Raw genomic sequence first — 72,089 nt, 5'->3', positions numbered from 1 at the left:
AGTTCATACCCCTTAATCAATCTTTTAAATGATTTTAAATGCTTTTATGGGAGGGATACAAGTTGAACTATTATAGTTATTATATCAATCACATGTGATTAATAACTACCAAACAAGTGGATTTCTTACTTTCAAACCGTGTTATCAAACAAACTACTTCAAACTGCTTTACAAATTCTGTTACATGTCAAATACTTTGATTAAACTCTTTTAAACTTATATTATGTTAAACGTGTATCTATATAGATATAGTTATATAAGTAGGATTGAAAGGACTTAGGACTGATAGCTCACCTTACTTCCTGTTCCTTGTTTGGTTGTGGACTTAGGGTATTCAGGTTATTTGTCCGAAGGTCGTTTGAATCCTAGTTATATATTATGTATATGTATATATATATATATATATATATATATATATATATATATATATATATATATAAGTTACTTTTTCTATTCAGTTCAATACCTTTGGGTAGCAAAGGTATACAAACATGTTCATACACACAAACAACATTACTAGTAAACTATAATAGGTATAGTTTAGGGAGATACTAATACTACTACTAGAACAGAGAGAACATACAATACCATACAGAGAGAACATACAATACCATACAGAGAGAACATACATACATGCTAGACAGGGAGAGAACACACAATACAGCTAGCACATACATTACATATACAAGAACATTACTACAGTTATGTGAGCCACGTAACGGGGCATGACATCACCTGTCATGACCCGTTTTGTATCCAGAATCTCCTTAAGTGGGGAGCGTTTGAGTTTGTGTATAGATCTATACTGGATTGACTATCCTATACCTTGCTGCTCGCTACAGTGAGACTTGCAAGTCTACAGGTGCCAAACGTCATTTTTTCCGACGTCTTACATCGTCGTGTTTATAGTCGGTAGCAGGGTACAGGCCGATCACATGGTACTTTAAATAACAATTGGTTTAAGGTAGTTAGTACAGCAGTAGTTACTTAATACAACACTACAATACTATTTCATTTTCCCTTTGCATTCGCTTTGTGATCTTCACACAATAAACAGTAATGTAAAAACTATATTTTTGGTTAATGATAGTCAGATTTGGGAAAATACATACTCTTACAAGAGTCGTACATACAAACAGTTGATGCCTTGGTAGAAGGCTACTTTTAGTAGAAAACATAGGGTTTTCTAGGAGAGTTCAAACAATTGCAAACTTTTACAAACTTATACATCACATACTTACAAACATTTTCATACAAACAATGACACTAAAATACTTATGATCTCACCAGCTTTAAAGCTGATAAACTCTTTCAAAATAATTTGTATTCTCAGGTCACCAGTAGACAGGTACCAGTGCCAGGTTTTGAGAAGATGGAGCTCGTTCAAGACTCATCTTTTATTTTGATTCATATTTTTGGTGTCTATTAAACTTGACAGAACACACTTGTATTAAATTATATTATTAATGCAATGGATGATGTTGTTGCTTGTTTACTACTATGCATTGTTGTGATACTGTACATGACGTCCTCCACCCCCAAATGATTCCGCCGTTCCAGTTTTGGGGTGTGACACGTGGACCCTTCCAAAATCAAAGCGATTGAGAATTGGTCTGCACCAAAAATACCCACAGAAATCCGGTAATTCTTGGGTCTCGCGGGCTACTGTCGCAGGTTTATCCAAAACTTCTCCAAAATCGCCAAGCCTTTAACTACCCTGACACAGAAAGGTGTAACCTTTAGTTGGGGAGTCAAGCAAGACACTGCGTTTCAAACATTGAAGCAGGCTCTATGCAGCGCACCTATCTGGTCCCTGCCCGAAGGGACGGAAGACTTCGTTTTCTATTGTGATGCATCCAATCAGGGCCTAGGCTGTGTGCTCATGCAACGAGGAAAGGTTATCGCCTATGCCTCGAGGCAGTTGAAAACACACGAAGTCAATTATACAACTCACGATCTAGAGTTGGGAGCAGTGGTCTTCGCGTTAAAGATCTGGAGACATTATCTCTACGGAACCAAGTGCACAGTATTTACCGACCATAAGAGCCTATAGCATATCTTCGATCAGAAAGAGCTAAACATGAGACAGAGGTGATGGGTAGAGCTACTCAGTGACTACGAGTGCAAAATTCGCTACCATCCTGGCAAGGACAATGTGGTAGCAGATGCCCTCAGTCGAAAGGAGTATTTAGGGCGTAAGGTGAAGGCACTAACAATGACCATTCATTCCCATTTATCCGTGCAAATCAGAGTATTTGGGGTGTGACACGTAGACCCTTCCAACACTACTACAATGAGAACAGTAGAACAGAACATAAACCTAAAATACTATAGGAGTATTTTGTGTTACTATAATTACTTATCTGAGAACTAAAGGTCTTTATTAGTATATCAATAGTTGCTGAGTGGATACGCTAAGGTTATATGTATCTAGGATATCATAGACTTAGAATCTGTGACCTTTGCTTTACTTCCTGTTCCTTGTTTGGTTGTGGACTTAGAGTTAGGGTCGCTTATTCGAAGGTCTATCATGTTTTGAGTACATATAACTGGTATGCACTAAACACGTATTGAAGTAACTAATAAAGATCATCTTATAAATATCTAGATAGTCCGCCTATTAATTATTTCTTTATCCCTTTTCTCGCGTAGATACCATGGCTGGATTCCATATCCCCGGAGACCCGTACTATCCCAACCACGGCAATGCTGGATGGCTTGGAGAAGAGCCAGAAAATGATCACCCAATCCCTTTGGATGATCACTATGCTGAGGGTTTTTCTGATGGTTCTGACTCAGAGCCAGAAGTCAACAACCTACCCCCAGCTGCTCAAGACCCAAACCCGAACCCCCGTCCAGCATTTCAAGGCCCCACACCTCTGTGGGCAACAAACTTGAACAGATGGAGTCACGAGCAAGGTCAGCCGTTACCTTACAACGGAGACCGAAGCTTCTATGACATAAGAGAGGGAGGTTTAGCTGATCAAGTCCTGCCCATCATGGTCCGAAGGATTTCCCGGAACACCGAGCAAGGTCGAGCAACTATTGATCGAGTGTTGGAGATTGACGCCAACTCTGGCGTTAACACTGTCCGCATTTGCCAACTAGAAGTAGCTATGGAAAGTGCTAGGATAACCAATGGGACTCTGTAGCAACAGCTAACTGCATCCCAAGCTGAAGTTAGGGAACTTCAGGCTAGGCAGTCAATGTATGAAAGGCGCATGCGAGACATAGAGCGCCGTCTGCCTGAATTAAGAACTCACTCTAGTAGTTCTCGTCGCCACTAGAGTCTCCTCGACTTCTCTTTTGGATATAACTTAGTTTATGTAAAAACTCTAGTCTAATTTCCTATCTTTGTTCAAACCTGGACCTTTTAGGTCTTGATTAGGTAGTAGTTCTGTCAGAATTTTCCCATTTTGGTTTGATGTAAGACCTACTTCTAGGTCATTTTTTTCCCGAACTTGTTACATCTGTAATACCAGCGTTATTGACAAATATCTAATCTCACGGAAATTATTATCCAAATGCTATCATCTGTTAGTACTAGATCTACATCCAATCGTGCTATTCAATTGTGCTGTTGGACTATGGATAGTTAGTCCATGAGGCATTCTCATTAAATTCTCCCTGTTAAATTCTTATCAATCTCTTCATCTTTGTAAACTTATAGTTGAAAGATGCCTCCACGTCGATCAACGAGGCGCGATCCTCCATCAACTGCAACACCCCCTGCTCCTCAAATCGATACGGCAGCTCTGAATACTGCTGTAGCTGCAGCTGTGGCTACAGCCATGGCTCAATATCATTCTTCTGGTTCCACTGGGGGAGGAACCCCTATTCAATCTACTCATGGTGAAATCCCTATGCGCTTGAGAGAGTGCTCCTAAAAGGACTTCACCAACTGCAAGCCACTGTCCTTTAAAGGGACTGGCGGAGTCATTGCCCTCTCGTAATGGTTCGAAAAGACAGAGTCGATCTTCGAGATCTGCTCATGCCCGGAGGGAAGCAAAGTCAAATTTGCTGCATGCACCTTCGAGGCAAAAGCCCTGACATGGTGGAATAGCCATGTCAAGTCACTATCTCTCATAGTGGCTAATGTTATGGGTTGGGAAGCTATTAGAGAGCCGATGATCGAAGAATACTGCCCGAGGGGCGAAATCCAAAAGCTGGAGGAGGAACTATGGAGCCTAACCATGAAAGGCTCCGACATAGTCTCCTATACCGCCAGCTTCTGTGAACTGGTGGCCCTCTGTCCCAACATGGTTCATACAGAGGGAAAGAAGATAGAAAGATACATATGGGGGCTGGTGCCTCCATTCCAGGGAAATGTTTTGGCTTCAAACCCCACTACATTCGATAGTGCCAAGCGATTGGCACAGCAGCTTATAGACCATGGGGTTTGTACCCCGGCTGCAACAACAATCCTGGCCATCTCAGAACCTTCCAAAACCGTTGATTCCAAGCGGAAGTTCTGGGATGACAAGAAGAGGAAAAAGGCTGCCAAAAAGCAGCAGGTCGTGGCAGTTCATGCTGCGATAGCACCTGCCGCTGCTGCTCCGGTAAAGCAGTACGCTGGAAGTTTGCCTAAGTGCAACAAATGCAACTTCCACCATACAGGAGCCTGCCGGGAAATGCAGTGTTCAAACTGCAACAGGAAGGGGCACACCGCCCGTTCGCAAAGCTCCAGCGAGGCCACTCAACCAAGTCCCCGGTGCAGGAGTGGGCCAAGCTTGCTACAGTTGTGGCGAGGTGGGCCACTACAAGAGGGACTGCCCTAAGGCAGGGAATGTCGGAAGAGTGGGAAGAGTTCTGGCCATAGGCCACGAGGAAGCGGTTGCCGACCCCACAATGGTCACTGGTACGTTTCTCCTCAATAACTCTTATGCATACATACTGTTTGATAGTGGAGCGGAGAGGAGTTTCGTGAACCAAAAATTTGCTCATTTACTTAAGCAAAAATCACGAGCACTTAAAGAACCGTTCACTATAGAAATGGCTAATGGAAAGACGGAGAGCACTAGCAGTATATTCATAGGGTGTACCCTAACCCTAGATAGCCATTCATTTTCGATCGACCTCATGCCGGTCTCAATTAAAAGTTCCGACGTCATTATCGGCATGGATTGGTTGAGTCTTCATCGTGCCGACATCATGTGTTACGAAAAGGCTGTTCGCCTTAATCTGCCGTCTGGCGAAACTCTAGTAGTTTATGGCGACAAACCCGACACGAACCTTCGTATCATCTCGAGCATTCAAGCTCAGAAATTCTTGCGGAAGGAATGTTGCGCATTCCTTGCTCATGTGGTCGATGTGAGCCAAGAAACGAAAGACATTCAGAACATTCCAGTAGTACGCGACTTTCCCGACATCTTTCCAGAAGAACTCCCAGGATTACCTCCGCAACGTCAAGTCGAGTTCAGAATCGACTTAGTTCCAGGGGCTACCCCCATAGCCAAATCTCCCTATCGTCTAGCACCTGTAGAGATACAAGAACTATCCTGTCAACTTAACGAACTGCTCAGCAAGGGCTTTGTAAGACCAAGCTTCTCACCCTGGGGAGCTCCAGTCTTGTTCGTCAAGAAGAAAGACGGATCGTTTCGTATGTGCATCGACTACAGGGAGCTCAACAAACTGACCGTCAAAAATCGTTACCCTCTGCCTCGTATTGACGATTTGTTTGACAAACTTCAAGGGGCGAACTTCTTTTCAAAAATTGATCTAAGATCCGGATATCACCAGCTACCAGTGCTAGGGGAGGATGTTCCGAAGACAGCCTTCCGAACTCGTTATGGGCACTATGAATTCGTAGTGATGCCGTTCGGATTAACAAACACGCCCGCAGTATTCATGGATTTAATGAATAGGGCGTGTCGTCCTTACTTGGATTAGTTCGTCATCGTTTTCATCGATGACATACTTATCTACTCTCGTAGTAAGGAGGAGCATAGTCAACATCTACGACTAGTCTTAGAAACGTTGCGTTCGAAGAAGCTTTATGCGAAGTTCTCGAAATGCAAATTTTGGATCCGAAGAGTCGTATTCTTAGGTCACGTGGTTAGAGAAGAGGGAATACACGTGGACCCTTCCAAAATCAAAGCCATTGAGAGCTGGTCAGCACCGAAGACGCCTACAGAAATTCGTCAATTTCTAGGCCTCGCTGGCTACTATCGCAGGTTCATTCAGAACTTCTCCCGAATTGCAAAACCTCTTACAACACTGACCCAGAAAGGCATGGCCTTTGACTGGGAAGAGAAGCAGGAAAGAGCGTTTCAAACGCTAAAGCGAGCCTTGTGCACCGCGCCAATACTATCCCTCCCCGAAGGGATAGAAGACTTCGTTGTCTATTGCGATGCGTCAAATCAAGGGCTCGGCTGTGTTCTGATGCAACGAGGTAAGGTCATCGCCTATGCCTCGAGACAGTTAAAGACACACGAGGTCAACTACACTACCCACGATCTTGAGTTAGGAGCAGTTGTGTTTGCTCTGAAGATCTGGAGACACTACCTGTACAGTACAAAAATCACTATCTTTACAGACCACAAAAGCCTACAACATATATTCGAACAGAAGGAGCTCAACATGAGACAACGACGGTGGGTCGAGCTACTCAGTGATTACGAATGCGAAATTCGTTATCATCCGGGTAAAGCCAACGTAGTAGCTGACGCCCTAAGTCGGAAAGAATACTCTGGTCGTAGAGTCAAATCATTGACTATGACTATCCATTCATACTTGTCCACACAAATTAAGGAGGCTCAGCTCGACACTTTGAAACCTGAAAATGTGGCGGGTGAATCCCTGAGAGGGATGGATAAGAACTTGGAAGTCAAGGGTGGCGGAGCCTTATATCTCATGGATCGGATCTGGACACCGAAACATGGTGGTTTCAGAGACTTGATCATGACCGAGGCACACAACACTCGTTATTCCGTCCACCCAGGTTCAGATAAGATGTATCTGGATCACAAAAAGCTATACTGGTGGCCTAACATGAAAGCAGAGATTGCTACCTTCGTGAGTAAATGCCTTACTTGCGCCAAGGTCAAGGTCGAATACCAGAAACCATCAGGATTACTCCAGCAACCGGAGATACCTGAATGGAAGTGGGAGCGGATCACTATGGATTTCATAACCAAGTTGCCCAAGACCACGGGTGGAGTTGATACCATATGGGTCGTCGTCGACAGGTTGACCAAGTCCGCACACTTCCTGCCTATAAAAGAAACAGACAAAATGGAGAAGCTTACAATAACCTACATACGGGAGATTGTACGACTGCATGGTGTTCCCATATCCATTATCTCGGACATAGATAGTAGGTTCACTTCGAGGTTCTGGCAGTCGTTACAAAGTTCCCTAGGAACTAGGCTGGACATGAGTACAGCCTACCATCCACAGACCGACGGACAAAGTGAGAGGACTATCCAAACCTTGGAAGATATGTTGCGAGCCTATGTGATTAACTTTGGGAAAGCATGGGATACTCATTTACCCCTTGTCGAATTTTCCTACAACAACAGTTATCACACGAGCATAAAGGCTGCTTCATTCGAGGCCCTCTATGGCCGAAAGTGCAGATCCCCTCTGTGCTGGACTGAGGTGGGGGATACCCAGTTAGCTAAAGGACGAGTTCCTGACAGCACTCTCACGCGTCCGAAGATCATTCGGGAAACGACAAAGAAGATCGTTCAGATTCGTGAACGATTGAAAGCCTCTAGAGACCGACAGAAAAGCTACGCAGATAAACGAAGGAAACCATTGGAATTCCAGGTGGGCGACCGTGTTCTATTGAAGGTCTCACCCTGGAAGGGCTTAATACGCTTCGGAAAGCGTGGAAAGCTAAATCCAAGATACATAGGGCCTTTCGAGATTCTCGCAAGAATCGGCCCTGTAGCTTACAAACTTAACTTACCTCGTGAACTCAGTAACGTACATTCTACTTTCCACGTCTCGAGCTTGAAAAAGTGTCTGTCCGACGAGACTCTTGTAATCCCACTTGACGAGATCGAGATCAACGAGAGCCTCAACTTCGTGGAAGAACCTGTAGAGATCATGGACCGGGAGGTCAAGCAAACGAAACAAAGCCGTATCCCGATAGTGAAGGTTCGCTGGAACGCCAAGCGAGGACCAGAATTCACTTGGAACCCAATTCGAAACTTCGTATCATATCATGCATCCAAGCCCAGAAGTATCTGCGGAAGGAGTGCCATGCATTTCTAGCTCATGTGGTTGTTGAGACGCAAAAGGTTAAAGACCTCGAGAGCATCCCCGAAGCTTGCAACTTTCCTGATGTCTTCCCCGAAGATCTTCCAGGAATCCCTCCCGAGCGTCAAGTCAAGTTTCATATAGACTTAATCCCTGGAGCTACTCCTGTAGCAAAGTCTCCTTACCGTTTAGCGCCAGCGGAAATGCAAGAGTTATCCAGCCAGCTCAATGAGCTGATCAGCAAAGGATTCATAAGGCCGAGTTCCTCACCTTGGGGAGCTCCGATCTTATTCATGAAAAAGAAAGATGGATCTTTTCGGATGTGCATTGACTACCGAGAACTGAACAAGCTGACCATCAAGAACCGTTATCCCTTACCCAGAATCGACGATCTCTTCGACCAACTTCAGGGAGCCAGTTATTTCTCAAAGATAGATCTAAGATCAGGGTACCATCAGTTGCGAGTTCATGAAAGTGATGTGACCAAGAAAGCATTTCGAACTCGCTACGGACACTACGAGTTTGTAGTAATGCCCTTTGGTCTGACCAACGCTCCGGCAGTGTTCATGGATCTGATGAATCGGGTGTGCCGCCCTTTCGTGGAAAGTTTGTGATTGTGTTCATTGATGATATACTTGTCTACTCTCGGAGCGAGAATGATCATAAACAGCACTTGAGGCAGGTACTGGAAACGTTAAGGGTGGAGAAGCTTTATGCAAAATTCTCAAAGTGCGAGTTCTGGATCAGGAAGGTGACTTTCCTCAGTCACGTGATTAGCGAGGAAGGCATACACGTGGTGTGACAACCCAAAATTTCTATTCTGAACAACAATTCACTTCAATAGAAGTCAGAACTGTTTCTATTAACTTTTGAGCTGTGTAGAGTCAGTTTGAGTGTTTTAAAGCTTAGTACTTCAGGAGATAACTGGAGAGAGGATGCCTTAGGGTTTATTGTGCAACAATAAAGTCCCAAAACTCCAAGAGTTTGGAGTTTACGGCCTAAACATGGTGTTTACGGCCGTAAACCCCAAGGGGTATAAAAGTGAAACTTAGTCATTTTTAACACTTTTTCACCATTTCAAGAACTAGAACTCAAATCCTCTCAAGTATCATCCGATTTTCCTTCTTGATCTTCAACTTTGTAAGTGTTTCTTGCCCTAATTAGTTGATATCTTACTTAATCTAGTGATCTTACATGATTTCATCCGTGAAATCATTCCATATGTGTAGATCTTCAAGTGTTCTTAGTTTCACCAAGAACACCAAGAACACACACTAGTGTTCTTGGACTTTTAACACCCTTTCAAGCTTCCACATAGTAAGTACTCTTACATTGGCTTGTTATAAGGCTTGTTACACTTCTTAATCAACTAGAAAACACAAATAAACACAAGATCAAAGGTGTTTACGGTCCAACATGTTCTTGGACCGTAAACCCTAATGAATGGGCCATTGTGTGCCCTAGTCCCTTACCAAGCCTTGGATACTAGTCTAGATCATATCCTTGATGTGCTTAGGACCTTAAACATCAAAAAGACCATAAACCATTAGGGTTTACGGCCGTAAACACATGGAGAAGTGGTCCATGGGCCGTAAACTCCATAAAGGGGTGAAATGATGCCCCAATCACTTCCCAAGGCTTAGACTTGAAGTAGGAATGCTTCTTATGACCTTATAAGCATCAAAACACAAAATGGTAGAAGTACCATGAGTTTACGGCCGTAAACTCATGGGTTTACGACCGTAAACTCCAAGGGAGTTGGTCCCAAAATCGTAAACTCATAAAGAGTTTACCCTTGGACCCTAAACTCAAAAGCCAAGCCCGACAACCCTTAGATGCAATCCAAAGTACTTATAGCACTTAAATCAAGTGTTTTTTTCATGTCCTAGGATGTCTTAACTTGGTTAATTAGTTGTTAAATGACTAATTGGATACATATATGTGTTATTATATGTTAACTAGGATCCTTGTGTGTGTTCAAGTCTTCACTTGACACTTAGCATCCTAAAACATTCAGTTCATCCAAACCACTCACTACAGGTGAGTTCATACCCCTTAATTAATCTTTTAAATGATTTTAAATGCTTTTATGGGGGGGGGGATACAAGTTGAACTATTATAGTTATTATATCAATCACATGTGATTAATAACTACCAAACAAGTGGATTTCTTACTTTTCAAACTGTGTTATCAAACAAACTACTTCAAACTGCTTTACAAATTCTGTTACATGTCAAATACTTTGATTAAACTCTTTTAAACTTATATTCTGTTAAACGTGTATCTATATAGATATAGTTATATAAGTAGGATTGAAAGGACTTAGGACTGATAGCTCACCTTACTTCCTGTTCCTTGTTTGGTTGTGGACTTAGGGTATTCAGGTTATTTGTCCGAAGGTCGTTTGAATCCTAGTTATATATTATGTATATGTATATATATATATATAAAAGTTCCTTTTTCCATTCAGTTCAATACCTTTGGGTAGCAAAGGTATACAAACATGTTCATACACACAAACAACATTACTAGTAAACTATAATAGGTATAGTTTAGGGAGATACTAATACTATTACTAGAACAGAGAGAACATACAATACGATACAGAGAGAACATACAATACCATACAGAGAGAACATACAATACCATACAGAGAGAACATACATACATGCTAGACAGGGAGAGAACACACAATATAGCTAGCACATACATTACATATACAAGAACATTACTACAGTTATGTGAGCCACGTAACGGGGCATGTCATCACCTGTCATGACCCGTTTTGTATCCAGAATCTCCTTAAGTGGGGAGCGTTTTAGTTTGTGTATAGATCTATACTGGATTGACTATCCTACACCTTGCTGCTCGCTACAGTGGGACTTGCAAGTCTACAGGTGCCAAACGTCATTTCTTCCGACGTCTTACATCGTCGTGTTTATAGTCGGTAGCAGGGTACAGGCCGATCACATGGTACTTTAAATAACAATTGGTTTAAGGTAGTTAGTACAGCAGTAGTTACTTAATACAACACTATAGTACTATTTCATTTTCCCTTTGCATTCGCTTTGTGATCTTCACACAATAAACAGTAATGTAAAAACTATATTTTTGGTTAATGATAGTCAGATTTGGGAAAATACATACTCTTACAAGAGTCGTACATACAAACAGTTGATGCCTTGGTAGAAGGCTACTTTTAGTAGAAAACATAGGGTTTTCTAGGAGAGTTCAAACAATTGCAAACTTTTACAAACTTATACATCACATACTTACAAACATTTTCATACAAACAATGACACTAAAATACTTATGATCTCACCAGCTTTAAAGCTGATAAACTCTTTCAAAATAACTTGCATTCTCAGGTCACCAGTAGACAGGTACCAGTGCCAGGTTTTGAGAAGATGGAGCTCGTTCAAGACTCATCTTTTATTTTGATTCATATTTTTGGTGTCTATTAAACTTGACAGAACACACTTGTATTAAATTATATTATTAATGCAATGGATGATGTTGTTGCTTGTTTACTACTATGCATTGTTGTGATACTGTACATGACGTCCTCCACCCCCGAACGATTCCGCCGTTCCAGTTTTGGGGTGTGACACGTGGACCCTTCCAAAATCAAAGCGATTGAGAATTGGTCTGCACCAAAAATACCCACAGAAATCTGGTAATTCTTGGGTCTCGCGGGCTACTGTCGCAGGTTTATCCAAAACTTCTCCAAAATCGCCAAGCCTTTAACTACCCTGACACAGAAAGGTGTAACCTTTAGTTAGGGAGTCAAGCAAGACACTGCGTTTCAAACATTGAAGCAGGCTCTATGCAGCGCACCTATCTGGTCCCTGCCCGAAGGGACGGAAGACTTCGTTTTCTATTGTGATGCATCCAATCAGGGCCTAGGCTGTGTGCTCATGCAACGAGGAAAGGTTATCGCCTATGCCTCGAGGCAGTTGAAAACACACGAAGTCAATTATACAACTCACGATCTAGAGTTGGGAGCAGTGGTCTTCGCGTTAAAGATCTGGAGACATTATCTCTACGGAACCAAGTGCACAGTATTTACCGACCATAAGAGCCTATAGCATATCTTCGATCAGAAAGAGCTAAACATGAGACAGAGGTGATGGGTAGAGCTACTCAGTGACTACGAGTGCAAAATTCGCTACCATCCTGGCAAGGACAATGTGGTAGCAGATGCCCTCAGTCGAAAGGAGTATTTAGGGCGTAAGGTGAAGGCACTAACAATGACCATTCATTCCCATTTATCCGTGCAAATCAGAGAGGCTCAGCTGGAAGCCTTGAAACTAGAAAACATAGCAGATGAAGCAATGCGGGGAATGGATAAGAACTTAGAGGTCAAGGGAGACAGACTTTACTATTTCATGAACCGGATCTGGACCCCAAAGTACGGCGGGTGCAGGGAGGTCGTCATGAGTGAGGCTCACAAGTCTAGATACTCCGTTCTCCCAGGTTCAGATAAGATGTATCTGGATCTAAAACAACTCTATTGGTGGCCGAATATGAAAGCAGAAATTGCTATCTTCGTGGGTAAGTGCTTGACTTGCGCCAAGGTGAAGGTAGAATATCAAAAGCCCTCAGGTTTACTTCAGCAGCCAGAAATACCTGAGTGGAAGTGGGAAAGGATAACAATGGATTTTATCACCAAGTTACCCAGAGCTCCGAGTGGACACGACCGAGTAGAATATCAGAAGCCCTCAGGTTTACTTCAGCAACTCAGGTTTACTGCGCCATTTGAAGCCCTCTATGGCCACAAGTGCAAATCCCCTCTGTGCTGGGCTAAGGTGGGCGACACGCAGCTAGCCAAGGGTCAAGTCCCCGACAGCACTCTCACTGGTCCTGAAATCATCCGAGAGACGACCGAGAAGATCGTACAAATCCGGGAACGACTGAAAGCCTCACGAGATAGACAAAAGAGTTACGCCGATAAGAGACGAAAACCCTTGGAATTCCAGGTTGGTGACCGTGTCCTTCTGAAGGTATCACCCTGGAAAGGCATGATACGCTTCGGGAAGCGTGGAAAGCTAAACCCAAGATATATCGGACCATTCGAGATCCTCGTTAGGATCGGTCCCGTAGCATACAAACTCCAGTTACCTCGAGAACTTAGCAACGTACATCCTGTCTTTCATGTCTCGAACCTAAAGAAGTGTCTATCCGACGAGACACTTGTGATTCCCCTCGAAGAGATCGAGCTAGACGAGAGCTTACACTTCGTAGAGGAACCAGTTGAAATCATGGACCGGGAAGTCAAACGAACGAAACAAAGTCGCATCCCGATAGTGAAGGTTCGCTGGAATGCCAAGCGGGGACCTGAGTTCACTTGGGAGCGGGAGGATTCAATGAAACAAAAGTACCCTCATCTTTTTCCAAGTCCATGCTTTGTATCTCTATTCTTGAATTTCGGGAAGAAATTCCCTCTAACGGGGGGATGATGAGACTGTGACATCCCCATTTTCACGGCCAGAAAAGACCGATTTTTGTTTATGCTTTATAAAAATCAGAGTACTTCTTTTAATAAAAATGTTGCAGAATTTGTTCCCAGTAAAACATGATAAATATGTTATCAAAGCATTTCCGAAGAAATGTATTTTTATTCATTTTAAAACATTTGGGGTGTCATTGTCAATACAGAAACATAAGCATAAACAGAACTTACATTCATTTACACTAGTGATCTAGACCTCTTTAATCTCTCAGTGTAATGTAACTTCATATCGACACCTGTGATACAAATAAGCTTGAGTGGGTCAGGTTGGGAAACCTGGTGAGTACATAGGGTTTTCAACCCACAATAATATAATTATTAGGTTTAATCATCAAACAATTAACCCAATTACCCATCCCCATTATCTTATTTATTCTTAAGGATCTACCCTAAGAATCAGTTATTTCTCGTTCATTCATTCCTAAGGATCATCCTAAGGAATCGGCACGAAGTCCATCGTCACTGGGATTTACGCACTAAGTCCGCATAGTCGCCAGGGTTCTGGTACCAAGTCTGCATGATCGCCAAGGTTTAGGCACCAAGTCTGCATGATCGCCAGGGTTTAGAGTACACTGGGTGAACACATCGTTCACAACACCTACAGGTTGTGAGCCTGCTAGTGTACCACTGGACTGTCTAGAATAGTCCGTGGTTGTCATCCATACTCTGCTAGATGACGGGGCCATCATTTGGGAACCAGGCTTCTCACATCGTCCACCTCTCACCCTTGCCTCATGGTCTATATCACCTCTCAACTCATCATCCAACTCATATTTCATCTACCCATGTTTTACCCAACATATTATGTAGATATAAATACATATACAGTTTAAATCATATAAAACTTGTATAAAATCGTTCATCCAGTATAGATAGCAAGTATACAGATAGTATGCACACATAACACGTAGTTTATATAAAATACTTCATATCTATGTGTAAGATAAAAGTAACTATGCACTCACTTGATAAGGTGGTGACTCGGTACTCGGACAGCGCTTCGTTTACTTTAAAATATTTTCCTTTGATGAAACCTAGTATTATTACCACTAGATTTTAGTCTAATATTTACCGTGACTAATTATTAGTCTTATTATTATTATCATTATATAAGCGTTTAAACAATACTTTCCAACCACTATGTACAGACAAGGGTCAGACATAAAACACCGGAGGGCAGGACCATTTTGGCATATAGCACTTCTGAAATCCAACAACCCTATGCGGCCCTTTAAACCAAATTTCCCGTACCGCGAGTAGTTAAAAAGATATTATAACGACACTTATATGAGTCATAATAATAGCTCAAATATTTATTATAAGTTCATAATAACAATACTAATTTTAAATATTAGCTATATTAAAATAGGGTAAGCATAACTTACTTACAAGGGGGTTTTAGCTAGGAGTCGGGCTCTGCAGGGGGAGAACTTCGTCGCTGAATCTTTCTAAGAAAGATTCGTGCAACGCTTTAGCACTCACCTTACTATACTAAAACTATAGAAAGAGAAGTCGAATCATGAGGGACCGAAATGCTCGGGGGATAAGAAGAGAAAGACTCTTGAATCAAGATAATGGTGTAAGAAATATGAGAGCCCAAGCCTCTTATTTATAGTAATTGAATTTACAAAAACTACCCTCCATAATTACTTAATGACCTTATAGTTATATAAACGACTAAACACCCCTTCATAATACTATTTTAAATAGATTTGACGATATTTGTACTAAACTAATGTCGAAAGTACTCAACACTAGTCTTATAATAACTGCATCGTCGATACCTTTCTAATGATATATACATTTGTATATATATGTGTACGTATATATGATTTATACTTTATTTTAATACGTAAATATGCTATTATAATTTGTAACTCGTTCATACGAACTCCATTTTTGACGTTATTTATATCCACGCGTTGGTATTTACGAGCATTACAACTTTCATTTAGACGCCGTCAGCTAATTCTCATTCTATCTCAGATTTACAAAACTGTATCGAATTTATCGCACTCGAAGAGTAAGGACCAAGTTTCGTCCATATCTTTAACATACGAGCTCTACTCTCGACATTCTTTATATCCACGCGTAGGTAAAAACAAGATCTAAAACTTTCATTTAGACTCCGTCGGCTAATTCTCGACCGCTCTTAAATTTAACAGTAGGAGGAGATTATACTGTTAAATATCCGCGTAAAATTCATAACTTCTACATACAGACTCCGTTTTCGTATGTCTTTTTACCGTTGAGTTCCTATTAATGAGATCTTCAACTCTCATTTAGGTTGCGTAGGCCAAAAACCGCTCGAACTAAAATTCGAGTTTCGGGTCGTGCACTGCTATGCCAAATCTTAGAAAATTCATAACTTCCTCATACGAAGTCAGATTTGGGCGTTCGTTTTTTGTATGTTCTCGGTTTAACGTATACTACAAATTTTGTTTAGATCACTAAGGCTAAAAAGTCTTCTACCATAAAATCACTATTTACGTCTCCCGGTGTCGAGCCGGTTTTGCCGTAAAACTTCGACGGGCCATAACTTCTTCGTTATAACTTGGATTTCGGCGTTCTTTATATGTACGGAACCCTTGTAACATATACTACAACTTGGTTAAGATTAATCCTTATAAATAATCTTCTATCAAAAACTCATTTTTGATGCTCATCGTCTCTAAATTGACTAGCCCGGATCTGCAGGCGTTATAGAGACAACCCGAAACTTTTTCCGTTTCCGTTACGCGATTTTCGCTAATAAAATTCGAATTTCATTAATTTTTCCGTCAAACTTCTTGGTTTAGAAAATCATCTAGTTATATATAATTAAATTTATTTACGAGTCGGAACTAAAACCGCGCGAAAACCCGAATATCTCGAAAAATCAAACAATTTCCGGCCTAAGTGAGTTTACGGCCGTAAACTCGTTTACGGCCGTATACCCGTTTACGGCCAGCAAAGGGTGGACCCCCACCACCGACCACAAAATCCCCTATAAATATGAGACCCCCACCCTCATTCTGACCTTCTTGGCCGCAAACTCTCTCCTCCTACCTCTAAAACTCTTCACTGTAAACTCGTAAAAACACCTTTATTTTTCCGGGAAATCATCAAGAAGCACCATTTGGAGTCATTTCGAAGCATCTAGAGCACGTTTCACGTCGAAATCAGCACCCTTGTTCTTGAGTTTACGGCAAATCTTCAAAGGCCGTAAACCCGTTTACGGTCAAACTTCAAAGACCGTAAACTCGTTCTCGACCGTAAACTCATCGAATCTTCAAAGGCCGCAAACAGTTCACGGTCGTAAACACCTTTTTAAGCGGTGCTTTTGGCTGAAAACCCACTTTCCTCGATTCGATCAAGTCCCGATAACATTTCTTAACCGAAAACAAGTGTTTTTCTAACACTTTATCTAACGAAATCGCTAATTTAGATATATATACGTACTTATTTGATATTATGACTCCGTTAAGTGCCACGTACAACAACCCGAGGATCTTCGTTTCCAGCCGACATTTTCACACAACAACAGTGAGTTCATACCCCTACGCTTTTACTGGTTTTTAAAACGTTTTCAGGGGGGATACAAGCCAAACATAAATGCTTTTGAGAACTAATACAAAGAGCTTTTAACAAGTATAAGACTCATGCAATTCTTAACCACTTTTGTACTGTGTTGAGCATAAGGGACCTTATACAATTTATAACTAAAATTGCATAGTTTTCCGAACCCGATATTCTCACTAAGCATGCAAACTATAATAGGTATAGTATAGGATTTTCGAAGCGTAACCTGTATACAGAAACTTTCACTACTAAACATATAAACTATGACAGATTTAGTTTATGATATACATCACTACATGAACATGGCATTTCATAACTATAATTGTCACTACATAAGGTATACATACGGGTTTCACTACGGTGTAACACTACAGCACTACATGTAAACTAGATTGTACGATAACGTGAGGCACTACTTCAAAACTGTACCCTTAGGTGTACAGGGCTAAATCCTATCATAGTATAACCAGAGTCTCCTGGAGGGAGAACGTGAGATTTGTGAATAGATCTATTCGGGACTGATAATCCCACACCTGAACTGCTAGCTACAGTTAGGCAGGCATGCCTGGAGTGACAAATGTCATTTAACTCAACGCTTGAAGAACGTTTGAAAGGTCTCTAGTCATATCAAGTATGGTTATACGAATCACAATATGTATAAATCACCTTTAGTTTGCAAGTTGTCACTCTTCAACAGTTTTATTTATACTAAATAGAACTAATACACACTACAACTGGAGAATTTCCAGGGTTTTCAAACAGAACCGATCATACAATGGTTTCACGTACGAAATACTTATACATCATGATTAGCGTTAGCTAGTCACATGAAGTATTATTTTCGCATATCACTACAGTTTTCAGTAACGAACATTCATGGTTTTATACAGAATTGAAAACACTACATTTTCACTAAAGAAAATATCGGATTTTCTTGGAAACATACAATTATTCATGGTTTTATACAAAATTGAAAACACTACATTTTCACTAAAGAAAATATCGGATTTTCTTGAAACTATACGAACACCTTTACAAGCTCATCAACAAGTTTTCATTACAAAATACCACTTATGAACTCACCAGCTTTATGCTGATATTATTCAAACTGCTTGTATTCTCAGGAAACCAGTAGACAGGTACCTGCTGGATTTTTTAGGAGCTGGAGCAATAAGAGTTTTATGTTTATATTTTACAAACTATTTGATGTAATTCAAACAAGTTTCAGACAAAGTTCCAAACTGGTGTAATCATTTTCATTTAAGTATTCACTGTAATGGTTGTGTTGCTATGATTGCTATTATCCATTGGTTGTGATGCTACACATGACGTCCTCCACCCCAGAACGTTTCCGCCATTCTGGTTTTGGGGTGTGACAACCACCTGGACACATTGCCAGACATTCTCCAAATCGCGCATACGTTCCCTACTACGCACATGGCTGGCAGAACGCACCAAGAGGGAGATTTTCCAAAAGAAATCCCTCAAGGTCACGATCAGACAATGGCGACTGGAACGCGCAAAAGGCCAAGAATCAAAATCCCAAGGGCAAGAAGGGAATGTCGACCAAGAAGTCCAATCCAAGAGATGCTCTAGTGAAATCAAGATCGGTTAGGTCAAAGTCATCTCGAAGATGGGCTTCCATTTCAAAATCAAGTACCGAGGCACCCATCGGATCGAAAAAGAAATGGGTTAAACCCAACTACAGATGGGTACCAAAGGTTCAATCTCCCAAATCACCCACTGACTCTAATATTTCTTCATCTTCTGTTTGTGATAAACAAGATATGTCATGGGAGAGAGTATCGTGCAAGAATGAAAAAGGTCAACCCAGTTTCAAAATGAACTGGGTTCCAAAGACCAACTGATCCCGCTCTGTGTCGGAGCAGCTATAGAGGCATATCATCAGACTTCGGTTTGTTGATAGTGGCTGTTCCAGGCACATGATAGGAGGCATCTCTCAACTGTACAACACTCAGACCATTGTTTGAGAGTATGTGTCCTTTGTGGGAAAGGAAGAAAGGAAGGGATGACTCATAGGCTTAGTGCTTAATGACATGAAGAATTTTCGGATCTGTTCTGAGATTATGCGTGTTGTTCTCAGACCTTCTGGATGCAAATTCAATCGGTGACACGGTTTGAGTTTTCTTCTCGATACTCCTGAGTTTATCCTACATTGATTCATTTCAAAGACAATTTTCTTTAATTTCCTTATATGTCTTTCTTTAGTAGTTTGTTTTGGGAAGTGATATGAAGTATAGTGCTAAAGGGCAATTTATGATCCGTGTAATGTACTAAAGCCGAATTGTCTAGACTTTGTATTCAATGTGCTGGTAGGCACAAAGGATTCAAAAGGACTAGACATTGATTGACCATGAAAGGACTAGACAATATAGACTTAGATAGTTTCATTTAGACTGACCATACGACGCTCGGGTGGATTGAGCAGTGAGATAAACATGGGAACCTGCGAGATACACTAAAAGTTAATTATCTAGAACTGTGGCTCAATATTTCCTTGATGTATGGACTCATGTCCTTAATTCCGGTATTGATAGGGCAACTGGGGGGGGGGGGGGGGTTCTGATAAAGTAGGTTTGTAGGAAATTATTTTCTTGCTTTCTATCTGTCAGTCATATGTTGCTTCCTTTGCGTGATTGGAACATATCTGACCTGGAATGCAACATATGCAACTCTATCTCTATGCATTTCCATATCTATGAAATTCTTTCTATCTGTTAGCCATATGATGTCCCCTCTACGTGATCGGAAGATCTGACCTGGGACACAACATACGCAACATTCTACCTCTCAATTCCTCTATCTATGTTAGTCATATGTTGTTCCCTCTGTGTGATTGGAAGATATCCGACCTGGGATAGAACATATGCACTTCTATATCTGACTTCTTTCTTAATGATTGAATACTCACCTAAAGTAAGGAGTTCTTTGGAAGTTCTTGATTACCGAGGTATATCGGGAAGTGAGAAACACGTTCTACTACATCTAAAATTGAACCATTTAATAGGTTGTATGTAGATCTTGCTGCTTAATTTAAGTGGACAACAATATCCTTGGTCGTCATCAGCCAAATGTCCATTTAGGAATATATATCACAATGACTTGTCACCTATAATCTGTCCAAATTGTCAGCATCCTTTGTGTTTAAGTGGACCACAATACCGGTGATTGGCCAGATCTAGACATGCAGGCGTGTGCTGATAAACGATATTGAATTGCTTGACAACTTTGATCCCAAATATTTTTGTTTTTGTTAAATTTGTTCATAGTTTGCCTCTATGCACAAATTTAGGGGGAGAATTAAAAAAAATTCAAAAATCAAACAAAAAATCAGAAAAATTCAAAAATCAAACAAAAATCAGAAAATTTAAAATCCAAAAATAGTGTTATTTCTGTTTTATTTCTTGTTCAAGAAAATCAAAAATCCAAAAATATTTTTGTTTCTGTTTTAATTTTTTTTTTCAGAAAATATGAAAAATCCAAAAATATTGTGTGCTAAGTTTTATTTTAGTTTTGTTTCTATTTTTAGCTTTATTTGTCTTGAAAAGTGAACTCAAATGTAGATGAGACTCGTGGAGACTGTATCGAGAATTTCTGAGCTAAGGATTCATCCGTGAGCATCGAAGAATTCTCGTTCGAAGGAGCAAGAAATGAAGATTATTCTTTCAACATTCAATCCTTCAACCCGAGAAGCAAGGTGAAGCGGACTTGAAGATTATGTGACAAATTACATTGAAGCCTCCTCAATCAATTTGCTGCTATACTTGAACCTGCTGAAGTGATCCTGAAGATTAGTTCTCTCTGATGTTCTCTCTGAAGATTCTCAAGATGAAAGCGCTATCTTTCAAGAATCTTATCAAGAAGCCTCCTCACCCAACGTGCGTTCAAAGCCAAATCCTGAAGAAAAGCCCAACTGCTTAAGATGAAGTCATTCATTGAAGATTCATCAAGTTCATCTTGAAGATGTGAAGAATTTGAAGATTAATGCTGAAGCCAAGCTCCCAATGAAGATTGACAAGAAAAGCCAACTACTTTTTAGGGGGAGCTTGTTGGGTCAGTTAGAAAAGAAAGCTATAAACCAAGGGGGAGATTGTTGGGTCTAAATTATGGTTTATACTTTGCTTTTCTAGGAAATTGTATTTTTATGTCTAGGACCGTAAACAACTTGCTGTTTATGGCCGTATATGTGTTTACGGTTGTGTTTACGGCCGTGAACAGGTTTACGGCCGTAAACCCATTCATGAACCATGTTTACTATATATATGGTGAGGAGTGCATGTGTGAGGCGAGAAGAAGAGGAGCGTAAGGCTAAGAGTGAGAGCATATTCTAGAGAGAGAAACTAGAGAGAAGTTTTGTGTGTGTGAATCTTGTATCTGGATCTTAATTCATATCAATTCATACAAGATTCATCATCTTTTTCTTCTCCTTCTTCATTTGATCTGGCATCATCCGTTTGATTGGGATTCCGCACCATCAAACGGATCTGATTGATACACAAGCAGATTGGGGACTTACAAAATCCCCCACCTGGAACTCTAACTATAAGCGCCTCCGATCCGCATAACTCTTTTGAAGGCTCTGCGCAGTCAAAAGCCATTGCCGAACTTGTTGTATAAGCTATGTCGTCTTGAGCATGATTTTCGTGCTCCCCATGACCCTCTGTCCCACTTCGCCCCAACAAATAGGAGTTCGACACCTCCGACTATAAAGGAGCTCGAACGGGGGCATACTGATACTGGTATGATGGCTGTTATTATACGAGAACTCAGCCAAAGGAAGGTAGGAGTCCCAACTCCCATCAAAATAAATAACAAACGCGCGTAGCATATCCTCAAGCGTCTAAATCGTCAGCTCGCTATGCCCGTCCGTCTGCGAATGGTACGCGGTGCTAAAATGTAGTTGGGTACCCAAATCCTCATGGAACCTCTTCCAGAATCTAGAAGTAAAACGCACATCCCGGTCAGACATGATACATGCCGACACCCCATGCCGAGCCACCACCCCACGAACATAAATCTCGGCCAACTTCTCTGTAGAAGAGTTCTCACATATAGCTAAGAAGTGAGCACTCTTCGTCAAACGATCCACTATCACCCAGATAGTGTCAACACCCCTCGCAGTCCTCGACAACTTAGTAATGAAATCCATAGTAATTTGTTCCGACTTCCATAGGGGAACCTCCAGAGGCTGCAACTTGCCATGAGGGCGCTGGCGCTACGCCATGACCTTTCGACAGGTCAAACATCTCTCTACAAACCATGCCACATATCTCTTCATGCAGGGCCACCAATAATTATGCTTTAGATCAAGATACATCTTTGTGGCCCCGGGGTGGATAGAGAACCTCGACTTGTGGGCCTCCTCCATCAAAATTTGTCGTGCTCCACCCGCATATGTGTAGCACCCGGTTCCTGGTACGTATTTTCATTCAAGTATTTATAACATTTTGGCATGGGACTCGGCGAGTTGAATGCCCAACTCGTCGAGTAGAATCAACTTTGGACGCGGAAGTTTAGTAACCTACTCGACGAGTCGGCGAACCGACTCGACGAGTAGGTGCTGTTTGGGAGAAACCCTAAATTTGAGGGTTTGCACCCTATTTAAGCATCTCATTCAGCCTCCCTTCATCCCTATTGCTCTCAGAACTCTCCATATCAAACCCTAGTTGTTTGTGTAAAGATCTAAGGCCTTTGTGGTGGTTTTTGGTGATTTTGGAACGCAAGAAGGAGGAGAAAGGCTTGAGGAATCAAAAGGAGGCCAGAGGTGTTTGAGTTTGTGCACCCTTTACAGTTCTTTAGAGGTATAAAGCTGATACCTTGCTCTTTCATGTTTTAGATCCCTTTTTGGGGTGATTTAGGGCTTTTAGGAGCCATTCTTGGTGACCAACCATGAATGCAAGCATGGTTGGGGGCTAATACTTCAGATCCAAGGTCTTTGAGGGGTTACAAGGCAGAAAGGGACTGATTTTGGAGCCTTGGAGAGCCCCATGCATCATAAGAGTCTCATTTAGGGCCATTTGAGCTCATAGACCCATGCATGCATGTAAAGTTTGTAACTTTACGTGCTAGATCGATCCTAGGAGCCTAGATCTATCTTTTGGTCAAGTGTTGTACGTCAGAAATCGAGAAATAAGACTTGGTCATTCTCGACTCGGCGAGTCGTTCTTGGGACTCGGCGAGTCCATGGCTTGACTTCCCTTTCTGTTATGGTTCAAAGGAACCCAGTGGGTGTTAGAGTGGTCTTAGAGGGGTCCGGGGGAAAGACCCAACGCATTGGACTTAGCCATAGACCTGGGATTCATAGGACTCGACGAGTGTATGAACAGACTCGGCGAGTCCAAGGAAATCTCCCAACGTTCGAAGATGAACTCGACGAGTTGTTCATACAACTCGGCGAGTCAAGGGCAGACTTGTTCATAGGATGGGGATGAACTCGACGAGTTGTTCATACAACTCGGCGAGTCGGATGAAGGTTCATTCGAGGATGTTTTAGAAGGAGAACTCGTCGAGTCTTTGCTAAACTCGACGAGTATGGGCTTAAAGAAGGGCAGATGGAAGGATAGGGACTCGACGAGTTGGCGGCCCAACTCGACGAGTCAGGTCAACTGGAAGTTGACTTTGACTTTGACTTTGACTTGGTCAGGGTAAAATAGTCATTTTACCCTAAGAGTAGTTGTCAGTGTCTGACTATGTGTTTAATGGATTTATAGCCGGAGGATCACCGGAGCAGCTGTCAGACATCTGCCGATCAGCTTTTCAGCAGTCAGCCTTGCGAGGTGAGTTACCTTCCAGTAGCGGTGGGTCTACGGCCACAATGCCGGCCCACCAGTAGGAGTTGTATGTTAGATGACTGTCTTTGTGATATTCATCTAGGATTGCTACTACCAGATGTGTTTTGTGCTAGTATGATATGATGTTTTATGCTGGTAGCATTAGGGGAGATAGTCCCCAAGATTTCTGGTCGATAGGGCCGAAGGGGTAGTGATACCCAGTCATGCTAGATAGAATATGATTATGTGTTATATGTTATGTGGTAGTTGTAAAGGGGTGAAATAGTCCCCAGTATCCGGTCGAGAGGACCGAAGGGGAGGCCAGCACCTAGATATGCTAGGCAGTATCCGGTCGAGAGGACCGAAGGGGAGGCCAGCACCCAGATATGCTAGGCAGAATCCGGTCGAGAGGACCGAAGGGGTAGGTCGGGCACCCAGATATGCCTGACAGTATATGTATGTTATGTGATTGTGTGGTATGCGGTACGATGGGGGAACTCACTAAGCTTTGTGCTTACAGTTTCCAGTTTTGTTTCAGGTACCTCTTCAGCGAAGGGGAAGGAGCCGGCGCGGTAGCTGCACATCATACACACATGGGATTCCGCATTATGAGATTCGGATTGTACTCTGACATTGTCACTACTTTTATGATATGATTTTCAGACATGAGATTATGGTTTTTACGAAATGATATGACTTCATGATATTTTCTTATGAATGTTTTCCTATGTTGTTATATCAAAGTCGAAATTTTTGGACTTGAAAAATAGGATGTTACAAGTTGGTATCAGAGCCATGGTTTGAGGGATTCAGACACACCCTCAGGGGGTGTCTGGACTCAAACCGAGGAATTAAAAGGTTTTTACAAAGAAAATGGTTTTCTATAAGCTAAGTTAAAATTGTTAAGAAAGAACAAGGTGTGTGATGTGCGCGACCGGCTGAGCTTAAGTAAGTTTTCCCTAAAGTACCCATACAAGTTTATGTTATGATTATCAGTTCAGTAGAACATCATGTTAGATTAGGACTAAGGATCTAGGAGGACGCCTTATGTGCCTGTTATATGTGTATGAGCCTTATGAATTGCATGCTAGTATAGATTCCTGAGTAGAGGATAGAGCAGTATGATTGGGTTATGTGGTTAGGTTTCCCTTTGTCTAAATGATACTTGCTTTGTGCTTTGTGGGAGTCTGAGTGATGGGATTTATCCATTAGGTGAATACGTTAAGTCACATGTGATCAGGGTTGAATAATCTCAGAGTGCTGGAATTGGCCCTATTGCGCAGCTCTCGTTTGAGTCTAACCGTTGTAGGGACGGGTCCTTTACCCGAAGGATTATCTGAGTCTCGTCACATGTGAAGGTGTTCAGGTAGTGGCTAATTGGCATCATGAGGATACCTTCAGTAGCTGAGGACTGAGTTGGATTGGTGATTATCCTAGGGCAAACCTAGGAAGAGAATAGCAGAGATCAGTGGCAGTAGAAGGGACTTGGTGGAGTCAAGGCAGTTCTTGAGGAAAGTACGGATAGATGTGGAAGGTAGTATGGGCCCGTACTACCGAAAGCAGAGGATCCGTACTCGAATCGAGGAAGGCTGAGACAAGACCAGGAAACTTGTGGTAAATGTGATCCCTCTAGATATACCAGTAATTCTGACGATTGTAATTATGTGTTTTCAGAATGGTGGTACTACGTCCGAGGCCAGCAGTTGGCAGTTCAGGAGAGGGATCGGGTTCGGGTTCAGGTTCCGAACCAGTGGATGAGAGGCTACGCGATTTCATCGCGTCCGAGATCACTAGAGGCATCCTTGATGCGACCCCGATCATCTTTGGGTCAATCAAGGAGGGGATCATCGAGCTGATGGAAGATCGCCTCAGGGCGTTCAGGAGTGACATGGCGATCAGCCAATCAGGATCACACACACTGTCCTTTAAGGACTTCAGGGGCAGTGGTGCGCCGGATTTCCATGGGGCGAAGGACCCCATTGCTGCCAGACGATGGATTGCAGACATTCAGTCTGTACAGTTGACTAGCTTCTACCCCGAGGGGTCGAAGGTGCAATATGCAGCAGGGTGCTTGAGGGACCGGGCCAGGGATTGGTGGGAGTCGGTTGGTGACTCTCTGGAAGCCTCGGCTATTGAGGCTATGAGATGGCCGGATTTTGTGACCCGGTTCAAAGCTGAGTTCGTGCCTGCGGTGGAGCTCCAGCAGTTGGCCCAGGAGTTCCTGGATATGAGGCAGACGACGGAGACAGTGGCGGAGATCACCGCCAAGTTCTGGGAGAGGGCGTTACTAGTGCCCCAGTATGCGGGAGACGATGATATGAGGAGGACCCGCTACCATGACATGCTGCGAGCCAACATTCGGGAGCATGTCAGTTTTTCAGCTTGCCCTACCCTGGATTCCATGGTTTCCAGGGCAAGGGAGAGAGAGATTGACCTAGAGCACATCCGGAAGAGGAAGGCCGAGGAGGGACAGGTGACTGGGGCTTTGGGGAAGAAGCCCAAGGGATCAGACGCTAGGCCGAAAGGCCAGCAGGACCGAGGCCGCTGCAGGAAATGCGGCAAGTCACATGAGGGAGCGTGCAGGTTGGGATCGTCGGGCTGCTATAAGTGCGACAAGTTGGGGCATTTCAGCAAGGATTGTACCGCCCATGCACCCACTGTTCAGGCATCCGAGTTGCTGTGTTTCCACTGCAACCAGAGGGGCCATAAGAGGGCCAATTTCCCCCAGTTGACAGCAGCAGCGCCAGTGAAGGCGCCAGCTTCAGCGACCCTGCAGATTACGGATGGCCGGCAGGGCAAGTCAGAGGCTCCAGTGGTGAGGAGCCGGGCCTTCCAGTTGACTACCGAGGAGGCACGCGTCGCACCCGACGTGGTGACGGGATCGTTCCATGTGAACGGTATCCCAGTTCAGGTGTTGTTTGATTCGGGCGCTACCCGATCGTTTGTTTCTCTTGCGCTTAGCAAGAAGTTTCCTGAGTCCTCGGGTATGTTCGATTGCCCGCTAGAGGTCGAGATCGCGGACGACCGGTCTGTGCGAGCATCAGAGGTCTTCCGGGATTGTGTTTTGAGGTTGTTTGAAGAGCGTTATCTAATGGATTTGGTTCCCATACCATTAAGGGGGAACAAGGTTATTATTGGTATGGATTGGCTAAGCCCCAATGGGGCAGTGATTGACTGCGCGCAGCAGTTGGTTTGGATCAGGACCCCAAGTGGGGGAGAGCTGGTGATTCAGGGCGAGAGGCCACAGCGAGGACCAGCTTTATGTTCGTCAGCGAGGGCTATGCACTACCTTTAGCAGGGATGCGCAGGATACATCGCCTATGTTATGGACACCCAGGAGACGGGAAGGGTGATGGTGGGTGATGTGCCAGTAGTGCGAGAGTTTGCGGATGTATTCCCCGAGGAGTTGCCCGGGATACCTCCGGAGAGGCAGGTGGAGTTCAGGATCGACCTAGTCCCTGGTGCAGCCCCGATAGCCAAGGCACCGCATCTGTTGGCTCCTACTGAGATGCAGGAGTTGTCCACACAGCTGCAGGAGCTGTTAGACAAGGGATTCATTAGGCCGAGTAGCTCGCCTTGGGGAGCCCCGATTCTGTTTGTCAAGAAGAAGGACGGGTCGCATCGCATGTGTATAGATTACCGGGAGCTGAACAAGGTAACGGTGAAGAATCGTTACCCACTCCCGAGGATAGATGATTTGTTCGACCAGCTTCAGGGAGCATCTTGGTTTTCCAAGATAGACTTTCGATCAGGCTACCATCAGATGCGAGTCAGGGATGATGATGTACAGAAGACTGCTTTTCGGACTCGTTATGGCCACTACGAGTTCGTGGTGATGCCCTTTGGGCTCACCAATGCTCCTGCCGCATTCATGGACCTCATGAACCGCGTGTGCAGATCGATGCTGGATCGTTCTGTGATAGTTTTTATTAATGATATCTTGGTTTACTCCAAGACGCAGGAGCAACATGAGGAGCATCTGCGAGAGGTTTTGGATACTCTGAGGAGGGAGAGCTTGTACGCCAAGTTCTCCAAGTGTGAGTTCTGGTTGCGCGAGGTGCAGTTTCTTGGGCACCTTGTCAACCAGAACGGTATTTTGGTCGACCCGGCCAAGGTGGAGGCCGTGATGAGATGGGAGGTTCCGAAGTCTCCATCTGAGATTCGGAGTTTCCTGGGATTAGCCGGCTATTATCGGAGATTCATCCAGGATTTCTCCAAGATAGTTGTACCTTTGACTCGGCTAACGAAAAAGGTCGTAGTCTTTCATTGGGGGCCTGAGCACCAGGCAGCGTTCGAGACACTGAGACAGAGATTATGCAAGGCGCCGATCTTAGCCCTGCCAGTGGGCGTGGAGGATTTTGTAGTATACTGCGACGCGTCTATTTCGGGCTTGGGCGCAATACTGATGCAGAGAGGGCATGTCATCGCCTACGCCTCGAGGCAGTTGAAGCCCCACGAGGCGAACTACCGACGCACGATTTGGAGCTGGGGGCAGTCGTCTTCGCCCTCAAGATTTGGCGACACTATCTCTATGGAGTTCGATGTACCATTTACACAGACCATAAGAGTCTGAGATACCTCATGGGTCAGCCGAATCTGAACATGAGGCAGCGTCGGTGGTTAGATGTGGTGAAGGATTATGATTGTGAAATCCTTTACCACCCGGGGAAGGCCAATGTAGTGGCCGATGTGCTTAGCCGCAAGGCAGCGCCGATCAGGGGTATCTGTATGAGGATGACCGTGGTGGCCCCGCTGTTAGAGTGGATCCGAGAGGCCCAACAGGAGGCGACGAAGGAGGAACACCGGAAGAGCGAGCGTATTGTGGGTCAGGTTTCCTCCTTCGACTATGATAGCCGAGGGTTGTTGAACCTTCACTGTAGGGTGTGGGTCCCCTATCATCGAGGCGTGCGTCAGATACTGATGGAGGAGGCGCACAAATCCAGGTTTTCTATTCATCTCGGAGCGACGAAGATGTATAGGGATCTTCGTCTTGACTATTGGTGGCCCTGCATGAAACGGGACGTAGCATGGTATGTGGAGCGGTGCCTGACCTGCAGGAAGGTCAAGGCCGAGCACCAGAGGCCACACAGCAAGATGCATCCGCTGGATATTCCCATGTGGAAATGGGAAGATATTACCATGGACTTCATCACCAAACTTCCCAGGACCGCGCGGGGAGTGGACTCCATATGGGTCATTGTGGATCGGTTGACCAAGAGTGCCCATTTCATACCGATCCAAGAGAGCATTTCGGCCGAGAAGTTGGTCAAAATCTATATCCGAGAGATAGTGGCTCGGCACGGAGTGCCAATTTCGGTGATTTCGGACCGAGACGTGCGGTTTACTTCCAGGTTCTGGAAGAAGTTTCACGACGAGTTGGGTACTCGTCTGCACTTTAGCACCACATTTCACCCGCAGACGGATGGTCAGAGCGAACAGACCATCCAGACTTTGGAAGATATGTTGCGGGCGTGTGTGCTAGATTTCGGTGGTAGCTGGGATACTTACCTCCCATTGGCTGAATTCTCCTACAACAACAGCTACCACGCGAGTATCGATCATCCTCCCTTTGAGATTTTATACGGGAGGAAGTGCAGGACCCCGATATGTTGGGGTGAGGTTGGCCAGAGGGTCATGGGGAGCACCGAAGTGGTGCTCAAGACGACAGAAAGAATTCAGCAGGTCAGGAGCAGGCTTCAGACTGCACAGAGTCGGCAGAAAAGCTATGCCGACAAGCGCCGTTCGGATCTGGAGTTTCAGGTCGGGCATATGGTCCTCCTGAAGGTGTCGTCATGGGAGGGCGTCATCCGATTCAGGAAGCGGGGCAAGCTGGGCCCCAGGTATATCGGGCCTTTCAGGGTTTTGGCCCGGGTGGGGAAGGTGACATATCGGCTGGATTTGCCAGCGAAACTCAGTCAGATCCACGACACTTTCCACGTCTCCCAGCTGCGAAGGTGTCTGGTGGACGACTCGGCAGTGGTGCCCCTGGAGGATATACAGGTTGATGGCAGCCTGAACTACATTGAGCGGCCTGTGTCTATCCTCGACCGGAAGTCGAAGGATCCAAGGAGCAAGAAGGTCGAGCTGGTGAAGGTGCAATGGCAGCACCGGAAGGGCTCAGAGTAGACGTAGGAGCCGGTGGACGAGATGATGGAGCATTATCCGGAGCTTTTTCAGGATCGAGCAGCAGACTTCGAGGACGAAGTCTAAGATAAGTGGGGGAGAATTGTAGCACCCGGTTCCTGGTACGTATTTGCATTCAAGTATTTATAACATTTTGGCCTGGGACTCGGCGTGTTGAAGGCCCAACTCGTCGAGTAGAATCGACTTTGGACGCGGAAGTTTAGTGACCTACTCGACGAGTCGGCGAACCGACTCGACGAGTAGGTGCTGTTTGGGAGAAACCCTAAATTTGAGGGTTTTCACCCTATTTAAGCATCTCAGTCAGCCTCCCTTCGTCCCTATTGCTCTCAGAACTCTCCATATCAAACCCTAATCGTTTGTGTAAAGATCTAAGGCCATTGTGGTGGTTTTTGGTGATTTTGGAACACAAGAACGAGGAGAAAGGCTTGAGGAATCAAAAGGAGGCTAGAGGTGTTCGAGTTTGTGCACCCTCTACAATTCTTCAGAGGTATAAAGTCGATACCTTCCTCTTTCATGTTTTAGATCCCTTTTTTGGGGTGATTTAGGGCTTTTAGGAGCCATTCTTGGTGACCAACCATGAATGCAAGCATGGTTGGGGGTAAGACTTCAGATCCAAGGTCTTTGAGGTGTTACAAGGCAGAAAGGGACTGATTTTGGAGCCTTGGAGAGCCCCATGCATCATAAGAGTCTCATTTAGGGCCATTTGAGCTCATAGTCCCATGCATGCACGTAAAGTTTGTAACTTTACGTGCTAGATCGATCCTAGAAGCCTAGATCTATCTTTTGGTCAAGTGTTGTACGTCAGAAATCGAGAAATAAGACTTGGTCATTCTCGACTCGGCGAGTCGTTCTTGGGACTCGGCGAGTCCATGGCTTGACTTCCTTTTCTGTTATGGTTCAAAGGAACCCAGTGGGTGTTAGAGTGGTCTTAGAGGGGTCCGGGGGAAAGACCCAACGCATTGGACTTAGCCATAGACCTGGGATTCATAGGACTCGACGAGTGTATGAACAGACTCGGCGAGTCCAAGGCAATCTCCCAACGTTCGAAGATGAACTCGACGAGTTGTTCATACAACTCGGCGAGTCAAGGGCAGACTTGTTCATAGGATGGGGATGAACTCAACGAGTTGTTCATACAACTCGGCGAGTCGGATGAAGGTTCATTCGAGGATGTTTTAGAAGGAGAACTCGTTGAGTCTTTGCTAAACTCGACGAGTAGGGGCGTAAAGAAGGGCAAATGGAAGGATAGGGACTCGACGAGTTGGCGGCCCAACTCGACGGTCAGGTCAACTGGGAGTTGACTTTGACTTTGACTTTGACTTGGTCAGGGGTAAAATGGTTATTTTACCCTAAGAATAGTTGTCAGTGTCTGACTATGTGTTTTATGGATTTATAGCCGGAGGATCACCGAAGCAGCAGTCAGACATCTGCCGATCAGCTTTTCAGCAGTCAGCCTTGCGAGGTGAGTTACCTTCCAGTAGCGGTGGGTCTACAGCCACAATGCCGGCCCACCAGTAGGAGTTATATGTCAGATGACTGTCTTTGTGATATTCATCTAGGATTGCTACTACCTGATGTGTTATGTGCTAATATGATATGATGTTATATGCTGCTAGCAGTAGGGGAGATAGTCCCCAAGATTTCCGGTCGATAGGGACGAAGGAGTAGTGATACCCAGTCATGCTAGATAGAATATGATTATGTGTTATATGTTATGTGGTAGTAGTAGAGGGGTGAAATAGTCCCCAGTATCCGGTCGAGAGGACCGAAGGGGAGGCCAGCACCCAGATATGCTAGGCAGTATCCGGTCGAGAGGACCGAAGGGGAGGCCAGCACCCAGATATGTTAGGCAAAATTTGGTCGAGAGGACCGAAGGGGTAGGTCGGGCACCCAGATATGCCTGACAGTATATATATGTTATGTGATTGTGTGGCATGCGGTACGATGAGGGAACTCGCTAAGCTTTGTGCTTACAATTTTCAGTTTTGTTTCAGGTAACTCTTCAGCGAAAGGGAAGGAGCCGGCGCGGTAGCTGCACATCATACACACATGGGATTCCGCATTATGAGATTTCTTGGGATTGTACTCTGACATTGTCACTACTTTTATGATATGATTTTCAGACATGAGATTATGGTTTTTACGAAATGATATGACTTCATGATATTTTCTTATGAATGTTTTCCTTTGTTGTTATATCAAAATCGAAATTTTTGGACTTGAAAAATGGGATGTTACAATATGGCACCTATAAACGCCCATGGAGAGTCAAAAGCCCCCTGCTGTCTATATCAAGTGTCGAAACCTGCCCGATCACCCGCTCACTCTTACGAGTTTCTTCTTTTATGGCCTCCTCCTGGGCCTCCTTGATGATATCTAAGACCGGAGTCATCACTATCATCCTCATACATACATCTCGTATCGGAGCACTCGTTGCTCTACGACTCAGGGCACCGGCCACCACATTGGCCTTTCCTGGATGGTATAAGATCTCACAATCGTAGTCCTTCAATACGTCCAACCACCTCCTTTGCCTCTTATGCAGGTTGGGCTGATCCATAAGGTACCTCAGGCTCTTATGGTTCGTGTAAATGGTACACCAGACACCATAGAGATAATGAAGTCAAACTTGAGGGCGAATACCACCACCCCCAGCTCCAAATCATGGGTGGGATATGTCGTCTCGTGAGGCTTCAGCTGATAACCTGAAAGATTTGAATCAAGCAAGGCCTAAATTGTAACCCTATTACAATAAAACATTTGAAAGCCAAAAGGGCATTGATTTATAAGCTATCATATATATATATATATATATATATATATATATATATATATATATATATATATATATATATATATATAAGTCTTGAGGAACCATGATGTAATTAACATTGACAAGTCAACAAGAAAGCACACATTAAACAATTTCTTAGGATTCATAGCATAACACTCCACTATGGCCGAAAAAACCTTGTGGGGACAAGTTAGGGCCGAAATCAAACCTAAAACAAGGTACCTAGGACCTAAATCACCTCAATGGGACACGCCTTGGCTGAAAACTACCTTAATGGATCATTCCTTGGCCGAAAACTACCTTACTGGATCATTGTTGGCCGAAATCATCAATGTGAATATGCACCAAGGGATTTCGGTCAAGCCTCAACCAAAATCACCTCCTTTTGTGGCCGAAAACTCAAAGTGAATCATCCTAAATACTTCCAGTAGATAAGGTTTGAATTTAAGGCATGACATCTCACCATTTTCCCATGCAATTTATAGTAACCCACATATTATCCATCAAATATCAATGTTTTAACCTCCATACTTCCAAGTAAATGTCTTATCATTACCTTGCTTTTATTAAACACGAAAACACTCCCTCACTTATCACAAATCTCATTCCTACTCAATGTGAAATTCCCATTTGCTCTCAAGAGTTCAAGCTTCAAGCTTTAGAGAGGCTTAATTCTTCAATCATTTTCCTAGGTTTTGGTAAGTAAATTCGAGACTCCTTGGCATCCATTTCAATTCTATGTTTAGTTCATTCCAATTACACACTCTAAATGTGTTAAAACACTTAGGTTAAAGCTATCTCCAAGGAAATCCATCTTTTTCAAACAAGAGTTTAGACTTGGAGCCTTCTCAACACCTTTTCAAATCCACCCACCAAAACCACTCAAGGTGAGTTCATACTGCAACATTTTCAAGCTTTTTCATGTTTTAGGGGGCGGGGGAATACAAGTAAAACTCTGTTTATCCCACAAATAATTACATGTTTTAATCTATTTGCATAAGTTATGGTTTATACTAGTTTCTGGTATAAATATTTGTGATATGCATAATATTAAAACAAACATAATCAATGTTATAAAAATCATAAGAAAAATTTATGATTGTAAACTACATGGTTTTTGGAAACTTTTCTAAAAGATAGCTTTTCCAGCAAAAATGATTACCTTATAGCCATTTACCAATTTGTTGGGTTTTAACCCAAAAATATTATGTTTTAATTTCATATTTTGACACTAGACAAAAACACGTATTTATATTTATATAAAAGATTATATAAGTAGTTTTCAACAAACAAGATAAACTATAATCGATATAGTCTGGAAGTCACAAACCACACCTTCATTTTTTTTGAAAATACATATAATTATTTAAAGGTATAATTAACTCATTTTACAAGAAAAAGAAGTCATAGTTCACGTAGATCTGTTAATGCTCTTGTGAGACATTCTCTTCACTGTACCTACCTAGCGTACACGTTAAGTCCTGCATTATAACCAGAGTCTTATGGAGGGAGAGAGAGACCGTTGTGTATAGATTTATACGGGATTGACAACCCCTCACCTCAGCTGTTCGCTACAGTTAGACCATCAAGTCTAGGGTGACAAATGTCTACCAATTCCGACGCCTGAAGAACGTCGTTCAGGCATATCAGTCATATAAAGCATGGTTATAATAACTCACATAGGGGTTAGCGATACTATCTCGGTTTACGGGAAGCTTACACTTCATTAGTTTTATAAAAAGATATAACTACATACAATTATTCAGTACAACAACAATTGTACATTTTTGGTCTTAAGGTTTAAGACTACAATTCACATTTAAGAAAATATTGGATTTTCTGGAAACATACATTATCATTTTACAAGGAAAATATACAAAGGAAATACATACATCTACAGTTCATACTTAAGAAAACATTGGATTTTCTAGAAACATACATTATCATTTTACAAGGAAAATATACAAAGGAAATACATACATCTACAGTTCATACTTAAGAAAACATTGGATTTTCTGGAAACATACATTATCATTTTACAAGGAGAATATACAACGTAAATACATACATTTATAGATCATATTAAATAAAATATCGGATTTTCTAGTAGTATACAAAATCATTTTACACGAAAACGATTCAAATCCGTCTCACATAAAATGCTTATGAACTCACCAACTTAATTGTTGAACCTTTTCAGAATCACTTGTATTCTCAGGAAACCAGTAGACAGGTATTCAACCCTTCTTGAGGGTCGGCGTCGTCGTTTCATGTTTTCTACTTTTCAGTTATTTGTATTTAACTTTTGAACAAACAAAGTGTTGTAAACAATGTAAACTTGTATTATCAATGTATGAATGTTTGGGTTGCTATGTTTCATTACTATTCAATTGTTATGATATTGTACATGAAGTCACTCCATCTGCCCCCAGATGTTTCCGCCATCCTGGTTTGGGGGTGTGACAGATTGGTATCAGAGCATTGTTTATAGTGAACTAGTATATCAAACCATAAAAGATATACAACTATAAATACAATGGGATTGATGAGGTGTCCCAAGAACTGGACCTCTCGTAACCAGAAATTGCACTTGGAGAATTTGTCATAAAGCCTCTCCATCCTCAACACCCCAAGAATCTCTCGAAGATGCTCCTCATGATGTTCCTTAGTCTTCGAATATACTAGAATATCATCAATAAAATTGATCACAGATCGATCCAATATGGGCCTACACACCCGGTTCATGAGATCCATGAACGCTGTCGGTGCGTTGGTGAGCCCGAAAGGCATCACCACGAACTCGTAATACCCGTAACAAGTTCGAAAGCCTTCTTTTGAATATCCTCCTACCAAACCCTCATCTGATGATAGTCAGACCTCAAATCAATCCTGGAAAACCAAGACGCTCCCTGCAGCTAGTCAAATAGATCATCGATCCTCGGCAAAGGGTAGCGGTTTTTCACCGTCATCTTGTTCGGTTCTCGATAATCAATGCACACACGGTGCGAGTCGTCCTTCTTCCTGATGAAAAGGATCGGAGCTCCCCACGGAGAACTGCTCGGTATAATAAACCATTTCCCCAACAGCTCCTATAGCTGAGAGGATAACTCCTGCATCTCAGGAGGTGCATGACGGTACGGTGCCTTGGCGAAAGACGCCACACCCAGAATCAGATCAATCCATAACTCTACCTGCCTCTTAGGAGGCACACCCGATAACTCCTTGGGGAAAACGTCGGGAAAATTACATACCACCGGAACATCTAAAACAGAAGTCGACTCCTTCTCCACAACCCGAGTATCCACCACATACGCCAGAAGACCCATACACCCATGCTGCAAACTCTGTCTTGCCCTGGCGGTAGAACAGAAGGCTGATCCCGATCTAGTACCCTCTCCATAGATAGTCAGCACTCCCCTACTAGGATCCCGGACTGTCACTAACTGGTGCTCACAGTCGATAAGAGCCCCAAACCTGCTTAACCAATCCATAACCACGATCACACAAACTGTTGGATTAATGTCTAAGTCCATAACTATATTTGGTATGTACTTGACCCGACCCGGCATGGTCCATTTGGGTTGCACTTCACCGGCACAATTTATATGGATAGTCTTTTGAGAATAGTATATTTATGATTTATATTAATATATTATAAGTTCTAATATATTAATATGGAATCATATTATTTAATTAGTATTGATCAAGAATTAATTTAGAATTAATTAAGTGATAAAAAAGAACTAATTAAATATGGACTCTTATATATATGGAATGGGCCAAGTTCATTTAGGTTGGGCTAAGCTTTCATGGATGGTCCATGGAGCTTTTAACCCATGGATCCTATGTAAATGAAAGGTCATGGGTATTAGCGTTTACATGGATGTAACCTTAATCCTCCATAATATATAAAGGGGTCCTTGGCTCACAAAATTGAAAAAGTGTGTGAAAATAAGAGTGGGCCGATTTTAGTGTGCATACATATTCTCTCAAGTTCTTCCAAGGTGTTTTGGTGATTTGTGATTCCATTTGAGGCTTCCATACTATTGGGGCTAAGCTCTTAAAGCTTGAAGACATCAAGCTACATCAAAAGGTATGCCATCTAACTAGAACTTTGTAGTATAGGTGCTTCATAATATGCTAGTTAGGATGAAACCTTGGAATAGTTAATATTTGCATGTATAATAGAGAAAACATAGATCCAAGGTTTATAGGGTTGCATGTACACCATAGGAGTGTTAGAATGCTCAAAACCCAACAGTGGTATCAGAGCCATGAGTTGTTTTCTGTTATATTGATGCAAATGTTTTATTTTCAAGTTGGAAAAAAAAAGGAAAAAAAAACATGACGTTTGTCAAATTTTAAGATAATTACTTGTTTTGTGAAAAACGAATTATTTGTAAAATTTGAATCATTTGTTATATGAGTTGAATTAGGTCAAATTTAGTAAAAGATAAAATGATATGATTATTTTATTAGTTTTAAAAGTTTGATCTAAATTTTTTAAGGAGTTACATATTTTGTCATAAAATTTTGGAGCTCAAAAGTTTTTTTTTAAAGTTGTGATCTTAAGGGTTTATGAAACTTCCATAAGTTATGGATATGAAAGTTTTTTTTTTTTAAAAAAAAATTGATTCAAAGTTTTTATGGAGTTACAAAATTTGGTGTTAATGTTTTAAAGAATTCCATAACTTGTTCTTAAGTTATGGAACATGGAAAGTTTCATCATAAAACACCATTAATTCCATAAGTTATGGAATCCAAAGGTTTTCAAGAATTACAAAACTTGCCCTCAAGTTTTGGAATTTGAGAAAAGTTTTTTATGAAAAAAAGAATTGAATTCTAAAACTCTTGGGTTCATAACTTAAACAATTAATTAAATGGTTTTAATTTTGAGTTTATTAATTGGAATTATGATAGTTCAAAATAACTCTTATGGACTTTATTAATAGTTAATTAAAGCGTTTAATTAAAAGAGTATTATTAATCCATAAATATATGGTTTGAGTTTAATTAAATTAAAAGTCTAGTTTAATTAATAGATTAAACCACCAAGTATTGTAAATGTCTAAAATACACCCTTATACTATTATAATATTAAAAGTTTAATATATTATATGTATAAGAGCAAGTCGTCTTACCATTAGTAGGCCTCATTCACGAAGCCGGTCTATAAGGGGGGTATAAGGTTACTGCCTATAAAATGGCAGTTTAATGGGTGTCCACTCTCACTCACCGCTTCCTTGACCGGTGGAGGGTCGTTAGCCGAACAGGTAGGACAAGGACTATAATTCTCCCTTCATTATAAGTATAATGATAAATACTAAGTAACTAAACACTTATAAATTCCCAATCTTAGTTACTTAGGAAAATGTGAATAAGGTGCTAATCGATGAAATTACACTTTGCACTTTGTTTAAGCTGTTAGTGGAGCGTGTGTGGTTAACCGGCACACTAACCTGGACTTAACAAGGTAGGCAAAGGGTAACTTAATGTTTATCATAGTATCGTTGGAGCGTGTGTGGTTAACCGGCACATCGATTGAGGGGTAAATATTAAGGGTACCAAGTATATTTGCATGGTTACTTCACACCTTGTTTTGTGATCCTCGGCATCCCAGTCACAAAACCTGAAGGGCACACTCGAGATTGAAACATGCCATTGAAAAGTTCAGTGAATCTCAAAAGAATCTAGGAGTTTCAAAACCAATTAAAACCTAATAATACATTTCGTTTATCTTGGTGGAAATTGGTGAATCGTCATTCACCTACCTTCAAATATTTTATAGCTTGGATTACGGCATCCCTCTTCCAAGTTATAAAATAGTTTGTTGGGTCCTAGCCTTAATATATCATATTGGGTGTTATATTAAGGACTTAAATCAACTTTATGTGAATTTCTCCGATTGTTGATGTCTGGTTTAGACAACAATGATCTTCCCAAACCAAGCTTTCCTAATGAATATGACTTCCCGAGTTTGGCTCATGGAAGTCATACTTCTCTTCCTCCACCTCCTCCAATTATTCTCCCTAACCCACAAGTTCAAGGTCACTCAAGCCCTAATGGCAAGCAAGGTCTATGTGTGATCACATCTTAGAGATGAAGTCACATATTGACAAGCCGGGAGAGTTGGGTGTCAAAGTCTTGAGAAAGTTGGATGTTCAATCACTTTCTAAGTCACATAGTGAGTTCCTTTGGGACTACTATGAAACAGACTATGACATGAACCTTAATGATCATATTTATTTGCTTGGTGCTGCTGAATCAGCAATGATTTGGAACGATAGTAAAGCAAATTTGATTAGAAGATCAACTTCCCAAAAACTTTATGGACAGTGACAATGGTGACACTTGAAATCCAGAAAAAGCATTCTCTTCCCAATGGAAAGGGATTTGCCATAGTCAACCCGGTTGACCAAATGGTAAAGAGAAAGGCTAAGTCTGAGATAGTCCCATTACCAAAGGGTCCATATGTTTATTTTGCCAAAGGAAGGGGCGTTGATTGCAAAGCTGCCAAATTTACCTAAGGATGTTAAAGTCAATAAGTTTGACTCTACATCAGGTAGAGCCCATTATCTAACTCTGTTAAGTTCTATTCTGAGATCCTCATTACATGATGTGACTGGGTCACATGTTGATGTTTTAAGAATAAAAGAATAGAGAGAAATCTTAAAGGAAGTATATGTTGATTCTGATCGCGAAGGTGGATTTCGATCGCATCAGAATTTTGAGCAGTTGCTTAAGAAGTTATGATATATTGCTAAGGAATAGATAACAACAATTTTCCATGTGGATTGTAAGGATAAGTTTTTCCGCAAAGTTTTAAAATAAAAGAAAATTGTTTAATTTTATTTATTTGAAGTATCCTTACAATGGCATTTGTGGAAAATTGTTGCTTATATGATTCCACTGACAGCAATATTGGAAAATGGATTTGATTCTTTCATTTGTGGTAGTGTCTAAATTTACCAAATCAGGAAAGTTCCTCATCGCCCAAGTTTCAATTGGACCGAAACTTGGAATCATGCAAGTTGAATACTATGATGAATGAGAACTTTCAAGCATTGGAAAATCAAGACTAATTACTTGTGCACATGGATGTGTGAGTCAAGTGAAGGACTAAAGGGATCGAGTACACATTCTTGTGTACTGGTCATGTCCACCACAAAGCTCGTTAAGACTATTTGATTTACTAAAGTTTAGTAAATATGGTTATACTTACAAGTTTAAGTATAATTCTGAAACATTGGAAAAGTCTCAATATATGGCAGAACGAATGGGAAGAATCAAATTAGGCAGAAAGATAAAAGTTTCTCAAATATGAAAAGATGGGAGAGTACTTTAGTATCATGTTTGTGATCATCTTAATGATTTAGAAATCATATCACAATTAGTTCTCTAAAGGTCATCTTAGTGCATTCTTATGACTAAGAAAAGCAGTCATGAATTGTTGAAATGGTTAGATCAGGAAGATGAGTCATACTTCGTTCCAAAACAATTCTTAGAGTCATACTCCAAGATTGTAACTTCAGTGACATATCTTAAAGAAAGGTTTAAAACACTTGTAAAATGTAAGAGTAAAAGTGTCATACTCTTGTACATTTGAAATTGGTAAGTTGTGATGTTTTGGATAAAACAAAGATCAACTAAGGCCATTTGTGTGAAGTGTTTGTGTTGATAAAGAATCCGCACTATTTCTTGAATATTTGTCAAGATAGTCTTATATGTCAAGAGGACAGTGGGAGTCTTAAAGATCCTAAAAAGAATTTCAAGAACTAATCAAGAATAAAACCTGAGGTTCTTCACTAGCACACGACTTGAGGTTTATAACCTTTCGTGTTGACATATTTTGTGCCCATTCCAGTTAAAGTTGGCTTTGCATAGGAGTTCTGAAAGTTCTCAATTGGTTGCATAACAACTTGGAAGCAATGGCAGGCCCTGTACTGTCAGGTGGCAAGCAGTTAAGATTGCATAAGTTCAGTCCATATGAGTTTGGATTTGTCATTATCCTTGTCTTGTGACTTTGGTTTTGACGATTCACATGGATAAGAACACATACACCATAAAATCTAAGGGTCATAAGGTTTCTCTCCGATTCATGAAAATGATGGTGAGGAAACACTTCCACCAAGTAGATTTGAAGCAGATGGCAAAAGGTCTAAACAATTGAGACTATGATTACGGCATCCCTTTTCATAGTTCTGAAATTGTTTAGACACACATGCATGGTATCTAAGGAAAGGTGTATGATTTTGATAAAGTTTTATCAAAGCATCTCGTATCAGAAATCTGAACTTTGGTAAGAAAGTCAATAAAGTATTGATTTCTAGAAGTCCAGCTGATTTTTGAGTACATGTCAAAGCTAGTGGGAGCATAAGTGTTATGCTAATAATCATCATGTTAGTGGGAGCATGATAATTATTGTTAGTGTTGTAAGTTAGCAATGTTAATTATAGAAAACAAAAGTTTCAATTCGTGAGGCTGCAGGGATTGAAAAAGTTGTTTTGCTATAATTAAGGGAGAGGATATACTTCATTTCAGTTCTAAAGGCTTAGATTGAGACCTTAATCATCTTTAGTCAAGAATTTATATATATGAATTTCATGTTGGATTGGTTCAACTTAAGTAAATTCTATATATTGCGTTCTCAAAATTCGATTATGATTACGGCATCCCTCTTCATAGTCAAATTTTGAAAACATGGCAAATAAAAATATTGTAGCAAAAGACTGGTCTAGAATCATGTCTTTATGTGAGACATCATGAATCGTGTACCATTTGCTTTGGGTACAGGATCGATTGCATGTGCTATAATATTTGTCATTTCTAAATTTTTCCAAATGCCCAGAGGCATTAAGAAGGGAAAAGGTCTAGAATTGGATATGACTAAAATGATTAAGCAATTGTCGAGGACAATCTGAGGTTTACCAAAGATTGGTTGCTCAAGGACAGTTGGAAGTATAGTGCTAATTTTGGAAGGAACATATTGACATATTCTGAAAAGAGGCATCTCTTATTCAGAAGTGATAGTCAAAATGAGAATATGGAGTTGTCTCCATAGGTGGAAGTTATCTGTGTAAGATTAGAAAACTTAATGCAAGAAGCATGTCCAAAGCAATGTACTTTGAATATGAGACTTAGTTTCCATGGAGTTGATCTCCATTGGAATACCTTATAATGACTGTTGACAAGTCTTTGTGACTTTGTATATATTCATTACAGGAGCGTCAGTGCATATAAGTTTAAAATCTAAACAGATTTCGATAAATGATAGGAATTTGAAATTCTCACATTTTTCGATAAGGATTTGGGAGTGTGAAATTAGAATCATTGAAATTATGTTCAATTGGTTTATTTCACAAAGTAAGGATCATAGACAAACATAGAGTGCATACTTGGTGTATGGCAAAGCTATTGTTTAAGAAAAACATAGTGTACATGCTTGGAGCATGGGACAACTAGTGTTTTTAATTCAAGTATAAGTTCATAAAACCGAAACAATGAATAATGAGTAATCAGTATGGTGATAAATAAAAATGTTTATTTATATTCATAGGGTTTGATACCATATTTGATTCATTTATTCTTGTGTTTCACTTTGCATCTTTTGACTTCCAGAATAACTAAGTCGCTCTTCCTGAATGATTAAGTTATTCAAACCATCCACAGTCGGTCATATGTTGGAAGTAGATATGAATCAAGACTGTCATGGGTTGGTTTGTAGAGGTCCAAGTTGGTGGACAAAGTGGTGCTACAACACTCATGAGTGCTCATAAGTTCTGAGTATTGGATTCAACCTGCGCTCATTTGAATCACTTCATGGATTTTATCACGAGTGATCATGAGACGATAATATCTTATATTCTTCAAACCTAGAGATATGAGTTGTTACTATGAGTTGGTTATACATTGATTGCACGAAAACGCATTTGGTAACTCGATGTTATAAAACGTGCCTTTGTGTATGATTCAACAAGTAGTAGAACAAGCCATATGAGTCGAAGTTCATCCATTCCTTTTACCTTCGGGATAAAAGCGATATTTGTGGGCCCCTCGATGATTTAGCAATGACACATGTGAGTGCTTGGCCAAGCCAGGACTGATTTGATTTGTTCAATCAGTCAGTCATCATAAATCGAAAATCGGGAAACAACAAATGGACAGAGATAATGATTATAATCCATGTCTCAGTCCATATGATATCCAGAATGGAGGAATATATGATCCCTTATCTAATGGACAAGTCATTGACAAGGTCAGAGTTCGACAGCGGCTTTAAGAGCTACGATTGCCAGTTAGGTTTTAAAGTCATTCTCAATAATAGTTTTAGACTTATCCAAGTGGGAGACTGTTGGATTAATGTCTAAGTCCATAACTATATTTGGTATGTACTTGACCCGACCCGGCATGGTCCATTTGGGTTGCACTTCACCGGCACAATTTATATGGATAGTCTTTTGAGAATAGTATATTTATGATTTATATTAATATATTATAAGCTCTAATATATTAATATGGAATCATATTATTTAATTAGTATTGATCAAGAATTAATTTAGAATTAATTAAGTGATAAAAAAGAACTAATTAAATATGGACTCTTATATATATGGAATGGGCCAAGTTCATTTAGGTTGGGCTAAGCTTTCATGGATGGTCCATGGAGCTTTTAACCCATGGATCCTATGTAAATGAAAGGTCATGGGTATTAGGGTTTACATGGATGTAACCCTAATCCTCCATAATATATAAAGGGGTCCTTGGCTCACAAAATTGAAAAAGTGTGTGAAAATAAGAGTGGGCCGATTTTAGTGTGCATACATATTCTCTCAAGTTCTTCCAAGGTGTTTTGGTGATTTTTGATTCCATTTGAGGCTTCCACACTATTGGGGCTAAGCTCTTAAAGCTTGAAGACATCAAGCTACATCAAAAGGTATGTCATCTAACTAGAACTTTGTAGTATAGGTGCTTCATAATATGCTAGTTAGGATGAAACCTTGGAATAGTTAATATTTGCATGTATAATAGAGAAAACATAGATCCAAGGTTTATAGGGTTTCATGTACACCATAGGAGTGTTAGAATGCTCAAAACCCAACACAAACATCCCCCATCGGAATAGGAATGAGATCAATCGGGTATCCTACACCAAAAATCTCCAGCAAACAGCCCCAATAGACATCCGAAGCTGAGACAGGACGCTCATTCGTAATCGAGACCCTCAAGGGCCTGCTCAAGGCCTCACGCAGAACGCTAAAACTGCGGCTAAAGGATGACGACACAAAATACCGACTCGCACCCGAGTCGAAAAGCACAAGCACAGGCATAATAATTCACAAGGAACGTACCTACACAATTGACAATATAAGCATCATAATTAAGTTAACAGGACATAAAGAATACATACCAACTACGACATCTGGAGCTGCACGGGCCTCCTCTGCTGTCAACTGAAAGGCTCTTCCCCGAGCCCTCGGTGCCTTGGCCTTCCCATCCTGGCCATCAGTGATACGCAAGGTTGCTGGGGAGGGAGTCTGAACCGCCCTCGATGCAAGCTGAGGACAATCGGCCTTTACATGGCCCGTCTAATTGCAACTGAAACAAACTCGAAATCCTTGGGGCACTCCCTAACCAAATGCCCCTCCTTGCCACACAAATAGAAAGCCGACCCGGACCGACATGGCCCCTCATGAACCTTGCCACACTTTCCGTGAGTACGTCCCTTCTGGCTTCCAGACCTCTGATCAGCGGGCTTAGCCCGCTTAGTCGCCGGTTGCGACTACAATGGCCTCCTATCCTTACATTGGACCTCCTTCTCCTCCCTAGCCTGAGTATCCAACTCGATCTCTCTCCTCCTGGTATTGGTCTGCAGCTCAGCCACTGTCCTATACGTGGTGTTCGCCACAAACTCTCTGATATCCCTCCTCAGAACACTCAAATAATGAGCCACACGAGCCTGCTCTGTCGATACCTGCTTAGGGCAAAACAAATCCCCCTCATGAAACATCCTGGTGATCTCCTTCACTGTCTTTGTCTTCTGCTTGAGAGATAGGAACTCCTGGGCTAACCTTTCCCGCTCAACCGCGGGCACAAACTAATCCCTGAACATCGTAGTGAACCTCCCCCAAGTCATTGCAACATGCTCTGCAGGCTTATAGTCAGCGGTTATAAATTTCCACCAGTCCTTCACTCCTAAGCGAAGCAGGTTCAAAGCGAACCAAACCCTCAGATTCTCCGGACAGGAGAAGGTATAGAAACATCCCTCGACATCAGAGATGCATCTCATAGCGGCAATCGGATCATGGGTCCCATCAAACTCGGGTGGCTTCGTGTTGGTGAACTCCCGGTACCATAACGAATCACCCCTTATGGCCTCGCATCAACAAGGTCAACAACAGTCAACCGAAGTCAACACCCAGCGAGTACGTTGTGCGTACAACACCCTACGCTGGGCATACTGCTGGCCATGCTTGCGACGAGGATCTTAAGCTCTACGATGCGCGTAGATGGGAGTACGCATGGCGTACTCCTCGGACTTCCCTTTTTCACTTCTTTTGGTCTTAAACCGTTAAGACAAGTACTCCAACTACTGATCTGAGCTAAACAAGGTATCTTATTCCATAAATTCGTGGGCTTTAAGCCTTTGCATGGCTATGGGAAGCTAGAACATCATTTCACCCTTTTTAAACTACTTAAATCAAGCATGGGACACAAAGGAAGATCAAGCAAGCATTTTTATCCAACAAGATGCCCTAAGATGCATGAAAGGACAGTCTAAACTCTCTGGAGAGTCTCAAACTTGAAAAGGTCCAAACTTGAGGACTTAAACTCATAAATCTTGCACCAAAAGAGATCTAAGAGAATACTAGCCAAGGTACAAGCTTTATACCTGGAAATGATGCTCAAAGATGAATGGTTTTTGGATCTCTAAGTTGGATGGCACCTTCTTGTTCTTCTTCTAACTTCAATCTTTCACTACAAGGGTCAAGAATCTCTTTAAGCTTGCAAAAACACACCCACAAGCACACCCTCGAGATTTAGGTTTTAGGGAAGGTTGGAGGTTGGTAAAGGTGGATAGAAATGAGGCCATCATATTCCTTAAATAGGGATACAAGAAGGATTAGGGTTTGCTTACTGAGCCTAGTACGCCCATCATACCCTTTGGTACGTCCAACATACTAGGTAGCCTCCGCGATCAAGTTGGTGCATGAGTACGTTCCGCGTACTCATGTGTACGCCCTGCGTACTTACTTGCCATCATTTACAATATAAGGACTATTTTTGACATAAAGAAGAAAGGTTAAGGAAATATAATTATGCCTCGATTTGGGATGTTACAAAGCATATGGCAGACTAGGGGTTTCTTGAAAATGATTATTATCTTTCTTACCATATGTGGCATTGTTAAACTCCCGATTGATATCAAACTTCGTGGTTATTCATGGTAGTTTTCTAGCGAATTTGGGTCGTGTATGGAAGTTTTTGAGAAATCTGACACAATAGCAAAAACTATTAGGATGAAAGATGTTTTGCAATGTTTATTTTCTTTATATTCCATCCTCATCCACCCTCCTTCGTACATAAGCGCCCGAATTAAATTGTTCGATGGTAAATTCTCTCGAACAATCTCGATTTTTATAAAAAAAAAAAGAATAGAAACCAAACATTTACAACATCAACGATTCTTATACCATTTTAGGACAAAGAACCAAAAGGTTTTCAATTACTTACACCAGAAACTTCACTACAAATCACCTACACTACTCTCAATATGAACACTCAACCTAAAACTACTACTAACTCAAAGAACAATAAAGAAAATAATGAAACCCTAACTTGTATAGGTTTAGATACAAAGAAGAAAACGAGAGAGTTCTTAGAGCAGTATTTGTGTATGCTCTATGAATTATGAGCAAAAACTCACACTAAACATCTATATACCTATGTCAATATCCGGACCCAACAACCTGAAGACTCGCGTGTCCATTGAACAAATTTATCTCCGCAGTCCACAAGAATCAACTCAAATACAACTCAAGCCCCTCAATCAAAACTTCAATCAACGAATATCCTGCAATATTTTAATAGAGACCCTACATAATATGCAAATATACAAAAAAAGAGAACTAACTAAGAAATGTTAAGTTTAGAACCTCAAACCTTATATTTTCGACACCCTCGGTTAAACTTAGCATTTATTTACCAACATTAACCCTTACTAAAAGGATCAATAAGACCTATTCTTTTTGAAAGATAATAATGTTGTGCAAAATTAATGATTTTGTCAAAATATTTGCATTCTGATTTGAAGAATCATTTTTAATCACTTCAAAACACCATGCAAAACCTTTTCTCTAATAAAATGCAAATCAACGTCAAAGTGTTTGGTTTTTTCATGAAATACAGGATTTTGTACAAGTTTAATTGTTGATTCATAATCACAATATATGTTAACATGTGTTAAATCCTTAACCCCTAAATCAACCAGCACTTTCAAAACCCAAACACCCTCACATGCAATAGACCCCAAAGCTCTATACTCTGACTCAGTAAAAGAACGAGAAACAGTAGACTATTTCTTGCTTTTCCAAGAGACAAGAGAATTTCCAACATGGACCAAGTTTGTAGTTATATATCTTCTAGAAGACAGACACTTAGCCTAGTCAGCATCCACATAACCAGTCAACTTAAAATTCTCAGATTTAATAATAGAAATACCCTTTTTGGATTATATTTAAGATATATAAGCAAACAAAAAATGATTTTCAAATGACACTTACAATGCATGTGAATAAACTGACTGAGAATCTAAATACTAGAAGATATAACAACCTTAGTTATAGTTAGGTAAATTAACTTCCCAACTAACTTTTAAAATTCAGTGATATTTTTAAGTTTTTCATCTTCCTTATCATTATCTCGATTTGCAACATAGTTTGCTTCCAAAGGAGTTTTAATGGGTTTACAACCCAACATCTGAAACTCATGATGGAACTCGATACAATACTTTCTTTGGTTAAGACACAAACCACTATTAATATCTATAACTTCATTTCCAATAAAGTAACTCAATTTCCCAAGATCCTTAATTAGAAACTGAGTTTTAAGAAAGTTTTTAACCTTTACAAGTTAATTACTGTCACTACCAATCAATATCATATCATCAACATAAACAAGAAGAACAATAACATAATTATTCTTATTTCTAACAAAAAGAAAATAATCATTAACACTCTGTTGAAATCCAAAACTAAACAAAGAATTACACAGCTTTTCATTCCATTTCCTAGGAGCTTGTTTTAAACGATATAAAGATTTAACAAGTTTACAAACTCTTGTATCACCTTGAGTAAGATATCCCTGAGTAAGTTTCATGAACACGTCCTTAGAAATATCACCATAAAGAAAAGCATTATTGATATCCAACTGAGAAATAGGCCAAGAGTTATTGACAGATAATGAAATAACAATACGAACACTTACAATCGTTGCTACAGGAGATAAAGTTTCTTGATAATCAACTCCCTCTCTCTGATTATAACCCCTATCTACTAATCTAGCCTTATATCTTTCAACTTCTCCACTAGGTTTATATTTTATTTTATACACCCATTTACATCCAATTGGTTTACGACTTTTTGGTAAAACTGTTATATCCCATGTATGATTACGATAAAGTGCCTCCATTTCATCATTCATGGCCTTTATCTAGTTAGAATCTAAAGAAGCTTCTTCATAAGTTTTAGGTTCAACATTTTTTTAAGTTGGAAACAAAGCATTTATTTTCATTATTAAAATAAGGATATTTAAATAATTCTTTCGATACCATATTTATGCCTCCCTTCACCTATATAATCATTAAATTTTACTGGAATACGTGACTCTCTCTTAGACCTAGAAGAACCCAAAGATTAACCAAGATAAGGTAAAGAATTGGATTGACTACTTTCCTCAGACATAGAACTTCTTGATGAATTAGGCATAGTCCTACCAGACAGAGGTTCATGTGCCTCATCAGTCTGGTTGTTGACATGTGTAGTATCAATAAAAGTCTCATCCAGGGTCTGATCTGCTATTTTACCATCCATCTGGTGGTTAACACTCAAGTCATCAGGATTAATACTATCATTAATGTATTCAATAGAATTAATATCATCATAGGAAAACAAGTCTATATTTTTAAAAGAATCATCAATGTTATCAACATTTGTTGATTTTAGTCTGAAAGGAAAAACAGATTCATAAAACTTCACATCCCTGGAAACAAAAACATAATTTGAATCAAGACTAAGTTATTTATCCCCTTTCTTTTCAAAAGAATAACCAAGTAAAACACATTTTTCAGCTCTTGTAGAAAACTTATCAGAAGTATTAAGCTTAGTAGCAAAACATAAACTACCAAAAACTCTTAAATGATCAAGTACGAGAACCCTTTTAAAAACAAACTCATATGGAGACAGTCCTTTCAAAACAGAAGTGGGCATTCTATTTATTAAGAATACAGAAGTAAGAATAGCTTCTCCCCAAAACTTAACTTGAAAACCAGATTGAAACAATAAAGACCTAGCCACATTAAGAATATACCGATGTTTCCTCTCCACAACACCATTCTATTGTAGTGTAAACACAAGAAGTTTGATGATAAATCCCACTTGTTTCGAAAAATAGTTTCATACGGTTATTTAAAAATTTGGTTCCATTATCAGAACAAATAGTTTTAACATTGGTTTCAAATTGATTTAATAAAATATTAACAAAAGAAATAAAACAAGAAAAAACTTCTTCTTTGAACTTTAAAAGATAGACCCATATACCCCTTGTCAAATCATCCACAATAGCTAAGAAAAACCTATAACCACAAACATCTAAGTGAATGAGTTCTCCTAGTTTAGAAGTAGTATGACTACTAACATTTAAGGCTTTATCAGAAGGGTGACCTAATCTACAATGCCATGTAAGTTTTTACACACAACATTTAACAAAATTAGTTTTTTTCAAAATTATTACCTAAAGGAAAAGAATAAAGATAGTACAACCCTCCTGATTCTTTACCACTATCCACCATCATCTTTGATTGTAAATCCTGAATTGTACAGTTATGTTCATTAAATACAACTTCACACTTAGAATCCTTACATAGCTTATGAATAGATAAGAGATTCACATTAAAATCAAGAACAATAAGCACATCAAATAGAGTCAAGTTATTTGAAAGAGGAAGATTTCCTATTTTTTTCAATCATAGCAGAGGATCCATTAGGATGATTGACAAGAAAATTTAATTTTGACACATCTACAGTTTCAGACAAAAGTGACTCAACAGTTGTCATATGTTGAGTAGCCTCTGATTCAACAACCCAATTATTTTGACTAATTATAGAGTTAAAAGAATGAAACATAGGGATGCCTACCATATTAGCACTAGCAGGGGCATCCTCATTCACATCAGAATTCTCATTGATGATTTTTAAAAACTTATTGTATTGTTTTGTTGTAATATAGTGATAATTACCCACTATAGATGTCTCAGATGAAGGGTTAGAAACAACAGTAGAAGGAACAGATGAAGAATTTACAAAAAAAGATTTATTTTGACCACCTTGATTATTAAAATCATTCCTAGGTTTGAAATCTTAAGGATAACCAATCAACTTATAACATTTTTCAATTAAATGACCATTTAAGGCCACAGTGTTTACATTGCATGTTTTGGTTTCTTCCTCTATTTTGATTTGAGTTTGAATTGTGTCTATCATTAAACTTACTATTAAAGGTAGAGGATTGAGTTTTTGATACATTTGAAGATGAAGTAAGATACCCATTCTTCTGATGAGACTCTTCTCTTGAAACGATTAAGAAAGCAACTTTTACATTTGGTAGAGGGTTCATCAAAAGAATGTGACTCTTAACCTGATTAAAAGAATCATCTAGACCACTTAAGAATTGCATTAATTTCATTAGTTTGGCATGATCATTATATTTAGTTGCAGCTTCACAAGTACATTCAGCTAGATTTGTAAGACCATCAAATTCTTTCCATAATGTATCAAGTTTATTAAAATAATCTGAGAGAGGTGACCCATTTTGACTAAGAGAATTGATCCCCTGATGAATGTTGAAGACAACAATCCATCAGCATTATTATAAGTTTCAAAAAGTTCATTCCATATATCAACAACAGGCTCAGAATAAGTATGACCTGAATAGATAGATTCAGACAAAGACCCAACAATCCAAGAACATACAACATCATTTGCACGTTCCCATTTTAAAGTTTTCAGTTCATCTTCAGACTCTTTCTTAACAGTTCCATCTACAAACCCTAACTTATTCCTAGTCTTAAGACTCCTAGTCATAGAGGTATGCCAAATACGAAAATTCTCAGTCCCAACAAGTTTAAAATTTATGATAGTAGTTACGGTGTTATTAGATGGGTGAATATAAAAAGGATCATCATAGTTAATAGATTCACCTTTAGTTCCACTCCCAGATTTAGGAGCAGGAGTTGGACCAACTATTATAGCAAGAACTCAAGAGATAACAAGCAAGAAATCATAGACAACAACAAACACCAAATAGCAAGCAAGAAATCCAGACAATTGTGACTACGATAAGTCTAGATGGTCACCACGGTATGTTAGGGCCCAAGACGAGCAGTCACGAAGTCGAAAAAACAGCAACAAAACAAGATAACCAACACATAAAAATGATTGGTGTACTGAAGACAACCAGGATCTCCCATAACTACAACTAAAAAAGTAGATATAGACGGGAACAAGAAAACCCTCACAGAGCGGATGAGTGAAGACAAGGACAAATCGACTCCCTTTATCTGTTCCCTACTAGCATTTATCGGTGATGAAATCTGACCACTAGAGAGTTATTTCAGACAAAGGGATTAGCCGACCGAGGATAAAAAAACATGAATCCACAGATAGCGAGTCAACACCACAGATCGCTAGTCAACAGATCTGCAAAAACCACACAAGAAACGCACAATACCATAATCTTAATCAATAACAAAATTTAGTTTCGATTTAGGGAAAGATTGCGGAAACCCTAGATCGAAACTTAGAAACCTAGATTTTCAGGGATTACGACACTAATCTAGAGATTTCAGAAGAAACTCCAGATCGACCAAATCTGTGAAGAATCTACAAGGATCTATAGAGAAGAAAAGAAAAGAAAAGAAAGAGGAAACGAACGATACCTTTCGAGTCAGATGAATCACCGGAACACCGTCAAGTGTTAGAGAAGAACAATCGGAGCCCTAACGCTCTAATACCATGTAAAAAAGTATAGAAACCAAACATTCACAATATCATTGATTCTTAAATCATTTGAGGACAAAGAACCAGAAGGTTTTCAAGTACTTACACAAGAAACCTCACTACAAACCACCTACATTACTCTCAATATGAACACTCAACCTAAAACTATAGGTAATTCAAAGAACAATAAAGAAAAGAATGAAACCCTAACTTATACAGGTTTAGACACAAAGAAGAAAATGAGAGAGTTCTTGGAGGAGTGTATGTGTGTATGTGTGTGTGTGCTCTGTGAATTATGAGCAGAAAACACACACTAAACATATATATGCATGGGTCAATATCCAGACCCAACAAACCGAAGACATGCGTGTCCATTAAACAAATTTATCTCTACAGTCCACAAGAATCAACTCAGATACAACTCAAGCCCCTCAATCGAAACTTCAATCAACTAACATGCTGCAAATATTTCAATAGAGACCATGCATAATATACAAATATATAAAAAAAGAACTAACCAATAAATTTTAAGTTTAGAACCTCAAAGCTTATATTTTCAACAATTTCACCTCTTCTTCAAAGACTTTGTGATACTCCATAAAAGATTCCATCACATGGTATATGAGAGTATAAACTAGAATAACATACAATTATTCAGCTAAAGAAGCGTATACAATACAAAATTTATGGGAATTAGAAACGAAAAAATTGTCTTCGTAATGTCAAATCGAACCAACTATCGCGAGTATTAAGTTACTGATGTTTCCAAAGTCAGACACAATGACGGTGAATTAGAAAACAACGACGATGACTCCTAACAAATCACCTCCATCAGCGGCCCCAACACACAATCGATGACTTACTAACGGTTACATTCACTAGTATAAATCACCATAAAGTTAAACTCTTGAGAGAAATCTATTAACCCAAGTGAATAAAGATTGTGCATGGTAAATTAGAGTAAAACAAGTTTTCTAAGGAGCTTGGAAATGGATTTTGGGACGATCTGTGTTCTTGGGTGTGCAAAATGTATGTCGATAACACAAGACACAAGAACTTCAATAATGGCACAACGATGTGAACAGTCTTTGTTTACCGAATTTAACATATGATTAAAAAAATCCATTAGTGAAAAAGTAAAGATTCGAGAACCCTAACGAGCTATAAGACAAATCTTGAATCTTTTCAAGAGAAAGCTACCATATCCAAGATTCAAAGTTCGAAATTTTATATTATTATCTGATGGTGGTGTATGTGTGTGTATGTGTGCTCATGAAGATGCACCATAAATGGTCATTGTGATATAGGGAAATATATATATATATATATATATATATATATATATATATATATATATAACAAGAAAGGGTAAAAAAAAAGTCATTTCATAAACAATTAATAACTCTATAGTTAGATTTATGGATAATAACTTAAAATGGTAACATATTTTTTGATTTGTACATATTTAGTCACTGAGTTTTTTTTGTCTACATTTTCCCATAAAACTTGGTGAAACGTTCAAAAAACATTCTTATGACCTGCAATCATAGGTTTAGCCGATTTTCGGCGAATTTGACAGCTCCGTCGAGTCTTTGGTTATCTTCTTCGGCGAGGCTCTAATGTTCATGATTTTTCTGGAGAAACATAATATTTTCATAATACAAAGATTAACACATCAAATATATTCCAGATTCAAGAACACATACAAAAAAAAAAGATAAACACACATACACACATCAAATCATTTTTCATCATCTTCAACCTCCAAGCCACCATTAAAATCGAGTTCTAGGGTTTAAGATTTTCAGATGATGATGTTCGATGAGGATTGAAAGGTGGTATGTGTTGTTCCAAAATCGACTTCAGAAAAGAGAGAAGAGAGAAGTGTATGTGTGTTGTTCCAAAATCGAGCATGAGCACACACACACACACTGATCTGAAAATTGCTCCAAAAACCCAAAACCCAGATTTACGAAGAAGATGAACACGATGAAGATCTACAAACAAATAAGATGAACATACACACACACACTTCATTTTCGGGAGGATGAAACACATACAACTGAGGGTCTCTTCGAAGGAATCAAAGACTACCGAGTTTGGTAACGGTTTCTTCTAGATTTGCAAATCTGATAAAGGATTCAGATTTGCAGATTTGATGAAGATTTGTGTGTGAGTGTGTGGGGGTTCGATTTTCAAACTCAAGAACTCAAACCCTAAAATCAATTCTTTATATTCATCTTCTTCTGTCCATTTCTGTTCAAGAACACACTAAACTCGAGCTTTGATCTATGGGGTTGTCTTTGTGTTCTTCATCAGGTATATGGACTTATGTTCTTGAGTTCATATTTGTTGTAGATTTTTGGGTTGGAGATGAAGTATCATTGTGTGTGTGTATTCTTGATCTAAAAAAATATATTTTAGATTTATGGTCGGAGACTCGCCGGAAAAGATGATCGGAGACTCGTCGGAGCTGTCAAATTCGCCGAAAACCGGCTAAATCTCCGATAGCAGGTCATAAGGATGTTTTTTGAATGGATCAACAAGTTCAATGGGAAAATGTGGATAAAAAAAACTCGGTGAATAAATGTGTACAATTCGAAAAATATATTACCTTTTTAAGTCATTAACCCTTTCGATTTAAAGTTAGAGGGGTGGATGGTGTAGTAACATCCCAAAAATACAGTCTGAAAATTTCGTTTTAAATTAGTAATAAAACCATATTCATAAAACGTCATATAACAACTGTCAAATATATCAGAGTATAAACATCCCAGGCTGAACAAATGGTGTGTGCACTGCAATCCTCCCAAGCTCCTCTTTTAAAAACTGAGTACCTGAAACCAAAACTATAAAATGTAAGCACGAAGCTTAGTGAGTTCCCCCAAACTACCACATACCATACAATAACACATAAATCACATACTGGGCCTTGCCCACTACATCGGACCGAGGTCCGGACTAACTTGGGCCTTGCCCACTGCATCGGACCGAAATCCGGACTAACTGGGGCCTTGCCCCCCGCATCGGACCGAAATCCGGACTAACCGGGGCCTTGCACCCTACATCGGACCGAAGTCCGGACTAACTGGGGCTTTGCCCCCTGCATCGAACCGAAATCCGGACTAACAGGGGCCTTGCCCCCTGCATCGGACCGAAGTCCGGACTAACTAGCGCCTTGCCCCCTGCATCGGACCGAAGTCCGGACTAACTGAACATAGCATAACATAATCATAGCTACTAGCATAAACACATATACTGCATACTGCATCGGACCGAAGTCCGGAACTACTGCTAACTAAACGGGTCGGCATTGTGGCCGTAGACCCGTTCCTACTGGAAGGAAACTCACCTGTACTGCTGAACTCTACTGATAATCCTCTGGCCGCTAAACGACTATTCTCTGAAGCGCTTCTCTCCTAGCTCACCTAGCTACCAACACCAAATAATAGAACTTAGCCTAAACTGTCCTCCAGAGGTCAACTAAGTCAACTCTGGTCAAGGTCCTGGTCAAAGTCAACCTTCCAATTGACTCGACTCGCCGAGTTGTTCTACCAACTCGCCGAGTCCATGCTCCTCAAATCCCAAACAACCCCGACTCCACTCGTCGAGTCTAGCGAGAACTCGACGAGTTCTCCTTCATCTAAAACTTCGGGACTATCTTCAACCCACTCGCCGAGTTGTTCTACAACTCGCCGAGTCCATCTTCATCAGCTAAGGAGATTGTCTTGGACTCGCCGAGTTCCTCCTTGAACTCGTCGAGTACCATGATCTTCATGTCCATCACGGACACAGACTGGCTGAGTCCTTCTCTAACCCCACTCACTAATCTGACTCATAAACAGAAGGGTTTGGGTTTTGCGACCCGACTCGCCGAGTCCATGAGTTGACTCGCCGAGTCCTCCTTGAGACAACTCTATTCTGTCGATTTCAGTCTATTCCAACACTCCTAACTCATAGATCTGGACTCCTTATGCTAGCATTGCACGTAAAGTTGCTAACTTTACGTGCATGCAAGGGGTTATGAGGCTAGAACACCAAATCCAAGCTAATAAGAAGTTCAAGGTCAAGACATGGAGCCTTAGCTAGATAAAGCCAACAACTCTGAGCTTCTAGAGCTCAAAAGTGTCCAGATCTAATGTCCAATCCATCCTCCAAGGCTTATCACCCGGATTCCACTTGGGAATGGTCCAAATGTAACAAAAGATAAGCTAGAAAAGGGATCTAGATGATTAACAACCAAGGTATAAGCTTTATACCTTCAAATGATCTGGAATGTCACCCAAACTCTGGATCTATACTCCTTTCGTTGCTCCCTTTCTTCTACAATCTTCAAGATGCACACCAAGAGCCTAAATCTTCTCACACAAGCTCAAGAATGAAGTTGGGTGGCTAGGGTTTCGTCTCTGGACAATGGAGGTTATAAATGAAACCCTAGAAATTAGAATGAGATGCTTAAATAGGGTGCCAAGTCCCAAAATTAGGGTTTCTCAACCCAGACCAGACTCGTCGAGTCAGTCTCCCCGACTCGTCGAGTCGGTCACTTAATCCGTGACACGGGTCACGCTTCGACTCGTCGAGTTCCTCCTTGGACTCGACGATTTGACTCCTTTGACTAAGGGTTTTTCTTTCCTTTCTTGGTCTTTCGGATTCTAGGTGTTACAACTCTCCCCCACTTAAACTAGACTTCGTCCTCGAAGTCCGCTACGGCCAACTATCCTCCAACCTGCCTTCAATTTTCCTGCCCGATGACTCTGACTCCTGCTGACCATTTCCATTGACCTTCCGCCCGGTCATTCAGACTAATATTAGTTCTTGAAGCTAATCACCTTGAGTGCACTCTAATTCTCAACAATCCTGAGAACACATCTTACCCAACTGACCCTCCATCTGGTACTCCCCGGGTACTTATGATGAACATCGTAGGGGCTCACCCTCTTTTCCTTGCGCGTTTTCTGGCTTCCCCAAGGCAACTCTCCATAACTAACCATCTCCCCTGCCACTGCGAAGAACATTCCTTTCACGCTATCCATTACTCCAGCCATTTAAATTAGATTTCATCCTCGAAATCATTCCTTATCATTCCTTACCATTCCTTACATGCTAACTACTCCAGGTTCCCACTAGAACAACAGAGTTCACAGATTCACTTATCCCTGCGATCCACTTATACTTGGCCATAACTCAGATAATCGTGCTATGAGAGACTTGCCACTCCCCAAGCTATCCATGAAAATCCAAAATACCATTACCGTTGGAGACCCAATACTGTCTGAAACACTGATCTGCCTGGAAACACTGAACTGCCCAAACACTGAAATTCCTGAACACTGATTGCCTGAAACACTGAACTGCCTGAACACTGAACTGCCTTAAACACTGAACTGCCTGAACACTGAACTGCCTGAACACTGAACTGTCCGAAACACTGAACTACCTAAACATTGAACTGCCTGAAACAGCATGCTGCTACATGGCTGTTTTCCAACATCTATCGAGACCTTCCTGGTCTCAATTCATTCGTCAGTCATCTGGAATACCGGGTTCCCGCCCGACTGTGGAGCCCCAAGGACTCCCTACTTAGTCGCCTCACACAATTTTGGAACGAAATCCTTCTCTGAAACTAACAATTACTAGTTATCTTGTCTCTGTGGCCCTAGCGGCCTTCTGATCTAACTGATCGATTCCACACGTCGAATCCTTAGGTTACCAACCCACAGCTAAACATGATTGCTACATGACCAACTGTAGCCTTATATAACAAGTAACCTGAAGCAATCCATTGCTTCCTCGATCTCACAACTGCAGTGGCATTCCTACAGTCTTATCACTGGCTCAACTAGGTCTAATCCATCCAGACAATTTCCGAAATCCACTTCGTGGATTTCCACATCCTTACTGTTACGCCCGAACTGGGGGCTAATGTTCCTTCCGCGTCCCTACAACGCACTCATGCTGTCTACCAGCCACGTGTATACCACGGCTACGCCCGCAGTCTCACAACACTCTAGCACTAACTAACTGCTAGTGAATGCTACGGCTACACTCGCAAACTTACAACACTCTGACACTATCTGGCTGCTAGCGAATGCTACGGCTACACCCGCAGACTTACAACACTTCTAACACTATCTGGCTGCTAGTGAATGTTACGGCTACACCCGCAGACTTACAACACTCTAACACTATCTGGCTGCTAGTGAATGCTACGGCTACACCCCCAGACTTACAACACTCTAACACTATCTTGCTGCTAGTGAATGCTACGACTACACCCGCAGACTTACAACACTCTAACACTATCTCATTCGTTGAGTACTAATCCGAACACATCCAACGTCGAGCATACATGCGACCTAACATCCAAAACTGAACCCATGTCCTGATTGGAATCCCCAAACTGATTCCCTAAGGCTTGCTAGCAACATTCCGAGAATGCGATCTGATCCTTGGCAAGTTTTTTTTTCTGAACTTCCATCTCACACTATCCTCAAACCATACAGCCGATTGGGCTCTCTTCCTTCCTGACAAGGATGCAAAACTTATCCATCTTCATGACCGCTCTTGCCTCGAAATCCTTGGGTGATTCTCCCCCACTATGATTCAGTTAATGCCTTACAGCACACAAAACTAGAAGAATTCCCAATCCTCCTCACCACCCATGACCAATCTGCTAGAACCCACGTTTACCATTGCTAGTGTTTTTAACATCAGCTAATCCAAAAGATCACACAACTTATAAAAATCTGAAGAAATCTCCGGTAATAACCCGCTAGACCCAGGAAGTTCCGAATCTCAATTGGAGACCTCGGAATCTCCCACTACATCACGGCCTCTAACTTGGCCGGATCGTCTTGAATATCCTTCTGATTGACAAGGTGCCCAAGAAATTGCACCCCGCGCAACCAGAACTCACAATTGAAGAACCTTGTGAAAATTATCTCCCTCATCATAGTCTCTAGCACCTCCCTCAGGTGCTTCTCATGATGCTCCTCAGTCTTGGAAAGGATTCCCCATCCTTCCTATCATCTAAAGGGTTGATCTGCTGACAATCAACGTTTGTCTCTGCTGGCGCTTCAACTAACCCTTCATCAGACCTAAACCAATCTTGTCAACTAATCGAGCACCTTTCAATCCCCGATTGTTCCTGCTTCAGTGACTGCATCCTGAGAACCTGCGCTTAAGGGGAAACATCTTCGAACTACTATCCTATCGTCCTCTGATTACTCTACTGGGAACTCAAGCTTACCACTGCTGAGAATATAACCGATCTATACACAAATAAGACCTTCCTGAAAATAGCGAGACACTAACGAGTCTTATTCATACGTGATATAGTTACTGCATCCGAAGTAACCTGCTTTACAGGGAACGTCCTCAAATATCATTCTAGAATCCAAGGTATGCAGATAGCATATGACATCTCTTGAAAATATAATCCAGGCACAAACCGAAGATAACTTAGGGTTACACTTCTCAACCCTTGGAACAAAAGGCCCCCTTGTGCAGTTCCCGCAAATGCTGCACCGAATCTGAACCCTGTTGGTCTCTCAAAAGCTGATCCAAAATCTAGGGTCTCCTCCCGAGATCCTTCAATATAAGCAACTGATCTGGTTCCCTCTTACAAATGTGCTCTAAGTCAATATCCTGCTCTCGAGTTCTAGAAATCATATCATTCAGGGTCTTGCACCCCGAGATACTCGTGATCTCCCTGCTATCATTCTACAGTATGTTCTGATAACTTACCTTCTTCATTTCCTCATCTGCTACCATGATCTTCATGTCCATCACGGACACAGACTGGCTGAGTCCTTCTCTAACCCCACTCACTAATCCGACTCATAAACAGAAGGGTTTGGGTTTTGCGACCCGACTCGCCGAGTCCATGAGTTGACTCGCCGAGTCCTCCTTGAGACAACTCTATTCTGTCGATTTCAGTCTATTCTAACACTCCTAACTCATAGATCTGGACTCCTTATGCTAGCATTGCACGTAAAGTTGCTAACTTTACGTGCATGCAAGGGGTTATGAGGCTAGAACACCAAATCCAAGCTAATAAGAAGTTCAAGGTCAAGACATGGAGCCTTAGCTAGATAAAGCCAACAACTCTGAGCTTCTAGAGCTCAAAAGTGTCCAGATCTAATGTCCAATCCATCCTCCAAGGCTTATCACCCGGATTCCACTTGGGAATGGTCCAAATGTAACAAAAGATAAGCTAGAAAAGGGATCTAGATGATTAACAGCCAAGGTATAAGCTTTATACCTTCAAATGATCTGGAATGTCACCCAAACTCTGGATCTATACTCCTTTCCTTGCTCCCTTTCTTCTACAATCTTCAAAATGCACACCAAGAGCCTAAATCTTCTCACACAAGCTCAAGAATGAAGTTGGGTGGCTAGGGTTTCGTCTCTGGACAATGGAGGCTATAAATGAAACCCTATAAATGAGAATGAGATGCTTAAATAGGGTGCCAAGTCCCAAAATTAGGGTTTCTCAACCCAGACCAGACTCGTCGAGTCAGTCTCCCCGACTCGTCGAGTCGGTCACTTAATCCGCGACACGGGTCACGCTTCGACTCGTCGAGTTCCTCCTTGGACTCGACGAGTTGACTCCTTTGACTAGGGGCTTTTCTTTCCTTTCTTGGTCTTTCAGATTCTGGGTGTTACAGGTGTAATTACACATACCACAAGGACTGATGTTATAACATTTTTTTTTACCAAAATAGCATACTATACCAAACCACATGTACCATTTATAGCTTATTTTATTTCCTTATTTTTATTAGTTTATTTTAGATTTTTAGCTCTTTTTATTAGTATTGCATTGTATATTCTTTATTTTATTTATCATGGATCGTATTGGAGACTTTTTATTTTGCATGAGGAATTTTGCAGGGTTTTGGAGCTCATTGTGGTTATGATTTGATTGGATACAGGCTTAGTGGACTCTCGAGGCATTGTTGGGCTTGGCGGATCCATAAAAGAAGACTTGGGCCTTAAAGAGTTGAAGACTTGGATAATTTGGGCTTGTGAAGATGGCATCAACTGATATTGAAAGTGTTGTGATTTTTAAAGTGAAAACTCATCTAGTGACCAATCTTCAACTCTTTAAGGCCCAAGTCTTCTTTTATGGATCCGCCAACCCCAACAATGCCTCGAGAGTCCACTAAGCCCGTATCCAATCAAATCATAACTGCAATGAGCTCCAAAACCCTACAAAATTCCTCATGCAAAATAAAAAGTCCCCGATACGATCCATGATAAAGAAAATAAAGAATATACAATGCAATACTAAGAAAAAGAGCTAAAAATCTAAAATAAACTAATAAAAATAAGGAAATAAAATAAGCTATCAAATCACCCCAAGCTTAAACCTAACTTGTCCTCAAGTTAGAATAAGACTAAAATGAGCTCGGGATGAGCTAAACTAAAAAGGAAAAAGAAAGATACCATAGAACTTGGTCAACATCAGTCAACATGGTCAGAATTAGTCCTTCATGGACCCTACGCATCTTCAAAATTTTCCCCGCTTTAGAGCCATAAACCACATTCTCAACCACTTGATGGGCGAATAGATCACGGCTGGATGTAGTCGCGGTGTGCAAGACAAAGGAAACAGAGATGAGCCCAGTGGGGGCACTTTAAAGCACCAATGTAGACCATAGTGCACGAAGGAAAGGCGCCTCTTCACACACTATGATTCCTAAATTTGTTAGGCTAAAGTGTATAGTACGAAATAGGGTTTTTGCAGCGCGGCCTGCGGGCAAACATCCGGTTTCAGAGGCTTCTCCCTTGTACTGTCCTTTACAATTTACCATCTCATCGTCAATGCCTTTTCTCACAAAAAATCAAAAATAAAATAAAATAAAATAATAAAAATTCTACTTAACCTAAATCTAAACCTAACAGCTTAAATCTTCAATCTTGAACTTCTGTTATTTGGTCTTCAGCCTCTTTGTTGCTTGATATTCAGTCTTCTTAAATCTTCAATTTTTTTTAAAGAAAGTCTTGAACTTGGATTCTTATTCTTCTTTTTGTATTGCTCTTTTTCTTCATTGTTTCTTTTTGTCTTCACTTTTCCAATTTCTTCATTTTTTTGTGTTTTCTTCTTTGAAGGTCTAAGGAATTTCACCATGTAACAAAGGATGGAGGCTAACATGAACACCTAAATATCATTGACAATGTGCCAAGATCAACTAAAAAGGGTGGGGAATGACTCAAAAATGGGTGTTACCGAAAAGACTTGGTCCCAAAAGATGTGAATTGGGGGACCCACTTCAAAGTTCATCAAGCACCTCAATGCAAGGTGTGATAAACAAAATCTATCTAACTATCTACTCTAGACCCCTAGAAAAATGATAAACTATCTTTAAAAGGCGGTGAGAATCTAACTAAGTAAGGCTCGGACGAGACTCGGGAGTACTAAGGGGTACTCCCTCCAAAACCAAGATGCGAGTCTTCAATATCTTCAATGTCTTCATAATACCTTACCGAGCTAATCTTTGCTCCCACACATTGGCATGACCAACCATATCCCTCCGCACCTAGACCCAATCAAGCTACCTGCATCTGACCCCCACACAAGCGGTCTTAAAATGGTCTGTGAGGCTCAAAACGTATCCCATTTATCAAATACAAGGAATTCCATATCAAGACCCGGGACCAATCTATGATTCAATACTTATGACTCGGTGCTCTGGTACCTGTAGGGATGAGAAGACAAGAGAGAACAAAAATACATGAGCTTAAACTAGGATGCATCTAAAAAGCATGAAAATTAGAAAAGAAAGAAACAAAATATGCAATATTTTTGAATTTTTATGCATTTTTTATGAATGACCTAAATAAGTTACTCTAAATGCAACTATATACAACCTAAATGCAATAAAAATAAAATATAAGAATACCTCACCCCAAGCTTAAAATTAAGCATTGTCCTCAATGCTTAGGATGAGAGTAAGGAAGGATCGTATCGGGATCAAGGTGGAGGAGGCCCGCGAGGGGAGTGACCGCCTTCGGGCCGAAAATGATACTAAAGATCCTCCATGTAGTTGTTGGCGCGAGCTTGCTGCTCCTCGATGCGGCGAATAGCTGTCGTATTCTGGTTGCCCTGGAGGCGCAATGAAGCAAGCTGACTGTAGATATCAAGAGGGAATTTGTGCTCAGGATCGGGCTCATTGTGTTGCTGATAAGAGTGGTACTCATGTTGTGGCTGAAAGTATGATCCTGAGGGCTGATCATAATAAGGTGGTGGCAATTGTCGGATCGGGAGGTCATAATGGTCTTCGGCCTCAAATGGACTACCAGCATTGGAATTGTCGACATGCATTTCATCATCATCTCATGCATCATCATCGTGTAACTCTTCAGGCAAGAACCAAGTTTCGGGGTCGCTGGTGGAAAATGCGGAGATGCTAGGATTAGGCAAGATGTAAACTGGTTCCTTGACATGATTGAGCCAAGAAAAATGGTTATGACGGGTAGGATGAGGTATCAGTAATTCCATCCGGGTGAGAGCGATGCAGTCAAGGAGGTAGAGAGGTGGGTCATCCACTGGCACATACTCAGACTCGGGAAATTGAAGGCCCACACCCAAACCAATTAGGGTAATGAAACCTCCGATGCAAATATCGTCAGTGGTCTTTGTGCGGATGCTGTCACATTTATCCAAGAAAAAGGTGGCGAAACCGGGACAAGACCAACGCCGATTGCTCATGCAATAGAGGAAATAGAGCTTGATTGTGTTGATTTGTCCCGGCTCGTGATGAGCAAAGATGGAAGTTGAAAGGATTCGGTGGACGATTCTCCAACAAGGATGGATGATGTAAGGATCTTTTTGTCGACTTGGATTGAAGTTTGGGAGACTTGTTATTTGAGTCCAAAACTCTACATTATGCCCGCTCTTGAATTGAGTCCATTTATAGCTATAGATGTCGGTGTTGTGGCTATCGTATGTGCCCATGATGGTGTTGAGGGTGTCGTATGTGAGTCGGTGCTGCCGACCCTGGAGTCTAAATGTGAGCACCTCCTCCTTGTCATCCCGTACATAAGTAGAGAGGAACTCAAGTGTGGGTTGCTTGTATGTGCGTGCGGAAAGAGCTAGGAACTCGTGCCAACCGATGTTGAAGAACAGTTGTTGCAAGCAATCGTCAAGACCAAGGTGCATCATTGACTCTCGGTGGTAAAACTTGGTGGCTCGAATTGCACGTTTCTGGAGATTTGACTTGAATTGTTTGATTTGTGCACTCGTGAGGGTAAGGTTTCCATCACGATCAATATGGTCGGTTGACACTTTTTTGGGTGGTCCCGAGGATTGAGCTTCACGGGAAGAACCATGAGAGGCGTGAATGGTTTTATCTCTTGCCATTGTACCTGTTAATAAACCTAGCAAACACAAAAACTTGGCCAAAATTATCCCTCACACTCGCCTCACACCAATCCAATCAAACCAAAGAACAAAAAATATATACCGGGCAAATATTCCAAACTTGCAATTTGGCACAATTCAATTCAATGTAATCCAATCAATTCAAGGCAAACCAAGTCTAATTACTCTAATGCATAGCATAATTCAATTCAAATTAGAAATGGGATGCAATAAATTAAAAAGGAAAGTACCAAATTCGAGTGTCGAAACCCGAAAATAAAGCCGCTAAAACCGCACCCCAAGCTTGAATTGAACCCGTAATGTTGAATCTTTTGAATCTCCGGTGAGAAACAAAAATTTTGAAATTTTTTTTTTGGTCAAAACTAGTGGCGGCGGCCGGCGGCGGAGCTAGGGTTTCCGGCAACGAGATATTCCCAAATTAACTATAGATCGGCGTGTGGGGATGTTTTTGGTGAAGAATGCCTCAAGAATTATTGGAATTGGATGGAAGGTGGCGACGGAATCGGGATTTGTTCGGTTTTACAGCGAGGTAGAGGGTGGTGGTTCTTGCAGTTTACCGGTGGATAAATGGGTGGGGAATGGTCGGAATTAAGTGGGGATTAGGGAGGAAGGGTAGCGCCAGTGAAATAGGCAGCGGTGAGGCGGTATTGGCCGGCATCGCTTTTCCGACGAGTGAAGGTTTGCGAAATCGGAACTGTTGGACGCTGGGGCGTGGCTCTGGTGGAGGAAGTGGAGGGATTAGTGATGGCGGCGGAGGCAGGCGAGGAGGCAGCGCTGACCGGAGCATGGAGCAGGCGGCAGCGGTCTTCAACGTCGGCGGCGGTTTTGTTCGTTGTGGCTGTTGGGGACGGGAGGCACAAGGGGGGAAAGGGGGGGGTCCGACGGGTTGAGGAGGTATAAGGTTGGGTGTTAAATGGGTCGGGTATCGGGTCGAATGGCGGGTCAGTTCCGGGCATGGATCGGGTTACCGGGTGGGACGGGTAAGTTACGGGTTTAGGGTAGTTGGGTGGGGCGAATAATGGGTCGGGATTTGGAAGTGGGTATTATGAGCTAGTCACGCAAAGGAGGGTGCAGTTTTTTGTCTTGGCCGCGCAATGAGCTGCGAGGGTGGATGCTGGCCGCGCAACGGGCTTGCAAGGGTAAGATCAGGTCGCGCAAAAACCTGCGCGGGTGGGGGTTCAGCGGCGCGCATACATCAGTGTACATCCCATGTGGAGGTAATTTGGACTCGGATTTGCGCGGCTGGGGGCCGGCCGCGCAACTGTTGCGCGGGTACCCGCGCAAATTGCAGATTTTTGGAACTTTTCAAACCTCACCAAGATCATTGCTAGACTTCAATATGCTTATTTTTAGACCAACTTCAAGCTTAGAAACACCCAAAACTTCAAGCGGAGACTATTTATTTACAATGCATTTATTTAACGTCGTTGCCAAGACATAGCCCCGCGTCCGTCAATCCTCGTAACTTGGGGTTTCCAAAGTTACGTTGTCGAATTCTCCCGTGTCAAAACCTTCATAAAATGGTTTCAAGCGATGCCCATTCACTTTGAATATTTGGTTTGTTTCCAAACTCTTAATTTCAACCGCACCGTGATCAAACACTTTTATGACAATAAAAGGTCCGTGCCATCGAGATCGCAACTTTCCCGGGAATAGCTTTAAGCGTGAATGATAAAGAAGAACTTTTTGGCCCGGAATAAAATGCTTACGAGTGATGTGCTTGTCATGAAACGCTTTTGTCTTATCTTTGTAGATGCTTGCATTTTCATAAGACTCGTTCCTCAACTCCTTGATTTCTTGAAGTTGCATCTTTCGGTGCTTTCTGGTTTCTTCAAGATTGAAATTACACTTTTTAACCGCCCAATATGCCTTGTGTTCCAATTCCACCGGTAAATGACAAGACTTTTCATAGACGAGTCGGAATGAAGACATACCAATTGGAGTTTTGTAGGCAGTCCGATACTCCCACAATGCATCTTCTAACTTCAAGCTCCAATCTTTCCGTGTGGTGTTGACCGTCTTTTCAAGAATTTGCTTGACTTCTCGATTTGACACTTCGGCTTGGCCATTTGTTTGTGGATGGTAAGCAGTTGATATCCTGTGTGTGACACCATATCTCTTCATCATGGCTTCCATCATTTTGTTGCAAAAATGAGTGCCCCTATCACTCACCAAGGCTCGTGGTACACCATATCTTGCGAAAATGTTTGACTTCAAGAAGTCAATTACAGTTTTAGAATCATCATGCCTTGTAGCCTTTGCTTCCACCCACTTTGAGACATAATCAATCGCCAAGAGTATATAAGTATAACCGAAAGAAACGGGGAATGAGCCCATGAAGTCGATTCCCCATACATCAAAGATCTCACAAATGAGGATAGGGCTTTGAATCATTTCATGCCTTATGGATACGGTTCCCGTTCTTTGACATCTACCACAACTCTTGAAAAATAGATAGGTATCTCTTGACATTGTTGGCCAATAGAGTCCACATTCTAAGACCTTTCGCATGGTTTTGTTTTGACCAAAATGTCCTCCGCATGCATACTCATGGAAAAACTTCAAGATTGATTCAACCTCATTTTGATGAACACACCTACGTATTAGTTGATCCGTACAATGTTTCCAAAGATAAGGTTCGTCCCACACGTAGTATTTGGAATCACTCTTCAACTTGGCCTTTTGGTACTTGGTAAACGCGTGAGGAATTTCTTTAGTAACCAAGTAATTCACAATATCCGCATACCATGGAATGGTGTTCGAAATATATAAGAGGTGTTCATCCGGGAATTCATCAAGGATAGAAGATGAGGAATCACCAATATTCAACTGACTTAAGTGGTCCGCAACTAGGTTTTCGGCACCACTTTTGTCCTTTATCTCAAGATCGAATTCTTGTAAAAGAAGAATCCACCGAATCAACCGTGGCTTGGCATCTTTCTTGGTCATGAGATACTTCAATGTGGCATGGTCGGAGTATACAATCACTTTTGTCCCGAGAAGGTATTGCCGGAATTTCTCCAAGGCGAATACAATGGCTAGAAGTTCCTTCTCAGTGGTGGAGTAATTGTCTTGAGCATTATCCAAGGTTTTGGAGGCATAGTAGATGACGTGTGATGCTTTGCCCTCCTTTTGACCTAAGACCGCTCCAATTGCAAAATTTCTTGCATCACACATTATTTCAAATGGAAGCGCCCAATTTGGAGGTTGGATTATTGGAGCGGATGTGAGCAAGTCTTTGAGTTTGTCAAAGGCTTCTTGACATGCAACATTGAAGTCAAAATCAACATCTTTTTGGAGAAGGAGGCGCATCGGTCGCGTAATCTTCGAGAAATCTTTGATAAATCTTCTATAGAATCCCGCATGGCCTAAGAAAGATCTTACTTCTCTAACACATGTTGGGTAAGTAAGGGTTTGTATGACATCAATTTTGGCTTTATCAACTTCAATTCCCTTTTTGGAGACAATGTGTCCCAAGATGATGCCTTGATTAACCATAAAGTGACACTTCTCAAAGTTTAACACCAACTTCTTCTCAATGCACCTTTTCAAAATCTTCTTAAGGTTATCTAAGCATTCATCAAACGAATTTCCATACAATGTGAAGTCGTCCATGAACACTTTAATTATATTCTCAACATACTCGGAGAAAATGCTCACCATGCATCTTTGGAATGTGGCGGGGGCATTGCATAATCCAAATGGCATCCGCTTATAGGCAAACGTGCCAAAGGGGCATATGAAGGTCGTCTTGTCTTGATCTTCGGGGGCAACGGGTATTTGATGAAAACCCGAGTATCCATCGAGGCAACAATAATGCGATTTGCCCGCCAATCTCTCGAGCATTTGGTCGATGAAAGGAAGAGGAAAATGATCTTTTCGTGTGCTTGAATTTAACTTTCTATAATCAATGCACACCCTCCATCCATTTTGAACTCGAGTGGGACTCCTTTGTTATTCTCAACAACTGTGATTCCCGTTTTCTTGGGAACCACTTGCACCGGACTAACCCATTTGGAGTCGGAAATCGGGTAAATCATGTCCGCATCAAGTAGCTTGATTATCTCTTTCTTGACAACTTCCATCATGGGAGGATTTAATCGTCTTTGAGCTTCCCTCCTAGGCTTACAATCATCTTCCATGAGTATCTTGTGAGTGCATACATTAGGGCTTATCCCCTTAATGTCTATTATTGTCCACCCCATGGCCTCTTTATCATCTTTCAAGACTTCAATCAATTGGTTTTCTTCAAAGTCTTTCAATTGGGAGGAGATGATCACCGGGAGATATTCGTCTTTACCTAGATAAGCATACTTCAAATGGCTAGGTAAGAATTTCAATTCAAGTGTGGGTGGTTGGATTATGGAAGGGGCATTTTGTTTGGAGAATGAGATAAGGCAACTTGATAAACATCCTTTTTTGTGGAATTGTTAACCTCTAAAGTTTTCACAATCTCTTCAACTTCGGAATCCAATGTATACATATCCAATGTTTTCTTCAAACTTTCACCATCAAGACTCATGTTAAGCACCATCTTCAAAAGATTCCCATTTGATAAATCGAATAATTCTTGGGTGATTGGTTCAATCACATCAACCCGATACAATGGAGAAATGTTGCTAGGATATCTCATGGCTTCAAAGATGTTGAAGTGAATGATCTCTCCATCAAATTCCATGGTGATCTTCCTATTATGGACATCAATAATTGTGTGAGCGGTATTCATGAAGGGTATTCCAAGGAGTCATATATGACGTGGAAGGGGTTTTCTCTTCAAGGTCAATGACATAGAAATCCGCGGGAAATACTAATTGATTGACTTGCACTAGCACATCCTCCAATACGCCTCTTGGAAATACACTTGACTTGTCCGCTAATTGAATGATGACGCCGGTTTCTTCCAAAGGTCCAACATTGAGAGATTGAAAAACCGAATATGGCATCACATTGATTGAGGCTCCGAGATCTAACATGGCACTTTCAACATGCAAATCACCAATGGTACAAGGAATAGCGAACATTCCCGGATCCTTGCATTTGGGTGGTAATTTCTTTTGGATAACCGCGGACACATTTGCATTGACTTGAATCTTCTCATTTGCCTTAAATTTCCTCTTGTTGGTGCACAAATCCTTAAGAAATTTGGCATAGCGTGGAATTTGCTTTATGCATCCAATAGTGAAATGTTGATTTGAACTTTGTGGAAAGTCTCAAGAAATTATTTCTCTTCCCCTTGTTTCTTTAAGGGAGCCAATCGGGATGAGAAAGGTGGTGGTATGATCAATGGCTTGATGTTCTTTTTGGAAGAGTCGGGTTGATCATTGGTTGGCATAATCGGGTCTTTGGAGTAGCTTCAACCTTCGGAGGTTCAACAACAATAACCTCATCTTCTTCTTCTCTTGAAACTCTTTTGGGGTTGCTTTCTCCAAGGGTTTTCCCACTTCTTATGGTCATTGCACTCACGTTAGGGTTATTTTCGGTTTGATATGGAAGTTTACCCCTTTGTTCCATCTTGTTGAGAGCGGTGGCCAAGTCTCCAATTTGTGCTTGAATGTTGGAGAAAGTGTTCTTGGTCTCTTGTTGAAATTGGGTTTGGCTTTGAGCAAGAGAAGTGACGAGTTCTTGAAGGCTCAATTGATGGTTACCACTTGATTGACCTTGTTGTGGAGGTTGTTGGTAATTTGGAGGGTTATAAGGAGTTTGTGGATATGGAGGTTTTTGGGAAGGATATTGCGGATGTTGGGGTCTCATCAAAATGTTTGGTGGATTTTGCTTTGGTGGGTATGAGTTGTTTGGGTTGTTCCTCCAATTCGGGTTGTAGGTGTTTTGAAAGCCCAAGGGTCTTGGTTGACCTTGATATCCTCCCATTGCATTAACATCCTCCGGTTCACTACCAAGTGAGGGACACTTATCCGTATAATTGTGACATCCCCTAATTTCTCGGCCAGAAAAGACCGATTTAATTTTTGCTTTTTAAAATAAAATCAGAGAAATCTTTTTAAAAGATGTTGCGGAATTGGTCCCCAATACAAAATATGATAAAAGTTTGTCAAAACCTTTCTTTAAGAAATATATAATTTCATTTCATATCAAAACCTCGGGATGTCATGTTCCGATACAGATCAAAAGCATAAACAAGACATTATAAGCCTTTTAACAGTTATTTACAACCACTGGCCTATAATCCAAAATCTCCCATCGTCCTCCGACTATGCTCGGGGTCCACTACCTGTAACATAAAAAGCTGAGTGGGTCAGGCTTGTGAGCCTGGTGAGCATATAGGATTTTCAACCCACAGTAACAATAAACTTATTAAGTTCACCAATCAACAATAACCCTGATTACCCGTTCCCGTTATCCTCACTTTACGTCCCTAAACACTTTTCACAAGGGACCTAGCCTAAAGAATATCATCGGGATGGACATTACTGCTAAGAGGTTTCCTCAGCCATACATGTCCTAAAGGCAACCATGAGGGGGATGGAGTACAGCGAATGAACACTCTAGTTCATTACACCTACAGGTTGCGGGCCTGCCAGTGTTCCACTGGACTGTCTAGAAAGTCCGTGGTTGTCATCCAAACTCCGCTAGATGAATGGATCTCAAATCACATCGAGGCCTCTCATCACTTTTATTTTATCACACATCACTATCTACCCATGTTCTACCCAACATATTTGTAGATAAAAATACTTATACAGTTTAAAACTTGTATAAAACATCAACTCAACAGTCACCTCAAATAAACAATTAATATATTTGCACATAGCACGTATTATAAGGTAAATACTTCATATCTATGTGTAAAATGAAAGTGACTATACACTCACTTGTTTTGATGAAAATCGGGCAGCAATTCGTTTCCTAAAACGTTCGTTTCTAATAAAACCGGGAGTTTTATTTAGAAACCGGGCTCTGTGAGGGTCGGGCTACGAAACCGAAAAGATAAATTTTCCGGGCTTCTCGGGCTCTTCGTGGCGTATTCCGGGGGTTATAATCGATATCGGGGCTTTGGGGGATGTTAAGATGAAGAAAATATGGAAAAATGGGCTAAAGGTGGCAAATTATCAAAACTACCCGAGAAGGCTCGCATGACTCACCAATTTCGGACACGTGGCACGATCTAAGCGAGGGTGACGTGGCAAAAACGTGACTATGCGAGTTTTCTCGATTTTTGTGCAAAAACTTCTAAAATCCATAACTTTCGCATACGCGCTCCGTTTTTGACGTTCTTTATATGCACGCGTAGGTAAAATTACGCTCTACAACTTTCGTTTAGACTTCGTCGGCTAATTTTGATTTTAATTTTTATATTATTATTTTTAACAGAACCGGACAGGAAATCCGTTAAAAATTCATAACTTCTTCATCCGACGTCCGTTTTCGTCAGACTTTTTACCGTTGAGCTACTAATGACGAGAC

General features: G+C 41.1%; 1 protein-coding gene across 1 annotated transcript; it reads right to left on the bottom strand.

Moving 5' to 3' along the window:
• Positions 1-48,919: 48,919 nt before the first annotated feature.
• Positions 48,920-51,364, bottom strand: LOC145165046 (uncharacterized). The gene is made up of 7 exons (XM_079083683.1): positions 51,254-51,364; positions 50,774-51,113; positions 50,420-50,640; positions 50,042-50,091; positions 49,815-49,950; positions 49,368-49,618; positions 48,920-49,265 (listed from the first exon to the last, which is right to left on the bottom strand). The coding sequence occupies exons 1-7, from the start codon at positions 51,362-51,364 to the stop codon at positions 48,920-48,922; spliced, it is 1,455 nt and encodes a 484-aa protein (XP_078939809.1).
• Between the last annotated feature and the right edge of the window lie 20,725 nt (positions 51,365-72,089).

This window comes from Lactuca virosa, chromosome 3 (assembly GCF_052849685.1).
Source record: "Lactuca virosa cultivar CGN04683 chromosome 3, Lactuca_virosa_CGN04683_v6, whole genome shotgun sequence".
NCBI lineage: Eukaryota > Viridiplantae > Streptophyta > Magnoliopsida > Asterales > Asteraceae > Lactuca > Lactuca virosa.
Note: the sequence above shows the minus strand (reverse complement) of the source record. Positions and strands in the feature narration are given on the sequence as shown.

What these genes read in the sequence shown, in the direction of transcription:
- LOC145165046 (XM_079083683.1), bottom strand. Translation starts at nt 51,364, where the DNA reads ATGACTAGGAGTCTTAAGACTAGGAATAAGTTAGGGTTTGTAGATGGA. An exon ending in GGGAACGTGCAAATGATGTT is followed by an intron (nt 51,114 to 51,253) that starts GTATGTTCTTGG and finishes AACATTCATCAG; the next exon opens with GGGATCAATTCTCTTAGTCA. An exon ending in CCCCTGCTAGTGCTAATATG is followed by an intron (nt 50,092 to 50,419) that starts GTAGGCATCCCT and finishes TGTACAATTCAG; the next exon opens with GATTTACAATCAAAGATGAT.